We start from the raw sequence: 58,832 nt of genomic DNA on the forward strand, positions 1-58,832 counted from the left end.
ATTAGCGGCCGGCGGGGGTATTACTCGCCCGCCGGTACAGCGGCCGAAGTGGAATAGAAGGGAGGGAAGGTCAAGAAGGAGGCACCTGGGCGATCGAAGGTCGCACTTCCTTTTAATTCTTCCCCCACGCTCTCTGACACTCCGGGCACGAACATTGAGGCGGAATAAGTTTCCGGAATCGCCTCGCATTTGTCAAAAATAACCGCATATTTTTCCTGGTCAGGGGTCGTTACCGGGTCCGTAGCCAGGATTATTGCCAAGGGCAAGACAGGTTGTCTCGTCGGGCTACAATTAGACGTTACTGTGGGGTACGCGTATAATTAATACAATGCCTAATTATTCATTTTTTCCACTTTCTCCGAGGAAGTTTTAAATTGTTTATTCGGATTCTCCTGGATACCTATGGAGTAAAAAATACTCTACCACAATGGTATTTATGCCGACCAGAGCATTCACAGGAAGTAGGAACTCGGAAAATAGGATTTCTTTAGAGTGAAAATGATTGTCGCTTGGAACCAGGAAAATAGGGACTTTTCAGAGTAAAAATGATTGTAGCGTGAAATCGGTCAATTTCGAAATTCACTCTCATGAGGGACAAACTTTAAACACTATATTTAGGCAAGAAAATATTTGTATCTATAAATACAAGGATTTTTATATTTTTTCGGCTCCGGCTGCGTCGCACGCCCAGCTAGATCAGTTTGTCACAACAGTGAGTTAGCCCATAATTGTGATGCAATGTTGCATTTTGCAGGATAACCGAACTCATCGATGCCTTGCATACAGTCTGGCCGGCGATAGTTGTCCGATGACAGCGCAAAACGAGGGGCAGAAAACCCTGCGCCAGCAAGTTTTGCAGCCAATCGCTGTCCCCCAAACGCACCTCAAACCCTCCCCTAGTCATATGACGTTGTCACATGCATATGGAGAACGGAAATCAGCCATAACCACCAAAACAAGCCCTTTCTTCGAACCAAAACAAAGAAATCTTCCTTTGGGTCCTTCACGCTCATCGTCCCTTCCGGCTCCTTTCTTCACGGAATCCTTTTGTTTACAAGTGACGTAGGCGTTTCGATTTCTTACCTGGGAACCTTGCACCCTACCCCGAACTAGGCCATTCTGCTTGTCATCGGACAACTCTCGGCGGCCGGACTGTAGGTTTATCAACTTACGATCATCTCAGAACGCATCTAGTTCGTTTATCGAGGATTTACTGTAATCGAGAAGATAAGAACCCTTGATTGCGCCATGCCTCATTCTTCTACCGAGGAACTGAAACGAATTTTCTTGTCTTAATTTTATACTTGCGCGTAATTTTATCACGTTCATTTGATACCTACTGTTTTTTTTCGACGATTCCTAAAAGATCATTCATACTAACTTCGTTATAACAAACCTCCGTCCCGCGAACATCATCGTAATAACGAGGGTCTACTGTAGTGCAATAATGCTAAACATGTGGAATTAAATTATTATTAATAAACAGTGTAAAGTAGTTATTTATATCTAAATATACTACAATAATATACTATATGTAATAATATATCTAAATATACTACAAATATTTCCAAAATAATTCAGGAAGGTTGAGAAATTCAATTTTTCGGATATCTGGGGCAAGAATGCTAAAAACTATGAAAAAGATACTTGCACGAAACAACACATATCGATGGATTTATATCTTGAGTAAATACAGGAAATTCAAAATTAATTCAGAGACAGGTTGAAAAATAAAATAGATCATAAATTCAATCCGAGAACACCTACATAGCAACCAAATATATAAAAATGAACACTATGAAGTGCCGGATTTATATCTTAACCCATTCCCACACAGCAGAGGAATATTCCATGAATATGCTTAGAATATTCTCAAAGGGATATTGGAATATTCCTACAATATTCTCAGAATATCCCAATAATATTCCTGGTATATTCTATGCGTCCGCCCTTACACATATCCCAGGAATGTTCCCGTAGGAATACTCCAGGAATATTCCCAGCATAGTTCAGGAATATTCCCGGGATATTCTTATAGGAATATTCCTGGGATATTTAAGGAATATTCTCAGCCTAGTCCAGGAATATTCCCACCCTAGTAGCAATTGATATCCATACAATATCTATAATATCCAATTTTCATCCAACAATATTGCTTTGATATCCACATAATATCCCAATACATTTAATTAAATCCCAAGCATGTTGATAACTAAAAGCTTCCAAATATTTGGATGAATTAGCAATAAAACAGACTCAAATAAGGCAAATTATTTTGATTTCTATATAGCTGTTAGTTTGCCGTTGGTGACACATTGAGTACATGCAACATCAGGAGTTCCCCAGATCAAATGAGCCATTATATCTTTTTTTCGGAATTCTTCTATTTTTGCAAATAATTATTTTTTATTATAACGTAAAGTATGTAATGTACTAAAATATTGATTAAAATTTGTAGAATTCATTAAATTTAAAGAGCAATCAGTAAGTAAATGAATATTGTACTATTGGCACACACTAATCGTCTGGCTGCTACAAACTCAGAATCTTCGTCAAGAATTTTTTTGTCACAAACAATATTGTGGCCAACCTCGTCTTTCCTCACTGCATTTATTCCGTTATGTGCTATATTATGGCAATTTTAGTGACTATAAGGGTAGTTGCTCAAATCGAAACATGAAGCTTGTACATGGTGGAAGGGCTCCATAATATCAAAAACAGACACTTAGTTACTTCCACAAAGTATTTATAAAAAATTCTATTATTTGACCAGTTTCGGCTGTTACACCATTATCAAGTACCTACAGGAAATATAAAACAACCAGTCAAGTAATAGAAATTCCTAGAATATAGAAATACTCCTATAATAATATTCCTAGAAATACTATGTTTATATACTGCACAAGTGACAGTGTCTGTTATTGATAATTGGTAGTGGCTCCTTCACTTTTTTCTAGAAGAAACATAGCACTATTACTGAATGAAAATATATCTGACTGATGGTTGATCTAATTGTAACTTCGAATTTACAAATAGGTGCAATTTACCAAAATTTGATAATAAGTTATTTATGAATTATCATGCCAACTCAAAGAATAATGCATTCTTTTTGTCGAGCATATAATCAAAAGAACCTTACTTTCCTTTGGACAGTTCCCATAGAATGCGAAGAGGGCCAATTGAGCTCTATTTTCCCTCACACTACAAGGTATGCTTTAGTTATAATTGGGAAAAATCCCATTTCTGACAAAAGAATCAGTAGAAAATAGCTCGAAAAAATTTTTCAAAATACAGCAAGTGATTTCTTAGAACTTCAATAACTTTTGCCAGGCCAACTATGTACTACCCTTTCCCCTAAACTCAAAGAGGTATCAGTTTTTTTCAGATGCTCCTCCATAGGCAGAATATTCTTCCTAAGGAAGATATTATTCACCACAGATTAAAACCAAATCTTACTGGTTTTCCCCTCGTAAATGTTAATAAATAATGGAATGGCGGCCAAAATATGGCATCACCTTCTCTTCAATAGATAATTTATGAGAAAATGCATCAAACTGTAGATATATTCGGTTGAGCTCACAAAGTATGGACGTATCTTAGAAAACTTATCCCCCTTGCCCAAACTTCTGCTTCCAGCCTGGCGTAAGAACATTTTAGCTTCCACAAAATGCTTCCGGGACATCATACAATGGGAACGTCTTTATCAGCATCCTTGCTTCAGCAATATTTTTAGGTAAGGTGTGATAACCAATAAACATCAGAACGGAAGAAAGACCACGCTATTGCAATATTTTCTGAGAATTTCATGCACTCTGATCACTGGCGATAGTGAGCAACTTAGGCTGAAAATGTGAGTTCAGGTCATTTGGAGGGAACAATTGTTCAACAGACAACCACGGTTATAGAAAAAGCAGATGGAAAAGAACATCAACCCTTCTATGTACCATAATACCCAGTGTTCAAACTATCTATTTGAGCCAATATACCAAGAAATATTTTTCTTGGAATCCCAGTGCATCCATCGTAACTCATAGTTCTAAAAAATTTCTCTCCAAATTATCTGTGCTCTAATTTGGAGCCTGACCAGCTCATTACGGCGTCCATCGGCGTCGGGTTATCCCCGCCCAGCCTAACTATGCTTTTCTCCCTTGCACTCCCCTCCCTTTGAATCCTAGTCAACAACACCACGTAACTACGACTTTACTATGATCTCTTTCCTAACCCTCACATACTCTCTTGCTTTCAGCATACCTGTCGACTGTGGTAAACTCTTACCATAGGATGCCAGCATATCTTGGAATTGCAGACGCTTACAGAAATCATTGTATTTTCTAGACAACTCTGAGGCAAAGTTTTTATGCATCTTTTATGTTTAGGTCACAGAAACTTCTCTTTATAGTGAAAGTAAATGCTGATTTAATCTTGCTTGATACGTGAAGTTAAAAATATCAAACACAGTCACAAATCCGTGAAAACTCACCACCTGCCAAACATCCTAATGCAGACCCTTCAGCACTTATGTAGATGTAGGACTAAAATATTGTATAATTTCCTCAAATAAAAGTTTCACCATAAAAATGTAACATATTCTTGATAAGCTTTTTATTTTTCAGTCCCAAAAGAAATACTCTTAATGACTTCCGCCACGGTGCACTGTTGCCCTAAATTACTGGAGTCCTCAAATGTTGTGTGAATGCAACACTTCATTTATTCTTAAATAATTTGAAAACAACTAAGTTAAATTTGCCCAATTTATTGCAACGGCCTAGAATAAAAATGCATCATTGCATTTGCAGAGAGATATAGAACAAAAGTTATGAAATTTCTTCTATAGAAAAATTCATAACATTTTAAAAAGCATTGAACTACTTATGTTAAAAATATGAACTACATATCATCAACAAATACAGAGAAAAAAAATAGCAAAATTTGCGTTTCGTTCACTGGGAAGAATTGGGTTCAGTAGGTAAAAATACAATTTAAATCCAAGTGTTTTCAGCAACAGGTTTGAAAAGAAATGTTTCAGAATTATAATTTGGAGCGAAAATAATTGAGACTGAAATACTAAGATTGGACATGGTAAACCATCTTAAGTAAAAAAAAACATGATAATCCACATCAATTCAGTAAAACATTGGGAAACGATATCTTTCATAAATTCAATCAGAAAACACAAAAATAGCAAACTTAAATATTAATAGAAAACTATGCACATGGGTGAATTAATACATAGGGTAGGTAAAACAAGAAATTGCAAATTAATTCTGTGAAAGGTTGAGAAATGAATTCAGAAAATCAAAGGCACTATAAAACTGAAAATTTAAATACTACACTGAAAACCATGAATTCATTTCACCTGAGAAAGTAAAAGCACACGAAATTCAAAATTAACGCCGGTAGAGTTTGAAAAAAGAAATTTTCAAAAACTCAGTTTTCAATTGGAAAAAACGTAAAACTACCAATGATGTGTATTGAAAAAGATCACCGTGAATTTGTGAATTTATATCATGAAAAGACTAGTATAGTAGGTCAAAAATAAAATAATAGGCCATCTCCAGTTTCCTCTTCTGCCAGTGTCCTTGTTTCTCTGGTCTTTTATTTCCATTTGTCTCATTCAGACGTCTTCTTTAACTTTCTTCTTATTGGTAATTCTCTCTTTTTCTCCCCATGTGGTGGTATCTTCAATATCTTTTGTGGCTAAGATTCATCCACCATTCTTTTTGCAAGAAAAAAACTGCAGTCGGTACATACTTTTTATTTTTCTCATATTTTTTATTTTCTAAAAAAATATTATCCCATCCATTCATAGAGAGCACATGTAACATGCACAAGTGTAGAAAAATAACAAACTTTTGGGCAATGTTCAAAACAAATAGCTCTTGTGCCATTTGGGTACACAAAAGACAACAAACATAACATGTTTAAAATAACAAAACAGAGTGGTAATTATCATTCATCTTCATTGAACTTCACCAACACAGCATTCTTTTTTACGTTGTCTCCAACTTTGTACATCACTTTTTTCACAGTTCCATCACCTTGAGCACGAATAACATGCTGTAGAGAAAGGAATGAACATTAATAATTGATTAATTAAAGCAAAAATATTTTTAAAAGTTGTTAATTTAAAAATTAAGCATTTTAAATTCAAAATAGACTCTATAACCCTCCAACTGCACATCTAGTGGGTTTCAGAGAGTAGGCAATGATTCTCTGCACATACCACACTAACCTTTATACTGAAAGTTTTTGTTTTATCTTGTGTTCAAGAGTTCTCTTTCAAGTCACGCTCAAGATAAAACAATTACTAGCTCAAGGAAATACATAGTGTTCTAAATTTTTGGGAAAAGTTATAAAAAAATCACCAGCATTTTGAAGTAAGCGATTCCAAAAAGTTCTTAGGTGCTCAAGATAACATACAAAATTCAGCGGAAATATGTACATGTGTACTATCGTTTTCATTAATATGAAGACACCCACTAGTCCCACTTAACTAATGGGGTTGAGTCGGTGAAAACTTGTAAGGCACATAAAGCAGCCTGCATCATTTGCCTTCATGGCATTAAGAGCCGGCAAGATGAATGCGGATGGGACCAATCTACCGAAGCTGGAGTCAGATACCAGGGGCAAAAGGCCTGGTGGATTTCAGATTTATCCTGGAATGAATGCACCAAGGAAACCCACATTCACTACCCGTCGGAGCATTTTCTTTCTGGCCCCATGGCGAGGTTTTTCCTCCCTTTATTTGGACTCATCATTTATGCCTCAATTATGCATTTGCGCTTTGGAGCCAACTCATATCTATTCTGTGCACGGTAGATGTGGTAAGGTTCTGGGAGGGCTTGAGTCCAAAGGTATATCTCCGAATATAGTCCCCCTCTGAATATAGTCCCCCCCCCCCCAATTTTGAGACCTCAGTTTTGGGAAAAAATTTTAAATGTAAAGGAAGGCAATTTTTCTGTGGTTAGCAAGTTAAGATTCTAGATTCGATAAAAACTATTATTTTCTGTGAAGATTAAGAACAAATCTGTTCACATATTTTCCATCACAACAAAATAACTATACCTAAAACATGTTGTGATCCATTGCATGTATCAGTAATTTATAGTTCCTTAACCAGATGTAATGAAGAAATGAGAAAATTTTTTAAGTATCCAAGGCTATTGTATTTTTTAAACCTTCACAAATTATTAATATTTTTGATTTCCAAATGACTACAGACAATGTCAATATATAAGCTTTAATTTAAAGCCCATAAACAGTATTGCATTTGGCCCTGAAACTTCCTTAGATCCAGTGTAACACACCCATCAAGTCATCACAAATCCAAGTGACCTGAAGAATTTAGGAAATCTAAATAAAATTGTGTTAAATAAATTATAAATATTATAAAAATATTGCCATCAAATGCCTGCTAAGCAAAATAATTAAACTACAGGACTTACAAATATCAAAGTAATAAAATTAAGAAATAAACTTTTTCCAACAAACATTAAAACTGAAAAAAATTATATCAATTTTCAATGCCTCGTCGCGAATCATTGCATAAGTTACACAAAGAGCTTCTGCTCTGCATTTGCGCACAAATTCGACGATATTTTCCTCTAATTCTTTGAATCTGCCGCACCGAGACCCCCGAAATGACTTCCGCGATGTATTAGCGCTTTGCAAGCGCTGTAAATACTATGATTTACGGCGTATTCTGCAACGGCTATTTTTAAATTGGCATCAAAACTCTGTCTTTGATGGCCTCTAATCTGCCGCAGGATTGATCCTCATCTCTCTACTTGATCCATCACCTCACTGTTGAACGTAAAATTATTTTTAATAAAGAAAATATCGCGGAAATAATTGCGAAACGTTATGCGACGTAATTTATCGATCCTACTTACCCTGGCGAATTGAAGATAATCCTCAATAAATTGATCACACTTTCGATGCTGAGTCGCTGTATTTCGATCAAATGCAGTAATGCCGGTGCTTCTGGTTTAAAGTTGTCGATTATTGCGCCTTTTCAGAAACAAATGCATCACCTATAGCGCATTCTTGTCCTGCGAAGGCGGTAAAGGCAGTGGTTGTAAACACGAACCGCACGGGCACATGGACGTATAGTAGCTACCTACGCAATGAAATGCTAAATCGTCACGAAAGGTTCACTTTATCTGTTTATTTTTCGCAATTATTTAAATCATGTAATTAATAAATGAGCGACGGGTACATATACTATTGATTCAATTCTAGTGTTCGATTAATGTAATGATAGTGTGTGTTTAGTTTTCATTTTAATTATTTACTGTTTTGCGTCATTAAGGTAGTTTGAGCGAGATAGATCCGTAGTCACAACAGCGACTGTATCTTCTCAAACTTTACAAGTATCAAGAGTTTTTAAGGTTTTCGATACAATTTTATAATTTTTTGTCGGGAAAATATTTGCATCAGTTGCTTATTTTTCTCGGTAATGAACAAAATATACGTATTTTAAACTCTATCTTGACTTATTACCAAAGGTACCAACGGTACTTTTAGTAATATAATACAAAGTTTCCTTAATATAGTATGGACTTAATCCCGACTTGGAGTACGATATCCTGGCATCTGAAATGTTCAAACATAAAACTATAAGGGTTACTTATATTAGAAAGCTATATTAAAGCATTGTATCGCTAGAAATGACATATGTCAAAGAGACGTTCGACTTGGCAACAACGTCAAATTTCTTAGGTTGGTGCGGCTCTCAACTAGCAACTAGAAATTCAGATAAACAAGTGAATGGCTTGAAGCGTTACAGGAGAGCAGAGATTTCGGTGTTGAAATATACTTTAGAAAGTCGAGTATTTCTCTAACTTTTTAGTGAAATATGCCAGTTTTTCAGCCTTCTCTGCTTTAACGATGAAGTCATCCACTAGTAAAGCGGGGCGGTTTGTGCGGAAGAAGGAATTTACGAAGGGACAGAAGAGTTCTTCTCGAACGTTCAGTGAATATAGGTAAGTGCTCTAGTAAATAACTCATTGCGAATTTAAGAATGGAAGTATGTTATTAGCTGAAAATGAATTTTTTATTTCATTTATAGTGTGCGTCCTGTCATGTGTTGGGAATGAGCAAATGAATCGGGTTTTGGCAACCCTAATTATTCCGTCTGTCGCCAATTCCACTTGGAAAAGGTAGGAGCGATCTGTGGGGTCAAAGGTTGAAGATGCAATCGAGTACGGAAGCTGTGGAGGTGGAGAAGCTTCTCACTTTGGCCTTAACACCGTAAGTTTCACCGCGTCAGTTTAAAAAATGAGACTATAAGTAGTAGCGTTATTGGTCCCCCGAAACCCAATGTGAAAGTTAATTCATTTTTTTTAATGTGCCTTGTGGTTGCATTACGTTCTTTCATATCTCTTGGAAATATTCAGTCGGTGTGCTTTTTATTTCCATGTACATTGCATTCCAAGAACATTACCAGTAGTAGGTCCAATATATAAACTAAAGTTTAGGAAATGCAGAGGCTTTAATTTTTTTGATGATTACTTTGTTCAAGTGTAATTTTAAATTAGTTTTATTTAATTTTTTATTGTCCTTCAATGTAATTTGTTATTGGTTCCTTTGGATGAAATCATTATTGATTAAGTGACTGTTGACTGGAATTTGGTGATGTGAGCTATGTAAAGTGTTTGATATTTAGAACCAGAGAATTACCACAGATTTGCTGTTTTTAACATAGAAAATCAATAATTGCTGGATTGTGTTAATGTGGATTATAAGTTGATTAATTATGGTAATCTGTTATCAGGTCATAGGATTAGAAGTCTATCTAACATATATTTTCAACTGTAGTATCCATATCTTAAGTATTTATTCAGCAATTGATGGCAATCTAATTTCTCCTTGATTATTATTCCTTAGTCATTGTTTCTTAAAGAGGTTAAGTACTCAGCACAGCCCGTTTACGGGTGTGCTCAGTGTTGCAACTATTACTCTATGTCATAATTTTACATGCTACTTATTTATCTAAGACTTTCAATATTTTTCGTGGATCAAAAACTTTTTCTTGATTTCTTAAAGGGATTACCTGTCTCCTCTAACAGCTATTTGCATGTGCTTGCCAGAAGAGGAGTATTAGTTATAATTCAATCAGCTTTGTTTCCGTGGCCATACCCTTTCCACTTATGATGTTCATCCTTCTCTCACAACCTGTTTTTTTATGCAATGTGAAGAAATGTTTTCTCTGTCGTTAATTTTTTAAAAGTCAAGGCTGTACATACTAATTGCATACCCTTATTCATTTCAAATTCCTAATGTTGCATTGAGTGAATGCTCATGATCACATTGAACTTATCTTTCCAAAAGAATTGCATATAATCATATTTTACTAGTGGAAATAATATTGCAGGAAAATGTTCCTATCCATCGACATCATCTCCCTGTTGTTCTTGATGGTTCTGTCCTGATTGTGGTTGCTTTCCTACATTTATCATAATTACAACCTACTTCACTATATCTGGTATGATGTTGGGCACAATATGGTGGTCTTTAATATTAGTACAATTAAAAAGACATTGCAATATTTCCACTGAGTCTTATTATGACAACAACAATTGATAATGTTGTTTGTAGCAATGAAACGCGTTTTGTCATAATAAAACTCAGTGGAAATATTGCAATTTATAATTTTAGTAATACTTCATTATACATACTGATTAATGTTCTAGTTAGGCTAATGAGTTCCAAAGTGGCAAAATGTATTTGTGTCACATTAACCAATGATAGGGTATAAGTGTCTGACACATATACAATGTCCTCCCTAATGTTGAATCAAGAACATCATAAGTTAAGGGGTAGATTACCTCCAATGTTATCATACTATTTCTATTCCTTAGTTTTAATTCCACCCAGTCACAGAAATCTAATTGCAGTGCATTGGCTAATTAATATGTGGCCCCTCATTCAGTATACATAATTTATTTCAGTGGCATGACTCCCAGTGAAGAGTCTCCTATGCAGTGCAATGATGGAGCTGAGGTAGATATCATTGCCTCTTATGATTATGGATGGCAGAAGAAAGGCAATGGGTAATCATACGACAGTAAATCTGGTAAATTCCATAATATTTTCTGGGAAATAAATTATGCATAAATTGTTCCTCTTTATTATGTTAACAGTTAAAATGTCTTTCTTTTTACATTCACAGGGCATGGGTCTGTCATTGATTACCACTCCAAAAAATTACTTGCGTATGATGTATGCAGGACTATCTGTACAATGTGTAGAAGACACAGAAGGTGGCAATGTTACAAACCCTGTGGAGTGTTATTTCAAGCTTAATGAATTCCCAAATGGCTACAGCTGGCATTAATATGGAGAAGCTGGTGGAAATACTCAGTATATGTGGAACTGAGGGAATAAGATTAAGTACACATGGGAGAGAGTATCAATGGTAAGCCCCATGTTACCATCCAAAGGAGAATAGAGTTTCACTAGTCTATTGAGGCTATTAGTAAATATTTTGAGGAGTTGAGAAAACTTAAAGAGTATGATAAATAAATAAGATGATGAATAAAAAGAGAAAATTAAAAAGAGTAAGACTGATAAATTATCTTATGCCTTATGTATAGCATGGTTTAAATGTACATAGTAGCAATGGTCATACTGTAAAGTCTATTAGAGATTTTTTAGCTTCTTTAAGATTCTCCCCACGTCCTCTGGCTTGTGGTAACAGGTGTCTCCTGAGTATTTTAACTAGTATCTTCAGGTTTGCTGCAAGGGTCTAAAGGCTTGCGTGACATAATATTGGGCAATTTTTCCATGTTTTCTTTTGGGTGATTATCTTGTATACTGGTTAATGCGTCAACGCCTTTGAGTGAGAATGTCTCTTTAGAAACTCCCTCCTGAATTGTTAGTGGGATTTTGTCGATAGGGCTGATCAATTTCTTTGCACACCTTGATTGGCAAGAAAATTATGCTGTCCCTCCCAAGGGATTGTTGTTAAAAGGGTAGCAAGGATTTTATTATTATTTGCATCGGTGAAAGTTACTTTTAAAGTACTGTTTAACTAATTGCCATCTAATTACTGAAAGTCATTGTGTTCCACTCTATGTATATAAATATCTTTATATATAAAATTAACCTGAAAATGTCCACCAGCTACTCCATATTATGTATAAATAAGGTTAAGGCAAATCTGGTGGTCTCCATGTTCAATGCTATTGGCTCCTGAAGTTAAGCACAATCAAGATCAGCTTACATAGCTAACATTGGTAACATATTCCCTTTCGTATTATATCTTTTGCTCTTACAATGACTTCGGGAACAACCTAAGTTGCTTCACAGGGACTGTAACTTGCCTCCTTACTGTAGCCTTAATTTTTTCTTATATTCTGCTAGAGTGGGGCACATGGCATATGCAGTGTTGAATGCTAACAAAGAAATGTTTCTTTTTAAGACTAGCCTCTGCCCATCTTCAAAATTTACTGTGAATGCCTGAAGTGTATTTTTTAACACTGATTTGAAGGAAAAAATCCCACTACTACATTGGAAATATGAGGGAACATTATCAAAGCAAGTTAGAGTGATAAGACAGCAGAGAAATACCTCATATACAAACAAACAAAGTATATTGTAGCCAATTTAATGTCTCTTGGGAGCCCTGGCTCTCCTTTTTATGTTCTTAGCCAACACTCAGTGAAACTGAAATGTGTATTGCTACATTTATGTAACATTGTAGAGTGCTTTTCTGTAAATATTTTGTAATTTTTGTTATGTATTAATAATAAATATGTATACCAGAAGTATAGTAATATATCATTTTTTGTCTGAATCCTTCCTACAAACCCTAAGTTGGTAACTATGTGCATATATTTCCAGAATAGGGCCTTGAGATGAAAAGCAGAATATTGAAATTGTATCCAGTTTAACTAAAGGTAAGGGGTATTGCAGTAGGCATCAAGGTGAATGGCAAGCTTCATTTAGAATAGTGTTATGGAGATTTTAGTGGTTGAAGCACAATATTGTGATTTTTTAGCTTTTAGTATTTCTGTAATGATGTAAGCATTTGGTGTGAATTTCTTGTTCCTAAGGGATTGTTGTAAGGAAATGGCAAGATGCACTTCCTTTGAGACTCAATATGACTGTTATTGGAAGATTAATTTATATTTCGGCAACGTTCTATCTAAAGATTACATTCCTTTGATTGCTTCGTGGTTAGTAGTCAGCTCTGCATTCATAGGTAATTTAAAATCGATGTCGACCAATGTTAATATATTCGGAGGGCTGGTTATACATTCATTTTTTTCGATAGGTTTCCTCAAATTCGGTTAAGGCAACAAGATTTAGTAGGTTTTATGCATTGTGGGATGAATTCTGATTTCCAAAAGGGAGATTATTCAACAGAATTTTACCATAAACGAAATGTGTTGTTTGACTTAAGTGTAAACGCATGACTACACTCATAATATCTCGCCATGAATCCTGTCCTTTCGTTTATGTAAGGTTCGGACTGCGTTGACTTAAATATGAAAAGTACTTGTCAATAACTACCTGTTAACGTTGTTCAATAGGTTTCACGCACGGCTCATACCTAAAAGATGGTTTGAGCCACTCGATTTCATCACAAATAGCAAGTTCATTAATGCTGATGGAGAATCGTACTTGTGAAAGTAAATACGCAGACACATTTAGTATGCGTAAAATCGGTAATATCTTTCCTCCCAAAGTATGCCAAATAATATTTACGTACACATAAGAAATCTCTTCATTCGAAGTTTACAGAAACCCAAATAGTATCAGGAATCACGAATCTCATATTTCACTTCCCAATGTCCACCACGAAGTAATTTTTGTACTTGGAATTTACTGCGACAATATGGAAAGTCAGTACACTAAACTCTAACGCAATCAATTATATCCAGTTATTCCTTTTGCAATTATTCCTTGTATGCGATCATGTTTGTTTACGTTTAATTCTAAAGCAGCGTTGCCAAGCCGAATCTTCCGGCATCCGGTCGTCTGCAGGAAATGCCTGTTCGACGAAAAGTTTTTCTTTTATATTTTAATTATACTACCGGTGACCTATAATTTTAATGCAACCAAAAATTTATAAATGAAGTTTTCTACACTCAGTTAGTTTTTCGTCGATTTCTATTTACGGGAAATAATTCTTTTTAAATAAATACTGTCGCCAAAGCGCATGGCTCCTATCTATGCCATGTAAATCAGCTTCTCTTTGCTCACAAATATCTCTGAATTTAGCCCGGTAAGGGGTGTATATTATGATATCACTGGAAAGATCAAGACTTTTTCTTTACAATGAGATAAAAATTATAGAATTCTATGATGATTGATTTTTCGCTCAAACTACCTTAAGTGATCAGTGTCGATTGAATTATTCTAACAATACTTTTCCAAGAAAAATTAGCGGCTACCCGATGGATTCCGTGAAAACGCATATTCGATATGCTATTTGAATAGGAAGAATCGTATCTGTAGAACAGTTGTGGTAAAAATTGTCTTAATTTCCGGTAAAACGTGGCAGTATTTACTAATATCTCCGATTATAATCCTCATAAATATACTCAAATAGAAAGACTACGAGAACATTAGCCATTATGCCGTTATTTATAACTTTATGGTCACCTTTAGTATGCTAAACTGGATTACACTCGATTATAGTCCCCCCCCCCTTACTTTTCCGCGGCCATTTTTGGAAAAAAGGGGGGACTATATTCGGAGATATACGGTAATCATAATTTTTTCATTTTATAAAAGAGGAATCCTTAAAATCAACATATCTAAGCAGATGACTCAAGAAAAAGGTAACATTGAACTTTTTTAACAACTTAATTATTTAAATGACTCTTTCTATGTCCACATTCATTTCCAAACAGTTTCATTCACCAAACAGAAATAAGTACGGGAGGTGGTACTGGTTACCTTCATGTCCCTTTGGCTAACTACCGCCAATTCTTTGGTGGGAAAAATTTGCACCCATAGTAACTACAACTCTCATTAAATAACCAGATACACTCGTAGCTGGAATGATTTTGATAACTCTAGAGTAAGAAAAATTATTGAAATTTGATCAATAAACATAGTTTTCAAATTTCTTGTACATACTTGATTATGAAAAAATGTGGGAAATTACGTGATCAAAAGAACCAACTCTTTCCAGCAGGCATGCGAACCGCAATTAGCACTAAAGAACAGATAGAAATAAATTGGTAAATGAGCTTTTTAAAACTAATTAATCTGAGGACTATTAATATTTATACATTTATGATCAAAATAATGGTCACCCATTTTTCCAACTTTTAATTCAGGTTCATTTCAGAATTTACTGTGATGTGTTTTTTTCGGGTATAGAATGGGTGATTAGTAAAATCATATTTTTCAGTTTATTAATACTTAGTAGCCTCACCCGCTGCCTCACCAACTATCTGAAGACCCTGGGGCATTGATGCGACATATATGAAGCCAATGTCGATATGAATTCCACAATTTGTGGCCATGCACCTCCAGCACCTCCACTGTTGCGGTGCCCTTCGGTTGCCATTCCATTGCCATTATCACATTTTTTTATAATTAAGTATTAGAAATTGGAAACCTATGATTAATGATCGAGTTACAACTATTTTTCTTATTATATAGGGTTATCAAAATGAATTCAAGGACGAATGAATGTATCTGATTATTTAGTAGAAATTGTACATAGTACGAGTACAAATTTTTTTCAACGGAGATTGGATGGTAATTAGTAGCAAGGACATGAGGTTACGACGTCTGCCACTTACTCTGCTTATTTCCTCACAGTGAATTAATCTGCTAAGATTAAAAAATTATACTCACTTTGGATTCGAACCCTCCTATAATTTCAGTGCAATACATGCCCGTGAAACATACATACCTACTTAGCTACGGAGCCACATTTGTGCAATTTGTAAACTGAGAGTTGAGATGAATGAGAGAGAAATGAATCTAAAGAGAGGAAAAACCTCGTTTCGGAGCCCGAAAGAAAACACTCCAAAGGCCCAACCAGCACGTAAACATGAGTTCCTTCAGTACGGCTTTCACTCTTTGGGGTATTTTTGCCTGGAAATTGACTCCCGTCTTGCTAGTCCATCAGCCCCCGCTTCGGTCTTCATCGGCTCTTGGTGGCATACAAATGAGGGATGCAGGTTACCTCATGAGCCATCCTTCCACATTTTTACCGACCCGACCACATCAATAAGGTGGGACTCGAAGGTGTCTACACATTATTGGAAATGATAGTACAAAGGGCCTTAAAAATGTGAGATTACAACTTCATGAGTTGTCGAGATGACTTGTAAAGAAGAATCTTAGTAAAATAACAAAAAATTAGGACATATTGCCCAAGCTTTTCAATTAAAATGGAATAAATCAACCACAATTCCCTGGTGACCATCTCCGTTATTGGTCTTCCATAGAATAGAGAATACATTTTTCAGGTAAAGACACTATGGTAAAAAAAGAGCCCTTTGTACATGTTTTCCAGTAGACTTAATGCAGTAAAATTAAGAACAACATTCAAACAAGATATATTATTAAGCAAGGGAAGGCATTAAATGAGTCAACCCAGGAAAACCATACCATAACTTCAATACCAAAACAGTACATACTAGCATTTACACTACCCCAGAACTTACCTCCATTTTCATAGCAATCATTACTAACAGAGGGTCTCCTGCCTTCACAGTGTCCCCATCAGAAACTAAAACTTTCTCAACCACACCGGGCATTGGAGCAACGGCAGCTCCTGAGCTGATGCTGGAAGACTCTCCACTTAATTCAGCTAGGAATGATGGTGTCTGCCTTGACAATTTATAGCTTGCATCCTGCAAAAAATATTTACATGCATTAAGAATTTTCCATAGAGATAAACAACCCTTCCCCGTGAAATAATAGATAAAAGAATACCTTAGCCAAGCGCTAACCTTAACCTAACCTTAGCCAAGAGCTGCATGAAAAAATAAAACATTTGTATACAAAAAAGTTGCAGCATGAATAGAAAATGATGACACAGTTGAGATGGGCATAGGAAAAGGTCTCAGGCAAGGATGTTGCTGGTCATTAACTCTTTCAATAATATGGTGAAATGCTAACCAATAAAATACTTGAAAAATAAAAAGGAGTGTAGTAGGAAGAGATTTGGCAATGACACATTTAAGTGTAATAATACATTAGCGAAAATTTGAACTTAAATTTCAGTGGGTAAACATATTTTGTACGAGGGTACTCATTCATAAAGCAACAGTTGATGTCTCCAATTTATATTTTTTATCTTTGGTATAAATGCAGTAAAATCGTAAAAAGTTTTCCATATTCTCAAACATAATTTTTTTGCCAGAAATTCATTCATTTTCTATCACTTTCCATGCCAAGGAAAACAAAAATTGTGATCTTGCTACTCAAACTGTTATACCTGCGGTGAATAAAAGAGAGTCTGCACTCCTCAAGTCAATAAAGGCTGGTTGAGAGGGACAGAGAGAGAGAGAGACAACAGATGGAGGAGAAGCGGGTGGAGAGAGACTATGGCGTGGGGAGCCCTTTCACTAGAGAGGAGGAAACAGTTGCACCAAGGTAGAAAAGATTTTCCCGGCTAAGATAATTACACCTTAGCATATTTATTGTATAGATATTGGTACTGAAATTAGTGTCCTTGTAAAAGAGAAGTATGGATGCCCAGGGCTAATGCAAGAAATGTTTTATTTACACTTTCTACGTCATGAAAAAATTGGCTTTTTATTATATTTCTTAGGTCCGATTGCTATATAGCAATTACTTTCATGATGAAAAAACTGATCTGTATATCTAGAACATCTCTACAAAAATCATCCCCAAAATCAGATCTCCTCTAGAAGATATCTGCTCTAAACCAGCTATTGGGGATTAAACCAGAGTTATAAGAGCTGTTTTCTGTGAGTGTGCAGAATATCTTCAATTTTATAAAAAAAGGCCTCCCTTTATTAGCTAGTAAAACTATCTATATTAACTCCCAACCATGTCAATTAAGGGAAATACATAGTTAACTACCAAATTTAATCTATGTAATTAAAAAATAAAATATGCTTACTAAGGGTGTTGAACTGCTATACATGATATTATGAAATGAGTAATAGGACGAAGCTGGGATATGTTTACAGTCGACTGTCGTTAATACGAACATCGTTATTACGAAGTTCTCGTTATTACGAAGCAGATCGTTGGTCCCAACGAAAAGGCCTATCCAAGCTATAGTAAAAGAAGCATTACTAAGAAATTTTCGTTTTTACAAAATTACGAACCTCAGTCCCGGTCCTGACGGTTATAAAATGAACTTTATCACGAAATTCCACGCATAAGCAACGGCATTTAGGTGGGTATTCACTACGCTAAGTTTTAATAATCGTGCCACATTTAAGTTCTTCTCGTATACTGTGCCCAAGAGTGTCAATTATGGTTCTTCATTCAGTGTACACGCAATATCATATCATAAGCTTCATTCCTGTGGAGTCATGGTGACCCACTCATAACCGTTAATAAATTGGACATACAGTTAGTCCTCTTCCTACACACATTCGATTTACGAATTTTCAGAGATACGAGCATTCAAAATTTTCAAATTTCGAATTTGGTACCTTTCGATTTGGCTGATGCTATGCGGTGTGGCGTAGAGGAACTTTCATTATGGGCATAATCTGTACAAAGTATCATTGAATCCGGAATGAATTTAGTCACTGTTCAGTGTTTTGCCCATTCTTCCTTACTGCGAGGAGCGATTTTTTTCAGCTCCGGCTGCGTCACACGCCCAGCTAGATCACTTTGTAATATCGTGAGTTAGAGCACGATTGTGATGCAGTGTTGCATTTTTTAGGATAACAGTACTTCTCAATGCCTTTCATACAGTCTGGCCGGCAAGAGTTGCCCAATGATGGCACAATAGGAGGGGCAGATAACGCTCCACCAGCAAGGTTTACAGCCAATCGCTGTCCCCCAAACGCACCATCACCTCGTCTACCAATGTTGTCAAGTGCATAAGGCACACCGAAATAAGCCTGATCCACCAAAACAACCCCTTTCTTCAAATCACCAAAACAAGTGATTCTTCCTCTGGGTTCTTCACGCTCGTCGCCCCTTCTGCCTCCTTTCTTGGCGGAACCCATTGTAGGAGTTTCCCTTTCTTACCTGGCAACCTTGCCCCCTACCCTGACCTAGACCACTCTGCATGTCATCGGACAACTCTCGGCGGCCATACTGTAGGTTTATCAACTTAGGAACAAGGTCTTGGAATGCATCCAGTTCGTATATTTGATTTACTGTATTCGGAATGATATCAACCCTCAATTGCGTCGTGCTGCATTCTTCTGTTGAGAAACTGAAATGAATTTTCCTGTTTATGTATATTTAAACATAATTTAATCGCATTTATTATTAAAGACTGTTTTTTCCGACGATTCCTAAAAGAAACATTTATACGAACTTCGTTAATTACGAACCCTCGGTTTTTCGGTCCCACGAACTTCGTAATAACGAGAGCCTACTGTAATTCTTAATAAGCGAAAGCAGTTCTGAGGCTTTAGTACAGAAGATTCAAAGAAAAAATGCTTTCATGTCTGCACGTTCAGTGTGAAATGCTGCACAGAAGCACGACCTTGGCGTAAAACGATCGTTAAGTTGCATAAGCACAAGGTGAAATTTTTTTCGTCTTACTTTTTGTTTAAAGCATCAATTCAATTTCATCAGAATGACACAATGTTTTCATGTCTGCATGTTATGTGAGAAATATGGCACACTTTATTACACACAATTCATTAGATGCTACATAAGGAACATCTTTCTACATGGGAATGAGGCTTGGATGGTAAGAGCAGAAGAGAAGTCAAGCGTGGGAGAATTCAAAATGAGGTGCCAAGGAATAATGATGAAAATAAAATGGATTGAATAAGTAAGTAAGGTGGAAGTGCTATGAAGAGTGGGAGAAAAGAGAATTCTTCTTAAAACCTTAAGAAAAAGATGCCACATTATGAGGCATAATGACCAGAGGAAAACAATCTTAGAATGACATGTGGAAGGAAAGAAGGGCAAAGGACAGCCCCAAATGAGTTGCGTAGGGCAAGTTATATAGGACATAAAAGAGACGAAATACGTCACTATGAAAAGGCTAGCGGGTAGGACAGTTGCATCAAACCAATCCTAGGATTGCTGACTGATGATGATAATGATTAATTCAACCCTTTCAAATGCAGGAAATGTAAAGCATTTCACCCATTTTTGCTTCCCGTGGACAGAGAAAATTTTCAGCCGTATCAAACATGCAGTAGGATAACTACACTTTTCCAGTCCTGGCTTAGGTTCTTCAACTTACGAACAAATTCTATTCTACATATATTCTATTTAGTGTTCAATAAGCCCTATTGCTTTGTATAATTAAAGTAATAAACAAAAGTATTTAAAGAATAAAAATTATGTAATTTGCGACTGGCCGTTGGTATAATGTTTGGGATCGGTTGATGGTACATGAGAAATGATGGCTCCGTAATCACTAGTGGCTATTGTACTTCATCCCTCCTGCCTCTGAGCAAAACTTTCTTACTGGAAAAAATTTCCTTGGAATAAACGCCATTTTGAAAATATTGATTGAAAAATAATTATATATTTATCTAAGTCTTACCCTGTTGAAAATTGAGATATCTGTATCAGATATGACAATTTTTGATTTGTGAACTCCTCCTCCGATGTTGCAAACCAAAGATATACTGCCATCACTGTTTTCATGGCACTCCATCACTGAGATGTTATGAGTTTCACCTTCGTAGGTGACACCATAAGTATTGTTCTTATGGTGAGTGACAATCACCTTTAATTCTGAAATGAAAATACATAGACATGATCAGGAACGACTTTGACATCAAAATCATGACATTCCTTGCTTTTATTGGCAACGGTTTTCAAGTCATGTACACATAACTAATTTAACGTATAATTTCATTTAGCATTAACTTCCTAGAACTTTCTAAATGACGCAAAGGCTTACAATACAACCAGTTCTTCAATTCTCAGTTATACTGGTTTTAGGGAGGTTGATACCAGAACCGCTGTAAAAGCAAATCTATACCAAAATTTGGTGCAAAAAAATTTGCAAGAAACAACAGAAGAAATGTATGCGGCCACATTATATGCATAGTTCCATCCAATTATTCATAGGCACCAAAAAAAAAGGAACATAATTCATGGTCAACTTTAATAGAGTAGATACTTATTTTATGTTTTCTAATCGATACATGTCTTAAGGTGGAAGTGAACTCCAACACATTATTTTCAGGAATTACTTTACCTTCTAATTTAACTCTACTCATGCTTTGAGCATATGCGCAAATAATTCTTCATTTGTGATTTATCACCAAAGACCGTCATGAAAAAAAGACTTCTTTCATGCCAGGAAGGCTATAAATATGGATATCTCATAGTAGGCAACAGACAATAGTCAACAATTATGAAATATATATTGGGATCATTCAATGTCAATTAGACTGTTGCATCATTCAAATTACACACTCCAATAAGGCAAGGAGTGTTAGGTGAAGCATGAAATACATATAATATTTTGGATATGAGATGAAGGAGGCTTTTGTGCACAGGCCACCGTTACTAGATTACTTTGATGAAGGAAACTACCCTAATTCAAGATGTAAGTGCATAACCAAAGTGCATAATTTGATAAGCTTTGAAATACATATTATTTTTCACATAAATAAGAAAATGTAGCCATGAAAAAAAACTAAAATTATCACCGTGTTTAACTTAACATTTTTCAGATTGAAAATCATCATACATTTACTGATTTTAAATATACCTTTATCATTGTGAAGGAAGGTCAGATCATGGCTAAAATAGTGGTTGACTCTAATTCCTCTCTCACTGAAAAGTGGACTAAATGGATCCATGGATAATGCAGCAGCTCTTTTAGCTTGATTTATATCATTCAGGACAAATCCAATAGCAGCCTGAAATAAATACAACAGCATATATTTTATTATTAAATAGAAACACTTTCAAGAAGAGGAAGTGCTACATCCACTACTGACAAAATAATTAAAAATGGCAGAAACAGCAAACACCTGGAAAAAGCACATAGTTACAAATGTAGACTAAGCTAAGGGCATCTATTATCGGATATTTAATATGTGACCAGAAGTTTGCAGGGGAACAAGTCCCTCAAGAACTTCTTCCAATAACTCCATGTTACATAGTTACTGCAATTTGTGTGAAGAAAAGGCTTCCTGTGAAAAAGGAAATCAAATGCTCAGTATACAAATGAGGGCCCATCATGTGTGCACAGTCGTACGTATCACTGTTCATGATTCACATCAACCAAGCAAAAAAGTTACCTAATACAGGTTCCGAAGGTGAAGCAATTATTTTTTTTTAATAAATTTATTGAATATATTTGAACAAACACTTTACATTCCTCTAAATACTACCCTTGGGCTTCTATATATTTTTTGAAGCGACTCTGTCATGACCTGTAAGTGCCCAGGAAAGTTTCTTCGGAGACCTCTCGTAAGGTTCTCATCAAAACTGATTGTGTCTCTTCTATGGGCAAAAAATTGGTTCATTTCAGGGCTGGCTTAATCTGAGGTAACAGAAAGAAGTGTTCTGGGACGACTTCAGGACTATAGGGGGTTAGGACCGCGTTAGAACATCGTGTTTTTCCAGGAACTCGTGGACTCTGCACTGTAGCAATGCGCATTGTCAAGATGAATTTGTCAGGTAGCAGAGATGTCTTTTCTCGTTCTGATTACCCTTCATCGGAGTCTTTCCAGCATGTACATGTAATAGGCAGTATTTACTGTTTATTCCTTGAAAAAAATCCCTTGTATACCACTCATTTACTGTTTTAAAAGACAATGAGCATAGATTTCACTTTTTATTCGCTCATTCTTGCCATTTTGGGCATTTGCCATATTTCCCGGCCGATAAGACGCACTTTTTTTTCTCCATAATGTGCTGTATAATTAGCCTGCGTCTTATGCGCCGATGGTATACAGATATCACGAGTATAACTTCGTCCTACAATAAGCAACCGTTTTGACAGGATAAATAAATACCATTAAGTATTTTTTAGTGCATCAGGCTTTGAAAATAGTTCAATTCATTAAATATTTTGATAATAACACTTTTTTGAGCAGGTTGTTAGAAATAAAGTTTTAATATGTCGATGTCTAACTACCTTAAAAAAAAATTCCCGGATAAATCAGATATGCATACAATGTACAGTGAAACCTCGATATAACGACACCCCACGGTACACTAATAAACACTCGCTATAGCGAATTGCCGCTTAACCGGAGGTGGAGCAAATAATAGCCAATATACCTGTTGCGAACAGATATACAGGAACAGGAGTGGTGCGGCGACAGATAAACATCTATCCGATAAACGTAAGCATAAATCCAGACGAAAGGCGATGTTTTTTTGCATCACTAAATTTCCTTACTCAAATAACGACTAACTATTCAAACAATTTATAAGCGCCGCACTGAATAAAAATCATGCAAAGCATTGTTTCGTCATCATTATATTTATCGAACGACAGTTTACCACATAAATTTGAGACTGAGCACTCCATTAACTTCATTTCTAACAGATCGCTAGCAATTACAGAGGTTAAGGAGTCTTCATGAAAGTCTTCCGGCGGTAAAACCCTGGCTATGGCGAGAGCCAGCACCGAAAGGGTCTCGTAAAAACGAATTCTTTAACATGCTTATTATAGGGTCAATTGACGGTGCATCGGCTATCTCTCGTAATAGCGGGGGTGTCGCTATAGCCCGTACTCGCTTTAACGAGGTTCCACTGTAGCATGTTTAGTTTAATCTTGCAATGGGTGCTGCTGCAAAACTTACATACATTGAGCTAAAGGAGATGTCATCTATATGCTAACACATTGTATCTCTCACCATAAACTCTGAGTCTACCGGCACTCAACCTTAGGTAACAAAGTATGAGCACGGTGTTCAGTGCGTAATACGTATCTTTCTATTTAGTCTGCACATGTGCTTCTAAGCACAGAAACTTGGTAATTTCTGCATAAAAAGTCAAAATTGGAATAACCTATTGGGATCTAAAGAGAGAAGATAGTCGTACAGTATTGCATTAAAACTTGAAGTCGTGAAATGTGCTTCGGAACACGGCAACATGGCAGCTGCAAGGCGTTTCGGCCCACCTCCAACCGAGAAGATGATACGAGAATGGCGGAGGCAGAAGATAGATTTAATGAATGCAAACAAGAGTAAGAAAACTTTACGTTCATGTTCTCCAAAATGGCCAAAGCTTGAGGAGCACGTTAAGACCTGGATAATAAATCACAGGAAGAATGGGATCACTGTTTCAACAAAAATGATTTTAATGGAAGCGAGAAAGTTGGCGATAGATATGCCTACTGCCAATTTTTCTGGGACAGTGTTGTGGTGTGAAAGATTTATGAAGAAAAATGGTCTGTGCATGCGTACTAAAACCACAATAGCACAAAAACTGCCACCCGAATACGAAAGAAAAATTATCGAATTCCACAAATACGTACTTAGCCTGAGAAAAATGAAGTGTTTTGAAATAGGACAAATAGGAAATATGGATGAGGTTCCCTTGACGTTTGATGTGCCATCAAATGGAACTGTGGACAATAAAGGTGCAAAGACAGTTACGATAAAGACTTCAGGTAACGAAAAAACACGTTATACTGTTGTCCTTGCGTGTCGTGCTGATGGTTCAAAACTCCTTCTTTTGTTGATCTTTAAACAAAAAACGCTGCCTAAGTGTACAATTCCACATGGAATTTATATTCATGTTCATCCTAAGGGATGGATGGATGGAGAGGGTATGAAACTGTGGGGGCAGAGGGTGTGGTCCCGGCATCCAGGTGGACTTTTAAAGAAATCGTCTTTGTTAGTGTGCGATCAGTTTAAGGCCCATATAACAGAAAAAATCCTTGCTACAGAACTGAAGACGCATCTTGCTGTGATTCCTGGTGGATTGACTTCTCAACTGCAGCCTTTGGATGTTTCAATCAATAAACCATTCAAGGGATTTATGCGTGAAGAATGGATGAAGTGGATTGAGGCACCAACTCACGATTTCACACCGACCGGAAGAATGAAACGGCCGTCAATTTCTACCGTTTGTGAGTGGGTGAAAAAGTCCTGGCAGAAAGTAAAAAGTGAGACTATCATAAAGTCTTTCAAAAAGTGTGGAATCAGCAATGCGCTGGATGGAAGTGAAGATGACATTTTGTATGAGGAAAGTGACAACTCCCGAGAAAATATCTACACGTATGATTTTAACAGCAGTGATGAGGAATTTCTGGGGTTCTATGATGAATAAACTCTGATATATTTGCTAATTAATTTTTTAAACCCTTAATGCCGTCATGCGTACCCAGTACGCGCCCTTTAAATTTCGTATGCCGCCGTCATGCGTACCCAGTACGCTTCCTGACCTCCTGTATATTTTTTCTCCACCACATATTGTATGTTAAATTAAAACTAATTGCTCTATCTTTTGAAGAAATGTTTTTCCTCTCCAATAAAATATTCATTGCGGCTTCATGCCTTCAAGATTTAAAAAAAATGCTTTGATAAAATTGCGTTTTATTGTTGACGACTTCGGTCCAAAAACTCAACGCCTTCCTTCAACTGTTCTATCATGAAAACTTCCGCCTATTCTGCTTGAGAGACGTCAAGAAGGGTCAGCTACTTTAGCTTGAGATACGGTATCTTCTAAGCTCAATGCCTTCTCTCCGTCTTCTCCTTGTTTGTCGTCACCTCGAGCCCCAAGTGAGTTTGGTCCACCTTGTTAGTCCTTAGTGTCCTAAGCGAAGGGACCATGTGCTTCGCTCTGCATTTATTTTTTTATTTTTTTCTGGACAGTAATCAACGAAGATAAGATTCCATCTAAACAGTCAGCGTATACCAGGGCCCCTTCAAGATATTTTCTCGTCTCTTGAGGGAGCTTCTAAACCACGAGCTTCATTCCACTAGAGTCATTCATGCTGTGTGGTGTTCTTTCAGGCAGAGTGTTGAAATTCTCATCGGGTGTACTTCCTATGTGTGGTATTTTTTTATAATTGGGGATCCTACAAAAAGGGAATAGTATTGAAAGGCAAAAAAGAGACTCGGAAGACTCGGAAGTGTGTTAGTTTTTAGTAAATTAATTGGTGGGGTGAATTTCAAGGACCTGTTATTGCATTCGTACCTAATGGAAAGAAAACGCTATTACAAGTGGTGTATGAAGTTATTTAGGAGACTATTGAATGCGGCAGTCCTAAATTCATATGTTGTTCATAGGAAAAACACGTATAAAAATTTGACTTATCATTTCGCATGCCATTGGTCGAGGTAATATTTTTGAAATATCCAACGTCATACGAACTGTTTGGACATGGCTGTCACTCATTACACAACTTAGTACCAAGACTCACAGAAATACATTTCCTAAGGACAATTCCTGCAGCTGGGAAGAAATCAAAGTCTCAAAAGAGGTGTGCAGTTTGTGCCTAATATGGGAAATGAAGGGACTGCGTGTAATGGTGTGAAAAAAGTGCAGTGGGATTACGTTTGGATTGCTTCAAATCATGTCACACGAAGCAGATTTTCTGAGGTAAATCATTTGAATATTCACAAATTGACGTATGAAACATTAGCACATAATTACCTACATGAAATGATATGGTAATAATGGAAAAAAGTCAGAGAAGTGGGCAGAGTGGTAAACTTTCAAGTAGGCGAAATGGGTAATCCTATCGAAAGTATCCAATCTGTTATGAAATTTTCAACCACAAATAACTAAATAACATCATGTAATTGTATTTTTTTAATGCATGGAATGTTAGAGATCTCGTAGCTTATTCGAAACCAAATTAATATCTTTCAAAATTGAAAATTTATTCATTAGTTCATAAAAGGAGATACATAAAACAATAAATATTTTTTCAAATCGCTCGAAAAATTATTGTATAGTAGCGCATTATATTACGCAAATTTACAAAAATTTTCAACGATACTGATCGTACATTATGAAAGATATAAATTATTGAATGATAGTATGCCAAAAAGGCGAAGTCATTTAAATCTCATCCGGCCGCTGAGATGGGATTTCATTAAATGCCTGCCGCGCTTGAGGGGTTAATATTAAAGTTCCGTTTTTATGTAAAATGTTATCATTAAAATTCTTTTCTGTATTATGCAAGTATTTTAGTTTTTTTCGTAAATTCTAACCTGAAAAATCCTGGTACATGTTATGCGCCGGTGCGTCTTATAGGCCGGGAAATACGGTACTTCTTCCCAGCCCTTCTTAAAGGCCTATTACTACCTCAAAACTTGTGAGTAGCACATAGCAGAGTCTCACCTCAACCTAAGCCTCACGAATAATTCTGTTCGTCACCTCAAGATATTTTTATAGTTTAGCACAGAACTTAAACTTAGCTCGACTGTAGATTCCATCTTTTTGTGACACAGTGCGCATGCAGTGGTTTACTATAACTAACATCCTGCCGCTTCCACAGCTTGGAGAGCATTCAATCTGGTTTCGTTGTAAATCTTAGCGTTGACCCCACGTCTAACAACAACTGGTATGATCTCACTACGACCAATAAAAGCACCACAGGAAATTCAATTGCATTACTGCTGGAGCTGACCCTCAACATAAATTCCGTAATGTACTGCCCATGTTTGTAAGAGTACATATACATATCTTGGGATTTCATAATAATCCTTAGAAATGGCATTGAGAGAAGGAAGCAATGAAAGATGGATAAAAAAATATACAATTGAGCATTAGAAGAAAACCTACTGTTGGATCAATGATATTTGGTATATTGAAATGACTGGATATCAGAGTGTTTGTATATTTTTCCCAAACTCCAAATAAATGGATATGTTGATGAATGGGACTACGCTATGAAAAGACAAACTCTGCTAAACAGGAAGCAGTGGATTTCTCAGTTCTTCAATTCAAATACACATATGAACATGATATATGTGAACAACTCTCAGATATGTACAAGGTCTGTTCAAAAAATATGTAGACTGTTTTATTCTACCAACCCAGTTAGCTCCTGATAAATCCACTTGGTGTCGACTTCTTCGTAAACATCAGCTGATCACAAGGGAGTTTGTTTTTTGCAAATATAATTTTGTTGTTTAGTTTGTGATGTGTTTTTTGTGTTGTTCGGGAGATTTGTAGATGAGTTGATATAGTTAATGTATAGATGACATGAACAAGCAAAGGGCTGCTGAGAAGTTTTGTGCTAAGCTCGGAACATCTGCGAGCGAAACTTTTTTTATGCTCAAGGTGAACAATGCTGTGAAGCAGCCGACATTATTTAAGTAGCATGCTTGTTTTGAAGATAGTCATCAGTCAATTGAAGACGAGCATTCTAGACATTTTTCCACATAAACTGATGACTCACATATCAACCAAATCAATACCCTGATTCCAAAAAAATCAACGTTTGACTGTGAAGGAACTTGCTCAAGAGTGAGGGATATCAATTGGGTCGTGTCACAAAATTTTGATTGAGAAATTAAAGATGCACCGCAATGCTGCAAAATTTGTTCCATGTCTGATGATGGAAGACCAGAAGGCCCACCACTTTCACACTTGTCAGGAGTTGCTTGAATGATCAGGAGTAGACAAAAAATTGTTTTCAGGAATCGTAACTGTTGATGAACTTCTCCTTGTGACTTTTTTTTGTTCCCCAAATGTAAAAACCTTAGAAAAGAAGAGGATTTGAGTCGATTCCTGAGATCAAGACAAATGCGACGACACAGCTGAAGGGTATCACAAAAGAAGCATTCCAGGACAGTTCTCAAAAAAGAAAAACCCTTTGGGATAAGTGTGTCCATCAGGGAGAGGAATACTTATAAGGGGACAGAGATGCGTAACTCATAATTAAAAAATATTTTGTTTTATGACAATCAGTCACGTATTTTTTGAACAGACCTCGTACAGTAGAAGCTTGGTTCATTGAAAGCTCAAAATCAAAGCTTATAAAATCATACACCTGTTTTCAGAATTTTAAATAATTTCTGCCATGTCAGGTAAAAAGGGTGACCTCTGCTTACAAGTTAACTAGTTATATACTGTACTAAAGACATATACCTCAAAATATCTAGTGCATGCCATGGCTGGGACCTCTTGGCCTATCTATATCCACATTTTTTTCATGTTAATCATAGGCCTTTGAGGTACACTTTCAACTTTGTAACTTGATTTTTACAATATGAAGTGATCACAAAAATAAGCTTCCAATGTAATTCAAAAAGATGTTAACCTCTAAGAAGACCTAATAAACCCTGCACTTCACATAACATAATATATGCTGCAGAGAAAGGCTTTGGAATACATTTGGACTACCATGATGCATAATTCTGTCAGCCTTGATAATCTGATCTTTGCATAGCTACAAAATAGAAAATACAGCCATAAATACTAAAATGTATGCTCTCAAATGATGAACAAAGTATTTTAACCCTTCGGCTGCAGGAGGTCACGATTTTAGCTCCCAGCCAGTGCAGAAGAGCCCCCTTTGCAGGAGGCACCACCCCAGCCACGAGGGCTGGTCTGGTAGTGTTAAGCCCTTATATCAACACTGCAGAGTTAAAAAATAAGAGTGACACCTAGTTGCATGGGTGCCCCCAATAATGGCCACACTTACCTGTGATATCACTGATGATGTAAGAAGTTTTTTGGGAAAGAGCTCTTGGTAATGCTCATCTATAAAATCAGTATGAACATTTCCTTGAATGAAATCTGGGTGACTGCAGAGATCCATTAAGAACTCCACGTTAGTGTTGAGTCCAACTATCTGGAGGGTAGAAAAAATATTCAATACTCACTCAAATTAAACTTATATGATTGAATTACTGATGAATGCATGTTCCACTCAAATAGTTCACATGTTCACTCACATTGTAGGAAGAAAGATGGCTTTTCATTTTCTGCAGTGCACTGTAACGATTCTCACCCCACACAACCAGTTTTGCAATCATTGGGTCGTAATGAACGGACACCTCATCCCCTTGTCTCACCCCTATTATAAAGAGAAAAGAACTTCATTAATTCAAATGGGCATTAACTTCATTAAAATGCAGTTTTGAGAGCATGACAATGACTTTAAAAATAAAAAGTTAACATTCTTTAAACAATTTTTGCTATGATATTTATGTATTTTAAATGAAGGTGTATTGAAGGAAACAATTAACTAATCCTTGAGTAAGTTTTGTGTGATGATACACCATCATTTAATGACTACATGAAATAGCTCAATCTTGCACCATTAACAATAATTCACATTAATTGCCAAGGGAAACAAGTAACCAGGATAGCATAGTGGTCCCCACAGTGGCTGATCCTTCAATTCCTGGTCCAGGGGAATTATTTCCTGTGGCAATTAATTTATGTCTTAATTAGTGTGGCTATAGCTAATGGCCATTGGAACGTTCTGCTGAAAATAAGTGATTCAAATAGTACATAATTAATACTAATCACGTTACTTCCAAATTCAAAAGAAAGGAAGTATGTACTTTCTTTCACAAAATAAGGAGAAAACTGTTAAATAGTAGCAATAAATGGTGCTAATGCTGGTTTCATGTACCACAAAGCTCAAAAAAGAGGGATGAATTTAGTTTTAGCATGGAGAAAATTCTCTTCGGGTGAGGGATCACTTTCATCTCATCTAGCTTCATGAAGGTCCCGAAACAAGGAAAGAAGACACGCAGAAGATGATGATATCAGTACATTGCAGTGGAGATGATTGGATTTCATTTATTTGCCTCAATGATGTCCCTCTGAAATGCATATTAAATAAGCTAACAACCATCCTGCGATCAAAGCTTAACATGGGGTTATTCTTAGGTTCATAATGCAACCCACAACACAATCTTTTCTAAATTATTTCTACTGTATAGATACCTTTATCTCAACTTATACGCAACCAAACTCTACAAATGAGGTACCAAAATGCACAGATTTTATCAGAGAAATTGAGATGGCATATCTTACTTCCTAAATATTGCTATTGTTTCCTAAAATAGGTTTTAAAAAATGGCCCTTGATATTTCTCTTAGGGGATGAGGCTATCCGCAATCTTGACGTCACGCACTTGCTATATGGTGCAGAGCAAACCTTTATTTCAGGATATTTAATCGATACTAATTTAGTTTCAGATACATATTATTATATTTTTGCAATACAACACGCTTACAACATATTATTTCAAGTTAACACACAAAGGTGTTGGACTCAACACGTACTCAGTCTATGGCGAACCATTTTCTGTCTCTCTTAACATTCCAATTAAATTTGTACATAAGACCCTGCCTTTTTTTTCTACATTTCAAAATTAGAAACGCGCCAATCCCTCTGTGGAGCTGCATTGAAAAGAGTGGGGGAGCCCGCTGGGAGCGGGACATCACGCTCATTTCATCCTATTGAAATGAGTCCATGTTGGTTGGCCCATGTATAGAGAAACCATCTGTCTACAATAAGTGCTCGTATTTATGCTTGCAATGTAACGAGTCCATTTGCAAGCATAAATACGAGCACTTGTTATACGCAGATGGTTTCCAAATGCTTTTCTACATGGGCCAACCAACACAAAAAATCACTCCAAAGCAATACCCTTGCCATAGGCTTTGATAATTATAACAGGTCAATACTGTACCACTATCTCCAATGATCATGCTTTATAGCAACATACCAACTCACCAGTTTCAATCCTGACGTCAGACGCAGCTTCAGGAGTTGATAAATAATGAAGCTGCCCTGCACCAGGCAGAAAACCACCCGCAGGGTCTTCAGCATAAATTCGTGCCTCAAAGGAATGACCATTTATATTCAATTCCTTCTGAGATTTAGGCAATTTTTCTCCGCTGGCAACCTACAGATCAAAAGACTTTCTTGTAAAGTATGAAGTTGAATGATTTCCCACTCAGTTCTCATGCCAATGCTTAAGAAAAGATCTACAGGTTAACACTATGAAGATGGTAGTCAATTTCTCATTGCTGTGAATGAATAGGAGATTTATAAATACAGCACACTCCCAATTATCCACCTGCGGTTTATCCGGGTTGCGGATTAACCTTGCATGATTTTCTCAGTTGCTCAATTTTTTCCGCTAATCTTTGTAAAAAAATAAAATCGGACGCAAAATCATCGGAATTACTGCATCAATGCTAGGATACACCAGGCTCATTATTTCCGTTAGAAACCCCTTCGTAAAACGGAAGCAATCGCGCGATAGCTGCATACATGGGAGCACCATGTTCCCGTTTTCCAAGCCTCGCAATTCACGATCATGGATACACATCCCGCAGCAGTTGCAACCCGGGCAACTTGAGCGAGACGCAACCAAGTGGCATAGTGCCTGAAAGTCTAGTTTACGACGTCAAGCAGTGGTTTTGAAGCACTCTTGCAAACCACTTTTCTCTATCCTCGATCACACAGCCACGGATGCGTGGTTTTCGTAACCAGTTCACGAGTAAAACCTTGTTATTGCCACTAAAAAGACCGTGGTCTGCCAGAGAAAGCTCTTCATGAGTCCGGGAAGCACTCTAAAATAACAGAATACCTGCACAAAAACCAATATATTGTTTGTTTTAGTTAAATTATGAACATTGCATGACATTAAAGTGAAAGTTTGGGTTATCCGTGTTTTCTGATTATTTGTGCCATCTCTCCTCATCATTAGCACGGATAATCGGGAGTGTACTGTCGGTAATTTTGCGATCGAAGCACAGCATATCCTCATGAAGATGACATGAAAGATGAGATCAACACACTGGTGACTACAAAAGTCTTAAGTGTGAGAGGGTAGTTCTGGTGGGAATTAAAATACATAGATCAATGCTAAAGGTGAGACTAATATTACAAACTCTCAAATCCTAATCTGAATTGTTAGAGGTTCTCAAATCTCTCAAATCATGGATAGAAAGATAATTACAATAAAAAAGGAAAGATTTTGAACAACCGTACTCCATAAGAAACACATTTAAGTACAGTTTTCTAAATTGGAATGCATACAACCACAATTTGCAGTTTACCATTTCATTCAAGTTCTTACATACAGTGGAACCTCATTAAAGCGAGTACGGGCTATAGCGACACCCCCGCTATTACGAGAGATAGCCGATGCACCGTCAATTGATCCTATAATAAGCGTGTTAAAAAATTTGTTTTTACGAGACCCTTTCGGTGTTGGCTCTCGCCATAGCGAGGGTTTCACCGCCGGAAGACTTTCATCAAGACTCCTTAACCTCTGTAATTGCTAGCGATCTGTTAGAAATGAAGTTAATGGAGTGCTCAGTCTCAAATTTATGTGCTAAACTGTCGTTCGATAAATATAATGATTGACGAAACAATGCTTAGCATGATTTTTATTCAGTGCGGCGCTTATAAATTGTTTGAATAGTTAGTCGTTATTTGAGTAAGGAAATTTAGTGATGCAAAAAAACATCGCCTTTCACCTGGATTTATGCTTACGTTTATCGGATAGATGTTTATCTGTCGCCGCACCACTCCTGTGCCTGTATATCTGTTCGCAACAGGTATATTGGCTATTATTTGCTCCACCCCCGGTAAAGCGACAATTCGCTATAGCGAGTGTTTATTAGTGCACCGTGGGGTGTCGTTATATCGAGGTTGCACTGTATTCTTCTACGTCCTCCTGTGTCATCCTGATACTGCTTTGATAATACAGTAAAACCTCTATGTAATGAACCTCTTTACATCATAAACCTCCGCACTCCACACTATAGTCCCATCAGATTTACATATAAATTTAGAGGCAAACCTCTTTGTAGTGAACCTCTTTATCTCGTAAAACCTTCACTAATCATTCCAAAGGAGACACCCACGAGACAGCCTAACTACCTCCGAAAATCATACGGAGACAACAATAGACCATTAATGCAGCCACGATTACGCACACGGAATGACATTTTCAGCAATAAATGTTTCACGCTTATTTTTTTTCTTATAGACCTTTATTATGCTGTAACTTTCATGTTAATCATTAGTTGTGGCTATTTTGTTCCATATGAGAGCATACCTAACAGTAAATAAGAAAAAAAGTATCCAATTATCCTAATCACTTTAAGTGACGGTTGAATTAAGAGAGATCACATCCTTTCCTCTCAAATCACGGTAAAAATCACACAATAGCACTCGCTTTCTGTAACTATTAAATAATAATTACATGTTCACTAATGCATGCATGCTTGTTTAAACACATAAATATAATGGTTTAGAAGACAGTAGTGCCTTCATTTCTGAAGGATACGAAAAAATGGTGCCTATCACTGTAACCTCTCTATAGTGAACTCCATACATCAAATTGCCCAAATTTTGGTCCCCTCTACAACGATGTAAAGAGGTTTTACTGTATGTACATAATTTTAATGAATGATGTCACTCATCAAAATTTATCTATTCTAAATTACCACAGATATCTTTCCGTGATTATATTTTCTTGGATTCAGAAGATTAGAATGATGAAAATGTGAATAATTACGCATTGTTCTCCTAACATACATAAATCACATTTATTACTTACGCCTGAATCTATCTAGATTACAATATCACTTTGATTTTCAATTCAACATCACATATTTCTCTGGCAATATATTTTTTTTCATACAATTACAAACTACAACATGCAGCACATTTATAATGCCCAGAGTCAAGCAGTATAAATGATTAATATGGCTCATTTTTTTCAATTTTTTCACAGTATATTTTGGCATGTGTATCATCAATGAGTAATGAGAATAATTAGACAAAGTGCAACTATATGCCTATGCACACAATCAAAAAGAAATAACAACAGCTGATGTTCAACCTAGACCTCATAAGCATTTAGAAACTTTGAAAAGGACTCATTCCTCTTACATGCTACTACTGTCCTTATTTTGTAATTATGTCTTATGGCTTCCTCAAGTTAACATGATACTCCATTATCTTTTGTTGGTGTTGATGCAGCAGGGATGTTACAAGATACACAAATAAAAATTCCCTGAATATTCTCTGAAAAAAAAATTCATTTTCCCTGACTTCTTTGCACTCTTACTTTTCATCATTACATAACATTTTCAATTCAATTTTTGTATCACGGCCAACTTCACCTATGATTCAAGTTTGCCTGAGAGTCACATCATAGTTCTCACAGGTTATTCAGAGTAGCTCAGGTTGCGGTTAAATTAATAAAAAAAAAAAAAAAAAAAACTTAGACAAGCTGAGTGCAGGGAAGAGGAATTATTTTCTGGAATTTCTCCTAAGAGAGGAAACAAAACAAATATTTGGCAATCAAGTATAAACAAAGCAATGCAATGCAGGCAGAACCATAATTTACCTAAAACAATGATTGAAATGGTTTAATATGGAATTAATCTAACTCAAAATGCAAATTTATCGCAAATAAGTACATCCATGCCAAAAATGCAACTCTGCTAACAGCATTTATGGCCATTTTGATTAGCTCACTATGACATATAGTTTCCCAGCAATGTAATGCAGTGGCGCAGCGAGGGGGATTTTGGGGGAAAAAACCCCCCCCAGAGCTCACAGAAATTCTTAAGTTAAATCTATTTTACTTAATTAGATTAATATTGCTTATAGAATAGTGTGAGGATTAATAAAATATCCCTCAGACGACCGTAAAAATCACCATTTTGAACCATTTATCTTTTTTTTCTGGCGGAAGGCCTCCGCACCTCCCGCTTACCCTGGCGGGTATGCAATACCCCCAAGTCCCCCAGTTTTAGTTGCGCCTGAAACCCCCCCCCTAGCCTTAATTCCTAGCTGTGCCTATGATGTAATGAACATGATTCCATCACTCCTCCCTGATTTCCCACGCAGAATTCACATCTCTTGACTTTTCCCTGCATAATCTGACATATAACGACCCAATAAAATAAAATCACTCATCACTTTCCACACAATTTTTAATGTTTGCGACCAGTTTTGATGTGTTCTACGTCATTTTCAAGCTGGACTGCCATCTCCAAACAAGCCAAAGTTCATTTTAAACTGCAAGGTGGGGGAGGGGGAAGTAGGTAATGTGGAAAGGAGGTAGGGTGCAGGTTGGTGGTTTGATCGGTGAAGGTCACCTACTATTGGGATCCGGGAGTGGAATTGGGAGGTATTGATGGGGGGGGGGGGAGGGGGAAGGTTTACACTGAGGATGGGTGACAGGTGGGTTGGCACAATGTCATTGAGCAATTTATAACCACACAGTTTTGAATGTGGCACAATTTTGTAATTTTCTAAAAAGTCCAGTTTTTTTCCTTCGTCACAGGTGTGTAGAATACAAGGGTCGAAATTAGCCTCATGTAACAAGCCACACAGATGTTTAGCAAAAACAGATTTGTTGTCACGCTTTAAAAATGAATTAAAATGTTCATGGGTCCTAGTCTTTATTTGGCAGCCAGTCTGGTCAACATACAAACAGTCACATCCAGGAGTGTTACATTGAAGACTGTAGACACCACTTTTTTTGCATATTCTTCACTTGCTCTTTGGAATTTAAAATTGCTCTACCGAAGGTCATGTTTGAATAAAAACACACTTTAAAATTGTTCCTGGTTAAGGTACGGGCTAGTTTATGCGATGAACCTTGTATGAACGGTACCTTCCTCCATCTGACTTGGTCTCTGGGTGTCTGTAAGTTAGACGATATGGTCGAAATGGCTGTCTTTCTTTTTCCGGTCAATTTGTTTATCTATAAGAGAAGCGTTGTACCCATACCTAGTGGCAATCTGTTTGATAAAGTATAAAATGACTTTGGTTTGCTTGGAGATGGAAGTCTAGCTTGAAAATGACATAGAACACGTCGAAACCGGTTGCAAAACATAAAAAATTGTGCGGAAAGTACGAAGTGATTTTATTTTATCATGTATTACTTCCACAAATTTGATTCACCAACCATCAACTTCATGTAATAACCCTTTGCAGGAGTACAATCAAGCATCCTTCTTGATTTACCTTAAGCTGCCACTCCACAAGGTCGGTTCCAGTGATCATTTCAGAAACGGGGTGCTCCACCTGAAGCCTCGTGTTCATTTCCATGAAGTAAAAGTTGTGGTTGACATCCATAATGAACTCCACAGTCCCAGCACCTACATAGCCAACTGCCTGGGCTGCTCTGACTCCAGCCTCACCGATAGCCCTTCTGGTCTCGTCAGGAATACCAGGCTGAAACAACAAAACAAAACAAATAATAAAATGAAACTTCTATTCTTGTAACATGAAGGATGTAAATGAAATATAAATTAAAATTTATGATAGTTTACTGCCCCAAACTTTTGCAATCGCCTTAAGAGAAGCCTTCTTAAAGAACTACATACAAATTACAGGAAATGGTAGGACTCCCTTAGTAATAGTAAAGCTTGTCACAAGTCACAACTATGAAAAAATTGTATAAACCTGTTTCAAATTTTTATACATTCTTATACATTGTCATGGTAATGTATAAAAATTTGAAACAGGTTTATACAATTTCTTCATAGGGGAAAAGTGAAATACACTAAACATACTTCTTACATACATCTTATACATTGTCATGGCAATGTATAAACATTTGAAACAGGTTTATACAATTTTTTCATAGGGGAAAAGTGAAATACCATAATAATCTGAATCTAGTTCCCCCTTTTTTTCCAAAAATGCCCATGTTAAAAGTAAAGGGGGGACTATATTCAACACATTTTTATAAAGTTTCCCAAATTGAAGCTTCAAAATTAGGGGGGAACTATATTCCGAGAAATACTTTAATATTTTATGCAACTACTTGCATTCATGGGATAACCTCTTTATACAGCCCCACTAGTAGAGGCTAGTCACTCAGAGCTACTTGTTTGTACAAAGAATTCCTTGTGCCTTTAAATTCCTTGAGGGTTTTATCAAAGAATGTCTTGTTAAAAATTTCTTACAACCTACTTTGTATAGTTTGAAAGCAACAGATTAATTCCCATTGTGATAACTCCGGTTCAAATTATTGAGTGAAATAAATAGGTCTTGAATAAATGGAAATAAGTTCCCAACTAGAATACTGGAGGAGGAAAAGTGGAGGTTTCTGCATTACCATTAAATATGACAAAATTACTTTTTGGTTTCACTGTTTCTTGAAGATAGACCCAGAATCAGAACCTATGACAAAAAAACAGATCCAAAAATTTACGAAAATACCAATTAATTAACTTTACAGCAACTGAAAATGAAGGCTTTAGGATAACTCTCGGTAAAATAGGTTTTCTACCAACCCATTTTTAATAAAATAATCAATGTGAGTCAAGGAGGGACAGAGGTATTACTGTACGAGAAACAATGACTAGAATTAAATTCAACTTTAACTCCATCACATTACTTAACCTTTTCCCTACTGTACACGTATATATACATGTGGACGTTTCCTGACCCGGGAGACGACGGGCGTATATTTACGTGTGAGATTTTCCCGGCCAGGAGATCGAAAGCCGTATATATACGTTTTCTAGCTCCCCCCCTTTTAGGACGGTCGTGGGTTTACGACGTCTTTGTCTCGGGACCCAACGCTTCGGGGTTTAGGATTAACCCTCGGAATCTGGGAGCAGGTACCCGGACCCTTCGTCTTTTAGAACCCCTCTCAGCGGTACGGGACAGCGGTCATTCAATTGTTTATGCAGTCAATTTTCGAAATAAATATTTGTTCATTTCTCAAGAAATATACACTAAGAATTGAATTATTTGTCTTTTGAGCAGCGTATACAATTTTTAAACGAAATTCTACGACAAATATTAACTTATATCTCGAGTTATGTATAAACATCAACATGGTAATTGTTGCTGCATTAAATTCGTTAATAATGGCCTTAGAATTTCGTTTAAAATTTGACAATACTCAGATAAAAATGAGGAATTCAATTCAAATTCTGCAATTTACGTGCAAGCAACAATTATCCATTTGCTAAATACATATAAGCAATACATAAGTTGACCGCGAACCAATGCCGCAGGTATGGTCGTAAACCCGGAAAGGAGGGAGCACAACTACTCTCGAGTCCGAGATAATGCGAAGTCCCTGCGTGGAGGGGTCGAAAAAGGTACAGCGAGACCCTTCTTAATGAATGCCCTCCAAAAATGCTCCGTACCACGAGAAAGAAGAGTCTCTTGGGGCTCAGTACTGCAGTCATGCTAAGACGAAAACTCCGCCGTCTCGAAAGGGTTAAAATGAGCCAAGCCAGGCAAAATATACATCGCATACACACAGTGCACACATAAAGACCTCTATACAAGCAACACCTATTCAACAAAATTTTAGGGTGGCTTATCCCTTTCTGAAGTCATGGCCCAGCCCCAGACCCTTCCAATTGATACGCTAAAAAATTTCCCATAACGAACATTACTAGTTACAAAAACTTTGTACAAAAAGTCTGCCATAGGACTAGAGATGTATCGGTTCCAGTACCCGGTTCTCAGTACTGCCGGTTCTTGGCTGTGGAACCAGTATCAAGAAACAGTTGCATAAAGTCAGTACTTTCGAACGGGAATTTTTAATATCAAACCTGTAGAAAGACCAGTGGCTGCCTGATGTAATGTGACATATTGGTCAATCATGCATTCTTTAACAACATGTTATTTAAACTTTTTTGCTTGGCAAATAAAATTATGAAGACAATCTTAAGTATTTTTCTACAAAGCTTTCCTGCTAATTTACATCTATAGTAAAATTATTTTCATTCACTTCTTGCAGTTGTTCATTTCAATTTGCCATTAATTCAGATAATAAGAGTTCAACCTTGGAACCGAGAACCAATGGGGGGGAACAGAGAATCAAAAAAATTTAAGAACCTCATCCTTACCTAGGACACAAAACAGGACAACTGCTAAATATTTTAAATATTTTTGCTAATAAAGCATAGTATGTTGCGTTAAGGTATTTTTCAGTCAATATTGAGGTAATTAGCAAGGAGTAAAGCTGGAGTGGAGGGCACCACATCTTAATAGCTTCAAGGTTTACAGCTGTGGCCCCTTGATGGTATGCAACATCATTCAATGATGTGTCTGACATGGGACATTCACAGAGTGTTCCCCTCCATTATTGTAAGGTTGGTGGTATACCACGACAAATGAAAAAGTGCAAAATTTCCAGTGCCCTCACGCGAGAGCAGAGAAATTAGCCTGAATTAGAAAAAGTTTCATGCCTGCATACATTCAATATTATTGGAAGCTCTAGCCTATAGTAATAATGCATACAAAATGTTGTATCAATAGCCATTTTACATCGAAAAAGTGAATAAATAAACAGAAATAACATTATAAACATATTTTAGCATGACAACACATCTAAAACTCCATTTTTTTGCAATGCTGGACCTATCAAGCCTCAGGTTAGATATACCTACACCACTAAGTATTCATGTACCACTGAAACCTAGGCCTTACAGCATACAGTGCATTGTCATCCCTTTAGTCAGCTGAAACTTGGCATGTCACCATGGTCCCAGCCGCATACAGCCCTCCACCATAACTTTCAGGGCTTGCCATCATTGTCACCCCTCTGCAGGTCAGAAAACATGAGCTGTGTGAGCCCCTCACCAAAAAATGGGTTACGGGCACTGAACTTCAAGGCTAATTACTTGGCTCCTCGGCCACGAGGGCACTGGAAGTTTTGCATTTGCGCATCAGGGTCCACTACCAGCCTACCAAATTTGACCAAAATCAGTGTAGGACACTTCTTGAATGTTCCCTGCGAGGTCTGGTACGTGCAGACAAATGTTTTAGAATAGATAATCAGCAATAATTTTAAACATTGTTTGTTGAGATGATGAAATACTAAACTCTGATATTTACTTACAGCAGGAGCCTCTTCAATGATTTTCTGGTGCCTCCTCTGGACACTGCAATCTCGCTCAAAGAGATAAACATAATTCCCATGCATGTCACCAAATACTTGTACTTCAACATGCCTGGGTCTTTCGATGTACTTCTCTATCAGCATAGCATCATCTCCAAAAGACTTGATGGCTTCTCTTTTTGCTGAATCCAGCTGGGATTCAAATTCTTTTGGTGTCATTACTATTCTCATGCCCTGAAAATAGACCATAGAGCCAAAATAAGCTAAAAGAACTTTTTAAAAACGTTCCTCAAACCTTCTATAGTTCAAATAAATTAAGGAAGGTAGTAAAATTATCTATTGTATTATTTGTATGTAATTATTTTAGACATACCAAACAAATTTGTATCAGTACTTGCAATAATTGACATTATGTATCAACTAGATCACAACTCTTTAAAATGCCAGGATATAGATTACAATGGAGAAATTGGAAGCTAGTCTCCAAATGTCAAATGAAGAGAGAGATTTACTGAACTGAATGCTAAAAATTTATAGTGATATGTAAATTATAATATAAGCTGTGGGCCACATTACTATGGTCGGGAGCAATTCTCCCATCTACAGACTTGCATTAAAAGTCTATGAAATGTGTCACCAGAAGAGGACTCGGAACGCCGTAGGCAAGAAAAATTAACTGCTTGAACAATATTTTCCAAAAATCCACTTTTGAGTTGCCACTGAATTTATCATTGGAGTAGCGAATTGAATGTCTTTAAATCATAAGATAAAAGTGTGGACCAATTCTGAAATGGAGTCTTTGAGAATAGTTAATTAACAATTTTTAAACTTATAAATACATATACATATTACCATTAGGAAAGAGCATTTGATGAATTTTTAACACATTCACTGTCTTAGCTTTATAATAAGCCACACATCATAACTCTACGACAACTTAGTAGTGAAACAGAAGGAATTATTTGATTCACGGCACGGTTTTCAGGCAAAAATGAGAAAAAATTTAAATTTGCATAAAATAACACACAGATTTTATCATCAAAATCTGAGACCCTAAGAGAGACACACTAGTTGAATAGAGAAGGGAGGACGAACAAGTATTTGCAGTCACTGTTTGAGATATTAATTGCAATAATGTCAAAGCGACATCATCTGTATTTGTGTGTCATTATTGTGTATCATCGACAAGCAGATGAGCTTCTATTTATGTTGATACACATATTATATGTTTAACTATTACTAAAAACCATATCAAGGACCAATCAAGTATGTATTTACATTTTATTACCCGTGATAACTCTTTCTTCTATTAGAATGGGTAATTAAAGTTTAGCTCTGTACTTATATGTTACAATGAATAAATATGATTAAAAAAATAAGTCAGGACTTCAAATAAATGATTTACAAAATACCTGGGTGCATGCTTGCTTACACTTAAGTCTTAAACATATGTTGCAGCAACTTACTTTTCCACCTCCACCTCGGATAGCTTTTATCATGACAGGATAACCAATCCTATCTGCTTCTCCCTTCAGTTTTTCAAAGGATTGATCCTCCCCATGGTATCCTTGGATTATTGGTACACCAGCTTCTGACATAATAGCCTTTGATGTACTGAAAATGATGATGAAAGGTAAGAGATGATGAAAGGTAAGAGACCATCTGCCCCTTCCACTATGACCTATCTCAATAACTGAAAGGAGAACATTCCAATTCAAAGGGCCTGGGAGAAAATATGGTTAAATAGGCCCCAAGACTAATACCACCATGCTGAGAATAAAAAAATATGGTTTTCCACCAACTTTTTCCATCCTTGTGGTGGTCACGTGAACAGTCAGGGGCCAATTGAAGATTCATCATCATCATCATCATTAGTCAACAATCCTAAGATTGGTTTAAAGAAGCTCTCCATTCCTCTTTGCTAACCGCTAACCTTTTCATAGTGACGTATTTCTTTTCTTTTACATCCTTTATAACCTGTCCTGTGTAACTCATTCGGGTCTGTCCTTTGCCCTTCTTCCCTTCCACCTGTCCTTCAACAATTGTCTTCATCAGGCCATCATGCCTCAGAATCAAGCTATGGATATTGACACCCAAAGCCATCTCCTTGATTTCATTGATGGTTTTTTTGAAGCAAACATAAAAAATTATGAGACGAAGAGCACACCCTCACCCAAATAATATAGAATTGGATGGATGAGGCAGATACTTTGTGGAGATCCATTATGGGATATGAAGTGAAACACTTTCCGCTTTCCACATAAAAATGTATTAAACTATAGTCGACATGAGCCTTGATAATGCTGCAGTGCAGCAACTCATGTCGACTGTAGTTTAATAAATTTTATGTGGGAAGTATCAAGTGTTTCACTTCATATCTCAAATAACATAGAGTAGAAGCTCAGAAAATGCATTTAAGCCAGTAAGAATTTACCAAATATTATTAATTTTTTGAACATCCAAAAGTATCACAAGAAAACGAAATGTGCCACGGCAGGAATAACACTTCGCATTTTAGTACCATGATTTTTTTTCTGTACACTAAGAAGAATAAGTGATGGAAACAGGGTAGGAGATGAAGATGTGATTAAAATCCTGCCACTCACTAATCAAACAAGGGAACTTATAACTGAAGGAGGAAGGCTGAGAAAAGTTATTGCTTACATGAGGGAGAGATTAAAATACGAATGGTAGCTAAGTTGATTTACTTTATAACATAAATAAAAAGACATAAGTACTGGATGTCTACAGGGCAAGGACTTGACTTGGAAAAATGCTCGGTCAACATTAGGAAACACAGAAAGCAGGTAATCCATTTGTAAATATCTATAGCTACACGATGCATAAAGTGAGTTCATATTTTGCTACATGACAGTAGGTATATGTGAACACTTTCCACAGAACAGAAGAGAACTTGTAGAACTACATGAACCACATTAAAACAGGTGGGCACTAAAAGGCATCTTTTCTTGCATTCACAGACATTAAGCGTTCAATGGTGAATTTCTGCACTTTTTCTCTAAGGTATGCATTCACCCATTCACTAGTACATACATATTAAAGCAGAAGGCAACCATGCCTGAATTAATTAACTGAAAAAATGCAATTATAATAGACGTGGGATTTTTTACATCTAGGTATTTTTCTAATGTACATGTTAATATTAGAGCAAATTAGGGACCTCAACATCAGTAACATGGCTTTGACAACTTCAACACTAACAGACAGCTAGACAAAATGCAGGCAGGTAACCCACTACAATGTAAAATGATGGTAATGCATTCATTTATCACAAAATGATCAACAGGTGGCAATATGATTAGAATGAGTAATGAAACATATATGCATGGGCAATACACAAACTACCGATGACATTGGATTTTCCCAATTTTGTAAGATTCATGACCAAGCAATTTAAACCAACATTGTAGACCCCAGCTGCAAATATACACGATCACATTATTGTTAGAGCCTTCAGTTATTTCTAAGCCTTACCAAGCCAAAAAATCATTTAAAAATTTAAGGCATTAGCTCATGAGATGGTGATAAAAAATTTTGCACATTCATCAAAACGAAAATAAATTATTAACTACAGCGAAATTGGACTAGATTTAAATAGCAGCACCACATGGAACAGCAATGAGTTTAAGAATAATAAATAAAATTAATAAGTTAGACCATAAAGACTAAGAATGATATATGCAGGTTAATTTTTCAAAAGAAATTTCTCAAAAAGTAAATCATTGCAGTTATTATTCGGTAAATTATAAACGTTTAATATTACTATATTATCAAAAACGTCCAATGTAAATGCTAAATAAACACTACAAGCAATAACAGAGTCCAGAGCAGATGATTTCCAGAAAATTATGATAGGAACTATAACTTAAAAATACAGCCATGGCTCTCAACATTTTCCTCTCACCTTTTAATGCCCATTGCCTCGATAGCTGATGCCGGAGGTCCCACAAATATTATGCCAGACTGTTGGCAAAGCCGAGCAAATTCCATGTTTTCTGACAAAAATCCATAGCCAGGGTGTATCGCCTCAGCACCAGATTTACACGCCACTTCAATTACTTTTTCTTGTTTTAGATAGCTGTCACGCGAAGAGGCAGTTCCAATACGGTAAGACTCATCTGCCATAGCTACATGCATGGAGTTAACATCGGCATCACTATACACGGCAACTGTTTGAATGCCAAGCTTCTTCGCAGTCCTCATAACCCTACAAGCTATCTCCCCTCTGTTAGCTATAAGCACTTTATTAATCGGTTTTATGCCATGAGAGGAGTATCGAGCACCAAGCCGAGGATTCCAGGTGCCCCAACATCTGAGGAAAATAAAATAAAGCTAAAATCAGCATGAGAAATACTTCAAAGAAACCACAACATACGAGCTCAAGAGAATTCTCACCTATTGGCGATGTATTTCCGAAGAAATAACGCCATATTCACTTGATTGTTTAGCCAACGAGTATTCTATGTCACATATATAACATTCATTAACACTTTATCAAATGACAGAAGTCTTCTCAGTTAATTAATAACCAGAACAGCCATACGGTAACGCGGGCCCAGTTTTCCCTGCACAGCTATCACCACCCCCATACACTTGGCGTGAATTTAGCCCAAATATCTCAACGCATAGCAAACAACTTCGCTCAGTTTAGCCTATACTTCAGGATAAAACCCGCGGAAATTGAATGCATTTCGCTAAACGAAACAATGGTCGGAAAATGAATTGAAGACGCGGCCCTTATCGCCGGAAAGCGAATGTGTTAAATTCTTAAATAATTTGAACGACTTAGAAGATTGAAGTAGTACTTATTGAGGAGTGTATTTATTATTCAGTGATTTGTTTAATTGATAAAACATCTCTTGTGGAAAAACAAAATTTTTTGTCCTATAAGGCCGTTTAAGCAGTAACCATTAGGTATCATTCTTCTGAAGCACTATATTTCATTTTAGACATTAGTTTTTATTTCCGTACTTTCAATGCTAGCCTTCATTATTAAGGACACAACTATATGGGCATCCATTTGAAACAAGAGGGTAATTTCCTTCACCAAAGAAAACGAAAGACATTGATTGCGATTCCTTACCCACCATTATTGTATCCATAATATACAAATTATTTGGTTTTAGAAATCCCAGTTTAGACGAATGTTAATGGTCAATTTTAACCTCATTTGAAAAAGGCCAGATTGGCGCCCATGCGATGCCACTCCACGTGACGTCACAGAGGCCTAGATTCTATACGAGTAGATAGGATTTTTACATCATCTGGGATTACCAATGCGTGCATGAGGCACAGAGCTCAGGGAAACATTTCTTGATAATCACCTATTAAAATTGCCTATGCTCGGAAAGTTTCCTTCGTTTGATACGGTATTAATAATCCTTATTTAAGCCAAGCGCTACCTGCTAGCAGGTACTCTACGCTACAGCCATGCTAGGCCGCAAGCAGCCTGCATCGTGGTGGCGTTCATAGCCTCGCACCCAAGTGGCCTCACACAGGAGCAGCCAGACGTCACACGGGCTTTTCCCAGCATTCATACTTAGCCGTCGCGTTTTTGCGCGCTTGAATATTTTCACTTTTCATTTAATCGCGAAAAATAGATATCGTCATTTAAATTTATAAAAAGCGTGAAATATGTACTTCAGAAGTAATTATCTTTCGATTTACGCAATAAAAAAATAATTGGAAACCACCCTATTCGAATAAGGAATTACAAGTTTTTCCAGGCAAATCGTAGGATAAAAATATTCTCTCATTAAATTCATATTAATATACATTTTTAAATAATTATTTTTCTAGTAGGAAGAGCAATCCTAATTACATTGCTGCACATGCTAGATTTAAGCCACCAAATGATGCCAATGCTACAATGCCATTGAAAAAGGAAAAAATTGAAATTCGTAGAAAGACTGAAATTCAAAGACTATCATCTACGCTAAGAGTCATCTAGAGATACTTAATTTTCTCCGTTCAATATGATACGTTCCAAACTCCAATTAAAAGTTAAAAGGTGGAACTGAAATTTTTTCCGTCAGGGTATTTCATTTCATTAGTACGGTTCATCTCTAGCCGCAGAATTGGAACGGAAGCAATTAAAATTTGAAAAAAAATTCCCAATGAAGCCCAGTACGGGGATGGAAATCCCTTCTGCTAATGAAAAGGTATCCAGACCAGCCGTTATCACGATTCGCACGACGGCAAAGAGCAATTAGGTCGCGGTGAAAATAAATTTGTACACCGCAGACACCAAAGATTTCCAAATGATTAGAGGGATAACTCTTTCCATAAACTCCCGAGGTATACGAAAAAATGAATGCCCACAGTCATTGCTGTACTATATGATTTTACTCATTGATTGCATTGATTCCCTAAAAAATGTAAGCAATGGCCAGTGCCTGATTGAAAGAATGGAACATAGAAAGTCGTATTAAGCGCTGATATATTTAAAGTCTTGTATTCATGGAAATCATGCTTTGGCCTCAATGACCAAATATCACCATCTGATTTACCAAAATTTCTCACCTAGCTTTTTCAGTATTTATCCAGGCATCCAGTGAGTTAAAACTGCAGTACAACACATGAGAAATAAATAAATTGATGCAGCTAACAATTAAATTTCACCATCACAATTTCCAGCAGCCTTCACCATGTACTGCATCATCATTCCAACAAATAACAAACATCAAAATGTTATCCGTTCGACACAAGAGAAAAAATAAGAATAACTGCTGGGAAATTGAAGAAATGAAAGGAATGATGAAACAAACGAAATTGTGGTTTTCGTAATTTCAAAAATGATAAATATTCCATTTGAATTAGAGAGATGAAGCTCCTGTACAAATATATTTTGTAAGGATTTATTCAAATGATTGACATGACTCCGTTGGTTAAAATGATATATTCTTCCATCAGCGTTAAATTTTTGTATGCATAATTATGTGACTAGTAATTCAAGCACGTATTCATTCTGAATCGGTATTTTGGGATTTTTTTCTACGTCTAAAATGAGTGTTTTGAGTGTTTTAGAATGAATAATACTCATTTTTGTGCAAAGTGTACTTAAAAAAATAACCGTCGATTTTTTTCGATTAATCGGTCTTTCGGTTCAAATCTAGATTTTTGTTGAAAATTCGAGCTTTTCATTTCGATAAAAAATCGATTGCTCGAAAAATCGATTTTGACCGCACTTCTCCATCACTAACTGCTATCTCATCCAAGGCCACAATCATCATGAACTTCTCCGTCAACGACGTCTTTGAGAGGATCGCCGCCGAGGCTTCCCGTCTCGCCTATTACAACAAACGGTCTATATCGCTTCCGCAAGGTCCAAACCACGAATATTGAAAAAGAGGAGCCTCAAGACGGCCTCTAAATTTGTTACAACTCACAGCGCATTACATGAGTTTACAAAAGTCACCACTCGCGTCGCTGACGGACAAAGTAATCAAAGTGAACAACGTAAAATTACATAAAACAATAAAAACGAGTAAGAACCAAAATTTATACATGATGATGTGATCTTACAAATTCATGGCTTTTCATTGCTATTCCTCGCAATATCAGGCGTTAAATTGGATCGCATTGCACTCATCACCGCGCCGCGGACATTTTTGAAAACCGATTAAAATGCGACCGAAGTGGCAACAGAAATCAGCCTTTTATGGGATGGAATTGGGCCTCCTCTATGCAGTACCCTTGGTTCATACCAGTGGCGCAGCGAAGGGGGGGTTTTTGGGGAATAACCCCCCACCATAGCTCAGAGAATTTTTTAAGTTTAATCCATTTTACTTAATTGGATTGATATTACTAATAGAATAGTGTAAGGTTTAATAAAATGTCCCTCAGAAAGCCGTAAAACTCACCATTTATCTTAAAATTCCGTAATTTATTTATCTCGCACCTACCGCCTATCCTAGTGGGTATTCCATACCCCTACACAACACCGTATTAGTTGCACCTAAATCCCCCCCCCAGTCTTAATTAATTCCTAGCTGTGCCCCTGGTCCAGACTGCAGAGAGATTGCTCCTCCTCGGTGACCTCGTCAAAAGCACGCAGTATCCGAGGGAACCAAGGCCGTCACTAAGCACACCAAGTAAATCGCTTGGTAGCCATTTCCCCCCCCCCCCCTTATCCACCCCAGAGATGAAGGGACGTATAGCATGTAGTGACGTTAATTAATGCCCGGAATACCGAGCGAATAAAAAAATAAGGCGACATAGAAGACGCGATCCAAAACTGGGATTAGTGGAAGCGACGACGCTCCGCTCCATCCAGCGGACCCCTTCAGATTCAGGAGGAAAGAAAGAGGAGAAGGGAGGATACATCATTTTTTTATTTTTACCGTTTTCCATACACCTACCTCCATTGCGGTGGGCGGGTGGCTGTTTACGTATGTCCCATCCCAGTGGGCCACCGCTAATGCTGATCTTCATTAGGATCATCGCACCGAATCCGTTTTAAGGAATCACAAAAGCCGCGATCCTAATGAGTTCCGCATTTGTGCGGCACAATCTGGTCGTTTCTGGTGAAACATCCAGGTCGGGTGTATTCCTACTCTGAGCGGGGGGAGAACTCTCGAAGTAAAACGTGGAAAATGAAAAAAATAAATAAAAGAGAGAAATGCGCAAGGCGGCCACGGGATGGTGCCGCGTGACACAGTCGTTAAAATGTTACGCCGTCTCTTTATGTGGGTATGAAAGGAAAGCTATTAGCATGACGTCCTTCCGAACGCGGAGAACTTCCGAGTTCCAAATAAGGCATACAAAAGCATCGTTGTGAGTTCCAAAAAAACAGTCATGGCGCTTCCAAATGTGGCTGGTAAAATTCTGGGATTTCAATTCAAGTTCAGTCTTCTAATTCATTTCATCTCATGCGCATGCATTGAGATAGTTACCATACCCCGAAAGAATGCGAACAGTCAGAGGATGGACAAAATGTGCCAGCACGTCTGAAGTGTGCTTTTGAATCCTATAGTTTCAGCAAAATAATCTTTTTCCAAGTGAATGGACGTTTGAAACATTAATCAAGGAAAACAAGCGTTTATTACAACTCTCTAATTACACTCTTATTAAAACTAATATAGGGGTTTGGTATTATTATAATTTCAATGACAGCTAATATGCTATGTTTTACTTATTTTGGTGATGGAATAAAACTTTAATTAATTTCTCCATCTTTGTTTTTCCCCCGCAGTCTTCATAATATCGTTCATCATCACCAGTTGTGGGAAATACCGCACAGAGTGGTACCTATTGCCCCAACTGGTGTACAGAATTGCCATCGCACTCTAGACAATACCAAGTAGTTTAAGTGTTTTGTAAAATAGGTTTACCACTCAAATTAAGCTTAATATTCCAAATATGAATCAAAGAATTAGTGGGAAATCGAATTTACTTCAAAAAAGTATACTCGTCTCTTTCGCTGAAGCTTTCAATTGTAAGATATGTTATGAAAATGCCAAAGTGTACCCTATTACCCCGCTCTCCCCTAATTCATTATTCATTGTGCGACTTAATGAGCTTGGGGTGTCCTCCACCTCCGTAATCAACCTATTCTCTTGTGGTGAACCGAGTTACAGAAATTACCTCGAACCCTTCTGCCTCTTGTTTCTGCCTCTGGTACAGAAAGTTACTGGTGTGATTTTCTGGGACCGTGAAAATGATGCCATGAATTATTATATTCTTTGTCTCACATTTATTTTCCCCATCATTTGGTGAATCGATTGAAAAATGAATTCGGGGTGATTCTTGAGCAACTATTTCCTTTGGCGTGAACATTATAATTTATTTTAAAGAAATTGAACTACTGCTTGAGTGTAGGCACATTAGATTGTCGATCTGTTTATAAACATTTAATGCTTCTGCCAACCTTGGTATAGCCCTGGGAACAATATGCAAAATTAAAAAATATTTGAATTGCCTTCTTCTGATTTCAATCCGTGAAATATATCCAGTACTGGAAGAGCCCGCGATCACCTTGGTGGAAGAAGGTGGTGTTGGCTGTGTAATCAGGCTCCGCGGGAGGGGCGATGATATCAGGCTCTGGCGGAGGAGCGGTGTTATCAGGCTCTGGAGGAGGGGCGATAATATCAGGCTGTGGCGGAGGGCCTGGTGATAACTTTTCAAAACGAATTAACTGCATGCGCCGTGAAGGTGGAGGATGAACAACCAATAAATTCCAGGGCGAAGAGTCGGAGGACGAAGTGTCAGAAGAAAACGATTTCGCTGTAAGGGTCATCATAAATTTTGGGCGATTTATCTGGTTTTCATAAGTATAATTTTTTATTCTTGTCCTTCCTCCTTTGGGCACCTAAACAGGGCCTGGCAAGACCCTGTGAAAGGTAAAAAAATATAAACAGCGTAATAATTAAAACTTACGGGCAGACGAGCCCCCATGACTTTTAAGGAGACGAATTTCCCAAAACATGAGTAGTATTTCACTTATTAGCATTCGTAATATTGAAGTCAAATCCATGAAGTGATATGAATTTGTATTTTTCGGTGTACATCATGCGAAGATGACGATTTATTTTCACACCATTCCTTAAAATTTTTTCTTAATATGAACACAGTCAACTTTGCAAACCAACACTAATTAACTCACCTTTTCTTCCTTAAGTTTATATTCAGTTAGGTGGGTAGCCCTAAATGAGATAAAAAATACTCGCGCCCTGTGTCGATTCGGTTTAACCTAATTAAAAGAACCACTCTTAGAGGAGAATACTTTAGCAACCACCGAAAATATACGAGTAGTCTCATAATGGCTCGTGAAATTTTCCTACTTTCTATCGTAAAGTCTATCGTAGTCATCGGTATTATCTAATTAGTACTTGCAGTAGCAACCCATGTTTATGGCGGGAACCTTTGTTCTTCTTGACTCCTTAGATTACCGGGCAACGTTTTTTGTATTCCGCTTGAACCTTTCTTGCTCCTAGGATTGTTTTTTCTCTGCTCGAATGCCTATGCGTCTTATCTCCTTCAGTTACTTTTTCAAAGTATTGTTACCTTAGTGACGGTAGCCATGAGTCGTCCATTGTACGTACGTACGCTACGGAAAATTCTGGGAATAAATAATACCTATTAATGCATTTATAATTTACAAATAAATAGACGATTGGATTAAAATAATTTTTAAAATAAATTTGCTTTATAACAATCAATTTTATTTTATTTATTAACTAACTAATAAAATATTTTCATTTAATTATGTATGTATGTATTTACAGGGTTTTTAATTAAAGTTTTGTGAACAATATACGTCATAATTCATTTTTTTTAGATTTTTTTTCATAATGCGTAACAAAAGAGGATGCAAATTCTAAGATCATCTAAGAAGTGAATCTCATTTTATTAAAAAAAATCCATGAGCGATCACTTTGTCAAATGTGTATAAATGTAACGGCTAATTTTCTATTTTGCACGGCACAAGGAATGATATTTCGAAGCACTTGGAGATGAAACACCCATTAACACAAAAGATATTTAAATACTGCTGCATCTTCCTCCAAAATGCGGAAATTTTTAGTAATAACAACTTATGGAGACGAAGAAAAGAAACTAGCATTAGCAGAAGGATGTCTATATATGCTATTTTTTATAATCATTCCTTCAGATTTAAGGCCTGTACATCACAAGATGTCAAAATGGTTTTGCATCGCGCGTTCATCATGTACATGATACGCCGTTCAAACAGCTGCTGATTTGTTGCCCGCAGATGTTGAAAATATTGTTATTAAAATATATTTTTATTTCTACATTACACTGTGCGTGTTCAAATGCTGAAAGAATTTTGTGAAACTGCGGAAGTCGAACACAACATAGGTCCGTTGTTCTATTCCTGGTCCAGGTTTTTCTTTCATGGCAATAGCTGTGAATATCACCGCTGTTCGTGCGAGAGGCTCGAAATGAAGCAAAGTGAAGGGATTATGGTGGCATCAATCGGTGAAGTGTCAATTCGTTCACTTTGAAGATATTGGGAGGGTCGAAAAGCAAGGGATGATGTCTCAATTGATGTATTTGAAAACAGTCCGTAAACGTAGTTAAGCGTTTTCGGCTTAAATTTCGGAACCACAATATTGGTAAAATCTAGCTATATCTTCTGTCGTAAAGTATAACTATTTCTTCGCTCGTTCAGCATTGACAATTCTTATTGAGCAAGGTTTCGACTGTTAAGACTTTGATAGTGGCATAGGAGTCGAAAACTTAACCGGTCATAAATTATAAGTGTGGAATGTTCAAAGCGTTACAAAGCGTTTCCGTTTATAATGTGTTTCTTAGAAAGGTTCGTAACAGGCTTATGAACCACAACAAAGATAGTAAAATTTTAGTTAAATAGACCAAATTTTTTCGGTTCATACCGTATCCTCGCCCACTCGTTTTTCCTCTGCCGTCTCCTTCTTCCTTATTTACACCCTTTTTAGTGTGTATCTGCTACTTGGGCACTTTTCTCAGTCGTCTCTCGAGCAATATTTTTCTTCGTTAAAAGTTGTTTAAATTATGTTATTATTAATTATGTGGAAATTAATTTTGATGCTAATAATACTACTAAAGAACGATATTACCTGAGGTTCTTTCTTGAGTTTATTACTCTCAACGATAAAACTTGAATAACTTATAGGCATTCAGGGCTGCACATTGGAAACAGAACTGATTCAAATGTCAAATTTTAAAGCAATATGTCAATTAATTTTTCAAAGAAAACATGTGCTCCAGATATGGATGCACGCATTCGATATCACCCCATTTATTGTAAGGTGAAACATTAAAAAAATATTTAGGCAGTGGCGTCAAATTCATGAGGCCTGAAGGGGCTAGAGCCCCCTCAAAAATTCGTTATGTGTGTGAGGAAAGAATGTGTCAGGCTTGTTGACTTTCCCCGGAGTGTCCAGATATCGAGATTCAAGTGATCAGGGCTCTAATGTTGATCATATGGCTCTTCTAAAATACTTAAAAAACTTAAAAATCACTAATTTTAAACTTTCCTGGGGCAAGATCCCCGGTTTGGGCCCCCCTAATTTATTTTGTAAGCCGGCATCCCTGTATTTAGGTTTTTCTTCTGATGCTACTACCTTTAGCATAGATGAGTTATTTCCCCATGAGTGATTCGGTAAAAAATGTGGCTAATCACCAACATTGTCTTCCAAATGGCTTTTCAGCTAGTAACATAGACATATTTTGATACCTGTTCACCTAAATAATCGGTACTCTGATTCCAGATCGACCAACTTTATTTATTAATAACTTTTTTTAAATGTTGAAATTTAAAATAGAGGACAGTTTTATCAACAATCTAAGTACTAATGATTTTGTAAAGATTGGGGATCCATTCTAGCTCTCCAAGTCTGGTGGTAACCTAGGAAATATTTCAGATTCGTGTGGCGTACCACTGCGACGCATTCTTATTTAAAACTTACAAAATTTTCTCCGTAGAGTTTACTATATAAAATCCAATTTTAATACACGATTTTACCGTTTCTTCACATCCAGAGAACTATTTTGAAACTAGTAAAAGTTAAAAAAAAATGATTAATGAAAAAATGCTTTATTGATTGGCCTCTACGGACGAAAAAAATGAAATTTTGCATATTAGTTACGAAAAAATCATGAATAGGAACATGTCTATCAAAAATCGCTTTCATACTAATTAATTTTACTGTCTGAAGTTAATATCTAGCGAACAAAATGTTTAAAATTAAAGGTAAGTATTTTGCTATGTGCTTCTAATATTATGGAGCATTTTCACACCTTTACCCATCAGGAAGCCGAAGTAACTCCACAATGATCAAAGAAAGCAAAGAAAGTAGAAATGACATCGATTTCTTATTATCCGTGCTAAAGAGGCGCCGAATAAATTACACGCAACAAATACTACGTTTCCTTGGGAATTGTCTTGCATTTACTGTAACGTTCCTGTATCAAAGTAAGATCCAAAGTAGAACACTAGCTTCTGTGTCAAATCTATGCTTCACCTTACTTATTATCAGGCTGTGTACATCGTAATAGTTTGTGGCATTCATTAGGTCGTTTTCGCGAGGAAAAAATCCTCGAATTTTATGCTTTAGAAATGGATTTAAAAACTTTAATTCCTTCAAAGTTTTCACTCACAAAGAAGGTGAGGAATCATGGTTTCAATAAATGAACTTATATAGCTTACTTACATTCATAATAAGACATTTCCCCGTCCTGGCATATAATTATGCTGTAAATCTTAGGCTTCATATCGCTGTTCGCAGGAGTTCGTGAGATCAATTTATCTGCGAAAGGGTCAAGGTCATCGAAAGGCTCGAGAGGTAGGCAACGCAATGAGAAAAAGATAAATTAATTATCTATATTTTTCAAACTATCAAAATCAAAAACAAAAGAAAAATAGAGAACGAATTTATTGTACTAAAAATAATGACGTCGGTGGTTTCGATGTAGGCCATCGAGTGTACCCACTTATAGCCACCTTTAGCACTCTGTTTAAACTTCCTCTTAGGTTTATTTCACTGGTTGCGTTCTCCCAATCCTCGTGTACTGGTCCGTTGTTTACTCCACTGCCTGTCCTTCCAACCTTAAAATTCTTCAAAGCCCTGTTAATTTCTTTTGTTCAGTAGTCCGACACCGTGTTCCTCACCTCCGTAATTCTTCTCTCTCTGAAGTAATGTCTGCCCTATCATTAGTCCCACTTTCTTCTCGTAGAAAATTTCATGATTTTTTCTTCATTTACAATGCCTTAAATGGCAAGTTCCGATCCTCAAAAATACTGCCTTTCTTTTCACTCCACATTCCCACCCACGCCTTACGTAATAATCACCTACTACACCAACCGAAATCCGCCTTTCTCTCTCTCAGAGATCAGTTTTTTACAGACTCCATACCTCTTTCAATACCATTTCGACTACTCACCCTTCCCTGGATATTTCAATGCCCACCAGATCATTCAAGAGGCAGCTTCAAAAAGCCATCTTCTGAATCTTTTTTTAATATCCTTTTTATAGTTTTTTATAGTTTATATTTGTAAAAGCTGCAGATTTTTAGTTGTCTATTCAACCTAAAGGCCGTTTTGGCTGCTTTTGATTGATTCAATACATAAATAAAAATAGGGGCCTTCAGCAAAAGTTGTTCTCCCTAAACGGATGTACATACATGAAATTCGACAGCTAAAATTCCGATTTGACAGTAGTGAAGCACCGCTCGCGAAGTTGAGAACACACGAGGAATGCTCACGGGATTCCAAAGCCGTGATTAATTCCTCGCGCTAAATCAATTCAATGTGTCCACGGAGGTAAAGAAAATTGACGGCCGGAGCTTCTATTCCAGAGATGCCCAGAAATCCGTTCAAAATCCCCACGTCGCATACAGGCGCACTCAATATCTTCAATTCACCCAAAAAGGTGAAATATTACTAAGAGCGTAGGGTGAAGAATTTATAAATAGTGTGGTCCTTATTTTTAAAGTTTTCGAATTTATTTTAGGACTCCCCTCAGTTTTGTTCCATTTGGTAGGAAAATAAATCATGAAAATTATTTTTGTAATCGGATAGTGGGAAAACGTGCTGCATTGCACTTAAAGTTTTGAAATTTAGGTATTCTTGGGTGTTTTCGGACATAACCGAAGATGATATCACTCCCAGATTATTCTATCACTTTTTTGTCTTCTACAACGACTCATTAGACATTCTCTCACCTCTTCAATTCTGCCCTTTTGTTCCGGAGATATCGCACCGAGAGTGAGCGCACCCCAGTCAGGCAATTTGGGTGGTACGCACTTTGCATACTTTCAATATTTATGGGACTTTGCACCATGCTAGATGGATGTCCAAAGCTTAGAATTGTCAGGCAATGCATTTATTTTCCGCAAGGAGTTCCCTTTATTGGCATTAGGGAAGAAAATAATTCGTGAGGTGACTAGAACTTAGCGTAAACAGAAAATTGAAAAGACTCACTGGTTTCATACTACTGAGAAACACAGTTTACTTGAAATTACGTCGATATGTTGTGAAAGTTCAAATAATTGCTATCAAATCAATAAAAAGGAGGCTATAATCTGTTTCAAAATTGAAGTTTTGAAAAATATGAGAAACGAAAGCAATACAGTTCGTAAAGTAAAATGGAAACGACCTGGATTGTCTTAACGAAGTTATACCTCAAGATTTCTGAGAGAGTAGTGGCTCTAAGCTACAAAATGTGATCTTTTTGGAAAGAAACCTCTGTGGAATTTGTTTGAATTATGATCCTATTCATGTCTTCATTTAAAACAGCGGACATTGTCCAAATAATTTCTGCATTACTTTAAAAACCGGGATCGTATCCATTTTAAAAAACTAGTTAACATTACGATCTTTACGACATTACGATAAGCATAATACTCCAATTTTCCATAATGGAGGCACTTCATAGAGTACAGCCTGAAGCTATGAGTAATAAATTTAAAACTTTTTGGAGAATGCAATACAATGTACTTAAGGATTCGTGTTGGGATGTTAAAGGCTCATTAAGTCCTCAAGTTGAAGAATCAGTAGGTATGACATTCATTTCTAAAGGGCACAAAAACTTTCACTCGGAATTAAAATGAAAGTTGGTTTGGATGCACGGGAGGAAAACATCCGCGTTTTCCCACTAATTGCTCCAATTACTGCGCCCGCAAAAGTTTCGTCAGTGAATCACTCGCAATGCCTCGACCTCACATTGCTTTCCTGAGCAGCGACCTCGCCCATACAGCGTGCCCAAAAGAAAGAGGAATGCTTAAGCTCCCGTCTTTCCACCACCCCCTGAATTCCCAAATCGTGGCCGTGCTCGCGGAGCTGAACAGAATCCCGATGTGCAATTCAAAAAGCAACTTTTCTTTACAACGAATACATTGAGTAGCTAGATAGGTGCAGCCACTTTAATTTTGAAAAATTTCGTTAAATAAATGACGCATTTCTAGTGGATTAATGGTATTGTAATTATTTCAAGTGTTTTCTTTAATTAAGTAGCAAATATAGGCTGCATGTAATAATTTTATCATCGGGAGTTTAGTCCGGGGTGAGTTCTATCCACACATATAGAAACCAACCTCTGGGATCTTGAATTTGCAAGTTAGATACGGATTAGCAAAACTTACCTCATTATAATCACTTACTTATGGATACGGTTTGTTTGAAAAATTAATTCAAGTTACTTCCTTGGTGAGAAGTGACATATATTTTAAAAAACATATGGTAGCATCACTGTGTAGAGGGAAATAATCATATGTAATTACATGCAATGTAGATACATTTTCAATCACAAATACACAAATCAATCCCTGCGAAAGTGCGATCACAATCTGCAATTTGATGTTATCTGGAGTGTCCTTAGCTAATGCACACTCCCTGATCATTCAAATGAACTTCTTTTTATTAATTCTTGTTTTTGCTGTGATGTAGCCCCATTGCGAAAATTTAAAACTTTTTCAGATGTAAATTAATACCTCACCACATGAATCTTATGCTTTTTACCTAATACCAATGTTTAGGAAATGACTTTGAGTTTCATAAGAAAAAATGTAATTTCAATTACTGCTTGCATAATCTGATCTGACTGATCTAGGCTATCGCATGTATTACAGGTATTTACATTTTACGCATTCACATCAATACAGTTACAATCAAAATTGAGTTTTAGCTAAAAAAAAAGGGCAATGGCGTTTGTTTATTCATAAATTAGCTGATGACTGCATGATAATAGTAAAAAGGAACTCCTTTCATGGTCTTTTATACTCCCGAGGTACTAATTTATTCATGTTAATTGGGACGTACTGCTTCACTCTACACTCAATTTATGTTCACTGCTGGTTATTTTTAAGGTCGTGCGAAAATTGTTTTCATGATAACTTAAAAAAACCTACTTTTAGTAGTTTGGCTCTACTTTAAAATTGAAAACGTATGATTGGTAAAAAACTACGGGGGAAAATCAGTATCACTCTTGGATATATTATTGGAAGAATTAGGAGG

At 36.7% G+C, this 58,832-nt stretch overlaps 1 protein-coding gene and 1 long non-coding RNA gene across 2 annotated transcripts; one reads left to right on the forward strand and one right to left on the reverse strand.

The window, feature by feature from the left end:
- Nucleotides 1–5,739: 5,739 nt before the first annotated feature.
- Nucleotides 5,740–45,460, reverse strand: LOC124157891 (methylcrotonoyl-CoA carboxylase subunit alpha, mitochondrial). The gene is made up of 12 exons (XM_046532957.1): nucleotides 45,272–45,460; nucleotides 44,781–45,188; nucleotides 42,322–42,469; nucleotides 40,856–41,089; nucleotides 37,006–37,215; nucleotides 31,735–31,906; nucleotides 29,937–30,058; nucleotides 29,684–29,833; nucleotides 21,827–21,977; nucleotides 20,645–20,838; nucleotides 16,641–16,829; nucleotides 5,740–6,057 (listed from the first exon to the last, which is right to left on the reverse strand). The coding sequence occupies exons 1-12, from the start codon at nucleotides 45,304–45,306 to the stop codon at nucleotides 5,950–5,952; spliced, it is 2,121 nt and encodes a 706-aa protein (XP_046388913.1). The 5' UTR covers nucleotides 45,307–45,460; the 3' UTR covers nucleotides 5,740–5,949.
- LOC124157892 lies at nucleotides 8,759–12,770 on the forward strand. The gene is made up of 4 exons (XR_006864665.1): nucleotides 8,759–8,984; nucleotides 9,071–9,252; nucleotides 10,953–11,077; nucleotides 11,174–12,770. It is a non-coding gene; the product is annotated as an uncharacterized LOC124157892 (long non-coding RNA).
- Nucleotides 45,461–58,832: the final 13,372 nt, after the last annotated feature.

Source organism: Ischnura elegans, chromosome 4, assembly GCF_921293095.1.
Source record: "Ischnura elegans chromosome 4, ioIscEleg1.1, whole genome shotgun sequence".
Classification (NCBI taxonomy): Eukaryota; Metazoa; Arthropoda; class Insecta; order Odonata; family Coenagrionidae; genus Ischnura; species Ischnura elegans.

Bases quoted from the DNA above. Each gene is read 5' to 3' on its own strand.
- LOC124157891 (XM_046532957.1), bottom strand. From the start codon at position 45,306: ATGGCGTTATTTCTTCGGAAATACATCGCCAATAG. The intron at 41,090-42,321 runs GTAAGTTGCTGC...GTCTATTTTCAG, and splicing joins TCCGAGGTGGAGGTGGAAAA to GGCATGAGAATAGTAATGAC. The intron at 20,839-21,826 runs GTATATTTAAAA...TTTTCATTTCAG, and splicing joins CTTCCTTCACAATGATAAAG to AATTAAAGGTGATTGTCACT.